The sequence below is a fragment of the Pagrus pagrus genome (genome assembly GCF_965226575.1).
Source record: "Pagrus pagrus genome assembly, chromosome: 9".
Lineage (NCBI taxonomy): Eukaryota > Metazoa > Chordata > Actinopteri > Spariformes > Sparidae > Pagrus > Pagrus pagrus.
Genome location: NC_140193.1, coordinates 18,778,012 through 18,850,100, shown reverse-complemented (window position 1 = coordinate 18,850,100; position 72,089 = coordinate 18,778,012). Strand labels below are relative to the sequence as shown.

The 72,089-nt window shown below is 40.9% G+C and overlaps 2 protein-coding genes across 9 annotated transcripts; both read left to right on the top strand.

The window, feature by feature from the left end:
- The first annotated feature begins 5,125 nt into the window (after window positions 1-5,125).
- On the top strand, window positions 5,126-25,235 carry LOC311262402 (rho GTPase-activating protein 6). 2 transcript variants are annotated; one of them, XM_084361745.1, is made up of 13 exons: window positions 5,126-5,368; window positions 15,934-16,093; window positions 16,920-16,991; window positions 17,821-18,083; window positions 18,260-18,455; window positions 18,611-18,666; window positions 18,955-19,105; window positions 19,223-19,371; window positions 21,153-21,332; window positions 22,218-22,315; window positions 22,542-22,804; window positions 23,377-23,451; window positions 23,536-25,235. In XM_084361745.1, the coding sequence occupies exons 1-13, from the start codon at window positions 5,222-5,224 to the stop codon at window positions 24,075-24,077; spliced, it is 2,352 nt and encodes a 783-aa protein (XP_084217871.1). In that variant the 5' UTR covers window positions 5,126-5,221; the 3' UTR covers window positions 24,078-25,235. The 2 variants fall into 2 exon arrangements, with proteins under 2 accessions (XP_084217871.1, XP_084217872.1); XM_084361746.1 differs by lacking the exon at window positions 5,126-5,368 and adding an exon at window positions 12,422-12,511.
- A 16,741-nt stretch (window positions 25,236-41,976) lies between these two features.
- Window positions 41,977-71,096, top strand: mid1 (midline 1). 7 transcript variants are annotated; one of them, XM_084361161.1, is made up of 11 exons: window positions 41,977-41,994; window positions 54,232-54,953; window positions 57,861-57,920; window positions 62,809-62,904; window positions 64,113-64,220; window positions 66,394-66,542; window positions 66,622-66,749; window positions 68,391-68,534; window positions 69,098-69,259; window positions 69,370-69,577; window positions 69,998-71,096. In XM_084361161.1, the coding sequence occupies exons 2-11, from the start codon at window positions 54,288-54,290 to the stop codon at window positions 70,344-70,346; spliced, it is 2,070 nt and encodes a 689-aa protein (XP_084217287.1). In that variant the 5' UTR covers window positions 41,977-41,994; window positions 54,232-54,287; the 3' UTR covers window positions 70,347-71,096. The 7 variants fall into 7 exon arrangements, with proteins under 7 accessions (XP_084217287.1, XP_084217284.1, XP_084217283.1 ...); XM_084361158.1 differs by lacking the exon at window positions 41,977-41,994 and adding an exon at window positions 44,457-44,660; XM_084361157.1 differs by lacking the exon at window positions 41,977-41,994 and adding an exon at window positions 46,374-46,705.
- The last annotated feature ends 993 nt before the right edge of the window (window positions 71,097-72,089 follow it).

Here is a 72,089-nt window from a genome sequence, read left to right as displayed (position 1 = left end):
TATTAAAATTCTGAGTTTGAATTTCTTCTCAAAAATGACATAGTGCCCCTTAAAGGCAGAATTCACAATCTACAATCTAAAATATGCCGATGCAGTTACAGATTAGGTTTCTTATAACCAGCTCCTGTGAGATATAATACAGACTGGTGGTTCATAAATGACTCATCATTCTGTTGTAGTCAATCATTCTGAAATTTCTGGGGAAAAAGGAAATAAAAAGTGAAACAGCCTTGACTCACCACTGCTGCTCTTGATTTTCCAAACTGCCGCTAACACAAATTTCATTTTGGCCTGTAATGTCAATTTCCATGTCTTCTCTCTCAGGTAGAAACCCACAACCGTAGCTAATGGAGGGCGAACTTCGAATGTGCCCTCTGTAAGGGTGAGAAGATCCCGGCAGCACTGGAAGGGGAGGGGAGGCCTCCTTGAAACATTGATAGTCTGGTGTAAATTCTATTAACGGCAAGGAGATATTCAGAAGGATGAAAAATCAATACCTTGTGGCCAGAAATGTTGGAAGGACCGGGCTGAGAGGAAACGTGAGATGGCATGGCCTTGCCCCGACGCTGAGGCTGCTTCTGTAAGTGGTTAATCGAGTGCTTGTCTGACATCAAGATTGCATTTTCCTCTCACCATTACTCCCATTTTCCCCCCTTCACTGTGGAGAAGATGTGCTATCAAATGTAAGAGACGGTAATCGGAGTAATAATAGCAGGCACCAATCTGATGTAGCTGCACTCTGCTAAAGGGTTTTGTCTAAACATCTCAGTTTTCAGAAGACAAATGCTTTGTTTTTCACTTCTGCACCAAATGCATCTATACACCAGGGTGGAATACACATGAGCCTGACATATGTTTGATTCTTAGACTGTATAATCTCCTGGAAATGATGTCTGTGATGACTCACTGAGTTAAAATGTTGCTTCTTTGCTGATTTAAAGTGAAACCGACCATTTGCTTAGAGCCTAAAAGAAGAAAAGGAGACATAAAGCAAAATGGTGCAATTCAATTGCATCTCCCGCCTACATGACATACATCTTTTTTTAACCCCCCCTCCCCATACACAGCTGTAATTTGACACACAAGCAAACCATTTATTTGTTAGCTTATTGGGGTTGTTGCTCAATATCTGCACTCTAATGGAAGAGAAATAGGTGTCATAAACAGCCTGGCAAGCCCAACATTTCCAAAGGTGCCGTTTCACTCTCTTTTGGTGGCCCGCTAGGACAGATTCTCTCTTGGATGTGTATAATTAAAGGTTCATAACAGTATGATGCCATGGGCTGCTCACACTAAATCTGTGCTTGACAGCGCGCCAGCACAGACAAGTGACAGGAAGGAGGCACTGCAATGGATCAGGGCTGAACTAAGCCAGGCTATTTATGCAAAGTTCCTTCAGTGTACTTTCAGGATGTTATACTGAAGCCATACATCAGTTTGTCTTTAAGAGTGAACTTTAATTTAGATTGGCTGCAGACTGAATCAGAAACAAAGCAAGGTCTTTATTTTGATGGCATCGTAGCATATTTCAAGTTCTATTTTATGTTATGTACGGGCTTACCCACAGTGTATTTTACTCAAATATGATGCCTGTGGTAAAAGTAGGTGAATATAACCTATTTTGAGGGGCATATTTACAGCATTGATGTTCAAGGTTCAAAGTACTATACATATGTAATTGCACATGTGAATTCACACCGTCATGGAAGCCCATTTCTGCCAGTGAAAAAACAAAGGATGAAAAGTATTCCCATGGAAAGTCATAATTAACAGTTTGAGAAAAAAAGTCATTATTGAGATTAAATAGGCTAAATGAGATAAAAAGGCCAAAATTGTGAGATAAAAAGGCTTAATAATGGGATAGAAAGTTGAAATTACGAGATACATGACTTTTGTATCTCATAATTTATTTTCATTGCGATTAGTTTTCTGTCACAGTAAATAAACTGAACACAAGATAAGATAATATCAGCCTCACAAAGGTAGAATTTGCTACCGCTGTACTGAACTGCATTGGATTGTACAGGTATTACTTTCAATGTGTCTAAATCCGATATCTGTAATAGAAGAGCACCACAGGAGCCCAGAAAGCAGGTTCACTATGTGGCAACTGGGTTTGTGGCAATAAGATTAATTGTGATTTTGTTTGGGAACATGAGACTACTAAAACACAATATCCTCTCACATGAGAAGGGCCTTAAGGTGGCTTCTGCTACCTGATTTTGAGGCCCCGGTCTTGAAGAGGGGCCCTATGTCAAACTCATACATCTTATGTTACATGTACTTTCAAGAAGCACAAATTCTGTCTAATCAAATTACCACACAGCAAACCTGGGGCTGTGATATGCTTGCATATCAATACCGTTCACAGTGCACAGGGACGGGGGTTCAACGGGAGGTTAATAGGAGCCCAGTGACTAATTTTTGCTCCAAGGCCCCCAAGCTGCTTAATCTAGTCATGGCAACAACCCAGGTAAATTCTCCAAATCAGTCATTAGTTGCCTGCAACACATCCTGCCTTGACTCAGTTAATACTCAGAAGCAATGAGGGTGTACTACTGCCATCTAGTGGCCTGTTTTCTAGTGGTCACAAAGGGCGGATACTTTGTCTCGGCTCAAACAATCGATCGTCAACTACACACAAATACAAAGTCATTGTTTTCCATTAAATGTCCTTCAGACAGTAAGTCCTGAGGTACATGATGTGGCAAGTCCCCAGTGTTTATACATTATTTTAAATACTGTATGTGCATGATTAATATTAGTTTTTCAAGTTCACATTGCTGTGGACAACATCTGGGTCATCATATTCTCATCACATAGAGAAGTCTCTACACGAGAATCTAAATGCTACACCAGAGCTTCCATCCAATAATCTAATGGCACTAAAGAACTGACCTAATAAATCACTAGGAAAAACGATCTCCCACATACATCCCCAGAAACCTGTATGGTTCCAGTGAGACAGCGCTCATAACAGCTTCTCTGCCAGCAGGCTGCACATTATCCTCCTCATTATACTCCTATTGTATAACTCTGCTCTGCACAACAGAGTGCCTCTTGGAAAGCTGTTCAGCTGGTCAAGAGCGCAATTATCGTTAACAAATATGAATAACGTTTCGCAAACATACTACAGGGCATGGCCTGTGTGGGCTAAATGTTTATTCTGGCAATCTTTGCAACGTTAGTGGATGTGAGCTCACAGAGCTGCACTTATACCACTGAGAAATGACATAACGGGAAGTCTGATGAGAATCTGTGAGGAGTCTTACTCCAAACCTCACCACCACCACCACTACCACCAAATAAGTGGATCAAACGCAAAGCCGTCCCCTTATCACCACTTCCCCTGTCTGTTTGGTGGACTCTGGTATCTGATGAATCCTTATCGGGGCCATACAGTGCTGGTTCACATGTCATGTTATCACACAGGTCCCTTCCCCAGGGCTCCCACAGGAAGAGTCTGTTCCCAGGGCACTACATGCCAAGTATCTCAGCCGCCTACGGTGAGGGAAGAATGCAGTGTGGTCAAGAGAAGGACTGTGAGCTTAGGCAAGGTCTGTCCAATGTTTCTGTCACTGTGAGGGTCCATAAAACAAAGTGAGAGCCATATTGGAAGACTTTAATATATTGTTATGAGCGCCACTAAAAATCAAGATGCTGTGATTCCTTGCAAATACGACATAATGTCAAAAGTTTTTGCATGCAGTTTAATTAGCTTGATTGGCCCATTTACCCTTAAACTGAACATGTCATACTGTATACCCAGCTAATAAAAGCCAGCAGCATTATATATATTTGTCCAAAAAACAATATGCTTCTTTTTTGTGTATTAAATCATTTTATTGCAATGACTGGGGCACATAGGCTAAATATATAAGATTATCTCACTTAAACATGTCGTGTTTTTGTTATTTTGTGTGTTTTTTATCCTAATTGTTATGTCTTCTTCATACTGCACTGTAACCTGCCTCGTCCAAGTGTTGTTATACCAAGTATGTTTTACATACTTTACTTACTTTGGTAAAAGTCAAAGTCAACCATATGATTAGTACTTGAGTGAAAGTCTAAAAGTATCTGATATTAAAGGTACTTAAAGGTGTCATGTGTAAGAATTGTAGTTTAAAACATTTAGAAATGTAAACAAAAATGATCAACAGAATGTGAAAAAATAACAGTTTTGATATGGTGTTGAAGACGTCTTTGTATTGTGTTGCAGAGATATCTTGAATCAGCCTGCTAACCAGTTAGCAAATGGTTAGTTTGTACCTCAAGAGGTGGAAGTCCGTTCACAGAAAAATCACAGACACTCCCCAACTGCTCCGAGCTGCAGTTAGCAGCAGTTAGCTGTTACTCTGGTGACATCTGCCTTTGTTTGGAGTATGAATTCAACAGGTGTCAAGTTCTTAAATATTGCAACTTTAAAAAGTACAAGTGGAGGTAAATTATATATTTATTTATATGCTCTTTACTTTAGGTCAACTGATTTTCAGCCTGGCCGATTATCAGATCTGATATTCAGGATGTGTAAGTAGCAGAACATGGAAATACTCAAGTAAAGTACAAGCACCTTAAAATTGTACAGTACAGTACTTAAGTAAATGTACTTGGTTACATTCCATCACTGGCCTTCAATGATAGTGTCTTCTGTCTTATGTGTCATACACACACACATAAAAGGATACTACTGCTGCAAAACTACCCGGCTTTTGGCATCTTTCTTCATCTGTTTTGTTTGGTTTTGTTTTGTTTTGTTGTTCACGAACTGCATGAGTCACATTAAAAGCTTAATTATATTTGTGTTCGCACTGGTGTGCATACTAATTCACATGTTTAATCTAACAGCAGGACTAGGGTAAACAAGCAGAGCCAGGCATGAATAAAAGACTTCTGCCCTAATTCCTCTATGCTTAATTGTTTGTTTTGGTGTTTTGGGGGAAACTACTTTCCATTTTGTCCTCTCTCTCTTTTTTTTTTTATTGTTATTAAAATGATGAAAGGAGGAAGTACTGAGTCAGAGTATGTGGGCGGTGGAGGGGGGTGACCAGGGACTCCGGGCGCGTATTTCATAATCCTCAGCATGGTGACGCGCTGCTGGGGACCTGCTGCTGCTGCTGCTGTTGTGAAGCGCTGCTGCTCCTCCGCTCCGCTCGGACCTGTAGCAGAGATATGAATCTCTTCTCCGCTTCTTTTATAGCAAGTTGACCGGCTGAGAGGAGACATGTCCGCTCAAGGATTGTTAAGCAGTGTTTTCTCGTGCTCGCTGAGCCCCAAAACTATCTCCAAGCGGAGACTGAGGCAGACCAGGAGCCTGGACCCGGCGCTGATGCGACATTACGGCACCGACGCTGAGGAGACGTCGTATAAGGTCAGTGAAGTTGCTGTCAGAAAAACCGAGAGTCAACCCACTGGAGATCTGGATTTGCCCTACTGCTTCCTGATGATAGATAGAGATATAAGTTCGGGTCGCAGACAGGGATGAGTGATAGGATTTTGATGATGATGATGAAAATGTGATTTTTCACAGACTGTGTCCAAAAAACTTGGCTTACGAAGTGATTCGGATTTTTTTTTTTTTTTTTTTTTACGTATATAACTGTTAAATTGTATTTTCTTATTGCGATCAACTAACAAGAATTAAAGCTGGAGAGCGCGCGGCGCAGCGTTGTGCGATGTGTCCAGATTCCGGAAGTAGCTGGAATTCCCTAAAGGATGATGAAGTCATGTGTAAGCTGGTCAATATGTTTCTGTGACACATCATGAAACGCTCATAATGTAAATGTACATGCCACTGTCATATTTATACACTTAAGTGGGGGGGGGAAATCAAAAGGGAATCGTTTTCTTCCACTATTGCAACATCAGACAATCGTCTATGACAAATACGACAAACAAAGTGGCTCTGTGTGATGCATTGTAGTTTTAAAGCTGCGTCACTGGACACCAAAAAGTGATTCAACTCATGCCTTTTCATGACAAGATGTCAGCAGACGTGTTTGCTTGTCCTAACTTGCTGAAGTTACTGGAAAAGTTTTGCCACATTTGGCAAGTGTGTGGTAAGACACAGACACACACACACACACCCACACGCACACACATACACAAACGGATTACTTTCTCACACAGGAACACAGACTTTTAAGGTGAAGTTGTGGAAAAAGTGTGGAGGAGGCTGCGATGGGTGTCGATGTCTCCGCTTCCTGTGCAGTAAAGCCTCCAGCCTGACAATAGTCCAAACATGGCAAGCTTCAATGTGATGGAAGTGTACAAAATTATCAAATTTAGGCATTGTGAAGGTGTGCATGGCCTTAAGAATCGGTGAATTACTCTGAAATAACAGAAAGTGAAAATGAATCAATTAAATTGTCAAGAAAGGAAAAACTGTGCCTTTGCTTTTTCTTATACGGAAATATACAGCTACACACCATCTAAACTTCAGTTTCTCTCTTTCACCAAACTAAGAAATTGCCTCTTAACTCATCATTAAACACTCTAAATTCAAACTGGACAAAATAAATGAAACTCACCAACACAGTCTTGGTTTGTCTTTCCACGATCACCTCTGCTTTGGTCGAAATAAACCTGTTACATTTACAGAGTAAGATGTGAAAATATTCCTGCTCACTCTCCGATGTCCAGCTTTCTGTTGCTTCTATCCCACTGCACACCTCTCCCGCCACCGCCTGTCTTGTCCTGTCGTCCCTGAAGTCATAGCCGGTCAGAGCCGCTGTAAATCACCTCCATATTGTATCCAGTCAAACTCTCCTCTACCTTAAACTCTGGGTTAGCTAGCTATGATCAAGGTGATATTACTCTGAATTACTCAGGTGATATGCCGCCTCCTATGATTTTGGAACTACTTTTGAATTATGTACATATTTGGCGAATTACACCTTTAAGGCCTGGACACATGGAAAAAGATTACTATCCATGGTTGTTGTCTTCATGGCGAGGTGCCTTGCTACGTCACATAATTAGTAGAAAGAAGAGGAAAAATATATAAAGGCATGTTCAGATGACAATGTCCATCATTATTTTTGATTTATAGCATGTAGCAATGTCAAATGATCATAATTCGAGCCACTCTCTACTGCTGCAGTTAGGTTGGTCCCCATGGTAACACTGTTTGTTTAGTATAATGGAAATGCATTGCAGACGTGACATTATAATAGGCTTGTAATGAATACCAGGTATCTGCTCTCTCTTACAGCCATCAACAATAACCCAGATCCTACAGCCAGAGCTCTTAGAAATGTAATCACAGTAAATCTGAATGAAGCTGATTAATATTGGAGACAGCTCCGTGTCAGAAACGATATTTAAAGTGATTTATGACTTTGGGGAGTACTTGCCGCTGCCAACACCATAGCTGCGCTACAGCCTAGTTTTTGCCAAGCATTGTAAAGTTGGAAAATGTTACCTCCGCTGCGGATAGGAACCTCAGACACATTGTTAGTAATTGACATTTTCATTAAGTATGAATCCTCTACAAATACAAGACCTTTTTGAGTATCTGTAGACAGTACAGAAGAACTCCAGCCATTTGAGCTCAGGTTTGAGGTGCGAGATCCTTCCTGGAGACTCACATGACCACGCTGTCGGCTTAAACTAAGTCCCTTACTGTATGCAAACGTCACTGCGAGTCCATAATGAAAGTCACATTTTCTGGGTGTGCAAATACCCAACCAGGGGTTCATCCAAGGACAATAGTATCTAAGATACGGTCGCAACAACACGAGTGAAGTCAGACTGACGAGTTTTCTCCCTTTGGACAAAACACTGCTGCACCTCCACCCAATAATAGCTCCAGCTCTACAAGACTTTCCTTTTATGAGATGTACTATATGTCAGACCGTCTAAGCATCTTGTAAAAATAAAAAGTTACTGTATTTAGAGTTTTGCATTCCATCCACTGTATATTTATTGTGCTTGAGAGTGAATCACATTGGCAACCATTCACACAACACATACCTGGTGCCACAGCCTGCTGAGTCTATAATCAACAGAAATCAATCAGTGCTATGTGTTTGGGCATATGTGTCCTAAATAAATGCATAGGATTCAAATGATCACCAAGCAGTGACCTACATATAGTAGCACGATCCTGGCATGGAAACACATCCTGTCCCTTGTTTAAAAAGCAGTGTCAGGATGGTATGTTTGATCTATGCTGTAAGTGACCCTTGCGTTTTCCATAGGTTGAACATCCCAGCGCTCTGTTAGAGGTGTACTCACTCAGGGTGTCAGTAGGCTGAGCTGTGATGGAAAGCAGAGACATCTGGTTTACATGAAGAAAGCCTCCTCAACTTTTATTTCTCACAGTGCAGCAGCATGACCTGATCCTTGGCTGCAGTCCCTCAGGCACATACTCCTTCCCACGGGAGACTGTCCGTTTGCGTGGCATGGAGCTAAACCTGCTGGCTTGAAAGTGCAGCACCGTAGCATCCAGTTTGTGTCTGATGAAACGAGAACAAACAGTGGGTTAGATTTAACTAATCATTGCTTCACATCAGTTCAATTAAATCTCACTTTCAAGCCTAGTTATATAACTGACAGACGGTATAGGACCTTGTAAGTGAAAGGGTAATCCCAGGCTCAATAGCTAGATACCTGCACTGATTAGCCAAACTCTTGGCCTCTCTATAACTCCAGTCAGAATGTGTTGGCATAATATGGTTTAAAATTTAGTTAGTCTTGCTTTTTAAGTTCACATAACAAAATGAAAATTCAGTCATTATCTACTCACCCCCACACCGATGGAAAGTTGGGTCCGAATCTACTTCAGTCGTTCAGCAGAATGCTGCAATGCTGTTTTGCTGTGAAGCTCCATAAATGTTTTGTGGACTATGAAACTTTACCCGACTTTCCATCGGCATTGGGGTGAGTGGATAATGACTGAAATTTCATTATTGGGTGAACTTATCCTTTAAGGTGTCAGTTATGCTGGAAGGAGAAAAGCTCACGAACAGTCTTTACTGTCTTTCTTTAGTCTTCCCCAATTCTCCTCGCACTAAACTTGCCATCAAATTAGATCAGTGTGTATACTGGAGAACATTGTTTACTGGAGAACATCGTTTTACACACAACGATGCAGTGGACACGCTGAATTGAGGGAGAGGACACAGAAGGAAAGTTTTATGAGGTTGGATCATTATGGATTATTTTGGTTTGGAGAGGAAAGTTACAGAAACAGACATGCAAGCGCCAAATGAGCTTTTAAGGCAGCATTAACTGTACACTGAAGTTCATTGGGGGCACTTCCCAAAACCTTTCATATGCATTGGTTTTCTATACACATCTGCTCGCCATATTGCGTAATTGCCATGGATGTCTTTGAATATCATGACAGAAGGCATGACTTCCTCACTGCAGGTCAGTTACTGTTTAATATAACTGTGGTGGATCCCCTCTCTGAGTCACGTTTAGGATTCATTTAAACTGATCTTGTTGTTATTGGACGAGCCTCTGGATATGAAGACCCTGTGAGATATTGGAACATAATGCCTTTCGGTTGAATCTCTTATGCCAAAACCTAACTTATTAACTGTCATTCAACGTCTGATTCTTTTCCTTCGTTCTCTTTTGCCCACATCGAATCTTGTCTTTGGAAAAGGGTGATTTTGAAAGGACCTCAGGCAGTGTGTGATGTAATCTTCATTTATTTAATAAGCCTTGAGTGAAATACCTTCTGTAAGTCACTCTAAACAGCCAGATCAGATATGCAACTGTAAAAAAAGAGAAGGCCTGATCTCCACTCACTCCACGCAGACTTCTCTTAGGGAGATAGTAAATTGCAGAAACTCACAAAGCCTTTAGAGGGAGCCATTTGTCATTGTGTTGCAGGAATGCAGTGACCAAATAAGGGCCATTAATCACCGGGACAAACACAAAGGGTTGACACTTTTGAATATTTATCCCACATCTTTAACAGCATGCAGTTTTGAATATACATCCTAATTTCAAATGCTAGAAAGCAAAGCTGCAACATTAATTCTGAAACATTAGCTTGTATTACATTTCAAACATTTTGGTGGAATAATTTAACGCAGAGAAAGAAAAGTGTGAGAGCACTCAGCTGATAGCATGTTTAGATGGAATGTCAACCGCCTGCCTCGGAGTGCTGTGGAGGACGTACGGCCTGGGGGAGAAAGAGAAAACTCGTCTCTGTTGCAAAGCCACTTAAATCTCACATAAAGGAATTAACTTGGTTAAGTGCGTCAAGAAATATGTTCTGATTATATCCAGCTTCTTTTCAGAAAACGTTGGATGTGGAGACTCGTCAAATCTAGCCGTGTTCAGTATTTTTACTAGCCCTCTCTTAATACCACTAAAGCTGGAGGTTAAAAAGCAACAACAATGCTGAAAGTAAGACTCCAATTAAAGTTTATAAGGGCAGATAATAATACAAATATTTTTGACTGAATCACTGGAAACCTTCATGACACACTCAACCTTTTCGACTGAAAACCTTGCCAGTGAACTTTTCAATGCTACGAGGGGAATCTAAGTGCATAAGTGATTTCCAAATAATTGGACACATGGGATTTGACTGCTGTTTCGACTGCCCTTTTTGAAACAGTAAGTTAATGGAGCCTCGCCTTGTAGCTGCACAAAAGTGGAAAACCGATATTATTGGTCTAATTGCAGTCGACAGGACGGACATTTAATCCCATCTGCAGGCTCATGAAGCGGGTGGTCTGCTGACTCTGCTCCATTATGACATAATATGACAATATGATTTTAGGCCCCAGGCAGCTCCTGCTCCAGCTGCTGTACCAGCGTGTTCTCATGTGCTCTTGATATGTATTACAACTAATGTAATAACCTAAAATGATGAATAGAAATTGTAATTACTTGTCTTGTTCAATTCCTGATCTATATATACACTGCATTAAGAGCATATAAACTCATTTGCGGCGTATGCAATAAATGGATTGGATTTAACTGAGCGCAGTGATCCTCAGCTATATGTGCTTATACGCATACTAATATTAATTCACAGGTACAAGTCTGTATTGCTGTTTTGGGACTTTAGTATCGAGTTTTATTGTTTTATTACTAAAGATACTGTTCAAGGGCTCTTAAAGTGAACAAGGATTTCCAGACTTTGAGTATCTGAATCACCTTCAAAATGTTTTGTTTGTATCTGACATGCTGCTTCCTGTTTATCAGGACCCTACTTAGCACTGACAAACTCATTCCAGCACAAAAAGCAAAAAAACAGACAGGAACAGAAAAGGCTAAAGCCACGCTGACATACTGATGTATTAGCAAAAAGCAGGCTATCACCAATACGTTAGCCAGGTGGATCAGCTGGAGTAGCCAGCATCTGTTTTAACTCTGCTAGTTGTGCTGCCAAGATCTCTGAATCATATAAAGATAGCCTATTAAAGACCAAAATCATTTTACGTTGACCGGACAGATAAAGAGCCATGGCACATCAGAAAAGGTAACCTGAGTAAAAACAGCAGAATATTTCTTTCTCAATAACTTTCCATCAATTTGTTAGCGTAGACGGCTGTGTGTTGAAGTTAGCTACTAGCTGTTACATTAGCGAGCAGTTCCCCAAAATGACACAAACCAAACAATATACTGTCTCACTTAATGTCAGCGACATCAATTGATTTCCAGTAGTTATGTTTTTAATTCACCAGGTTTTAAGCAAGCTAAATCTCTGATATTTTGCTAATAGAGTGGTGTAGCGATGGCGTATATCTGTTGGCTAACCCGGACGTTAGCATCGCCCTGGTTCTCTCGACAAAAAGCCTCGGGGATCTTTGAATTGTATTTTTAGTTTCATTTATAAGTGGAAATGATACATAACATTTCTGAACTTAAGAGAAAGATCTTCAATGACTGATTTTGTTTATGCCCAAAACAAACTAAATAAACAAACTCTCTTCTTTTTCATGACTCAATAAACAAACTGAACTTAAAGAACAAGTTTCATACTGTTTTAGTTTGTTTATATGTGGCGGACCCTGCCACCTTTGTAGCTTCACACAGTGTTCTGGGCACCTTATTTAACAGCTTGAGTTTGTATTATCACCTCATTAATACTGTAAGTATTCAAATTCTGAGTTTGAATTTCTTCTCCAAAAACTACACAGTGCCCCTTTAAACTCCAACGCTACATGTATGTGCATGTTAAGGTGCTGTATCTCAGTCAGCTGGCCTTGTTTGCAGTAGTTTGTGTAAGGTTACCTAACTTTCAGTGGAGGGGGGGCTCAGTCTTTCCCTCCTTGCAGCAGCTTGACGCTGCTGACCCCTCCCAATCCATTCATCAGTGTCATTCATGAGGCTCGCGTCTCTCACCGGGACGTGAATCAGCCGCGGGCTTCAGCTGGGGGCAGCATGCGGACTGTATCTACGCGGGTCGCCTCTCCTGGAGTCAGATGGCGTCGGTTTATTCAGCTTTAAGCTTTCAGGTGGTCGTCTGAAAGTTTGAGTGGCGTCTGTGGCGACCGTCGTCATGTGGCGCCCCCCTGTCGAGCGAGGCATCACCTATCTTGTGAGTAACGTTAGCTGCTGTTGGTTTATCTCATAACCTCAGCTTTAGCAGGACAAACGTTGCTTTTATCGGTTCCCCGATATCAGAACTAGGTCATGAAAGTGGATGAAGTAATTGCAGGTAGACTGACACGTAATGACGTTAACGCGGGACATGTTATGTCATGTTATGCTAGCGAGACTTTCTAAAGTGCTGAAACATCCTCAGAGGCGCGGGGGGAGCAAACGCCCCACGTTGCATTCAAGTGTTGTGTCAGCTCATTAAAATAGTACTAACATTACTGAGCTATTCTCAGTTTCCCACTCATGCATGCAACCTTCCTCCCACTCCTCATGTACACGAGCGTGGGTCAACATCATTAAAGTTAGCTTCTCATAAGTCCAGACCTCCAAGGACCTTTAGTTAATTATAGAGATTTGCTAATTGACATTAGCAAAGGGGGGATAGTGCATATCTGGCTACCCTTGCCTCTGAAATAGTCTGGAGTTTACTCTGTAGAGCACTTCTATGTATTTATTTACTCTAAGAATAACAGGATGTGAGTAATTGAATGAGTTCTGGTTTTCCAGTTCAAAGGACAACCCAGTGATGTTTTGGTTTGTCAGCACTGTTATACTTGTGTAAATGACAAGACTAAGGTCTTGCAATGTCTGCAATTAAAAATGCAATTTTTAAACAACCAAGCAGAATTTAGCCTACTGAGGGACTCTGAAGCAAAATAATACGGACACAGTGTAGGGACCCCTGTGGAAACTCTTCCCACAATGCCCCATTCAACAGCTTCCTGAGCGCTGAGGAATATTCATCACCCCACCGCATTTAGTTAAGCGCGGTCAATTGGTGTAATCTGAATGTGCAATCTCGCTTTTTTTGGATGAACTACCTTGAACGTTTCCTCCCTTTGTATTCCAGGGAGTGCTAACAAAAGCTCTGTGTTTCAAGGCTTTGAATCACACTGCGCGGCCAAAACAGGGAGAGGGTTGAGATAAATTAAATCATTTGATGAATTGATGATTCAATTCGGTATTCTTGCCTTATTGCTAGCAGTGTTGCAACATTATAGAAATAGGGGGGGAAAGTCTGTAAGGAAACATTTTAAGTCTAATCCCTGTCCTCCTTTTTTTCAGAAGGAGGGAAAAACAATAACAACAATGATTTAAAGCACTGTGATGCTTCTTTCTGTGAACTCAGATGACTCATTATGTGGAGAGGCAGCATGGAAAATCTGTAAAGTTCTTACATCAGATTACAAAGCAATGGCTTCAAGAGGTCAGTGCGATAAGAAACAGCAGATTCATCCAACTTTAACAATGACTGCCTCTGTCATAACAAAAGTAATGAGAGGTTATGTTAGAAAAGCAGCGCACAAGTCAGAGAAGATTATTATTTATGATTACTATACAAAAGTGTAGACTTCTGACAATTAGAGTAAGAAGATTTAGTGGGTAAGAGTTCAATACTGCACCCAAGTGATTTTGCACTCAAACATCATGTCTGGACACGATACACCCAAACCACTGATTATGGAATAGCTGAAGGAGTATTGCATCAAAACGCTGCACGCAGTACTTTGAATACCAGAGTAATTCGGTTCGATTTGAGGACGTCACTCCGCCGACCAAGAGAATCTGTGTGGGAATCCAACTGACCCTCACATCAGATAGGGACAAACTTTCCACTCGCATATAATCAAACAAGAGGAACGTCAGCAAGCTTGACCGTAACTTGACCACAATTGCCATGCTTAATTGATGTAACTGAAATGTTGTTTTTTTACAAGGGACATCATCAGAATGCGATAAAAACAAATTTAAAAACCCACTGACAATAAGTTGATCGTGGTGAATTATCATTTTCTGGATAACCGTGAATCAGGATAATCAGGAATATCATCACATGAATTACTTGGAAAAGCTGTCCAGTTGCTGACGCACAGTTGTATATTGGTTTCCTTATTTATTTTAAATTGCCTAGGCCTGTCACCATGGCTGAAGGCATGGCTTACACTTTGTGTTCCCCACAAAAACAAGTTGGAATTGGATGTGTGTAAATACTGTGGATTCCAGACTGAAAAGCGACAGGGAGATGAGGTTACCACTCTTTATTTATGCAATAAACATATTTATTTCTTAACTAAATATTAAGTGATTCCAGTATATTTTAGTGTAATTTTAATGACTATCGGGATGATATTGTGACTAGCAATTATGTTGGACAGGATAATTGTGACATGAAATTTTCATATCGCCCCGTTCCTAACTGCGATACACGCACGAGAAAATGTAGCTATAGCATACCTCACATTTCTGAGGCCAAAAATGTACAAATATCTGTTACTTGTTCCTTTATTACAGCGTCAGTACTTTGGTCCCTGTCAGAGTGATGACTGTCATTCCAGTGATCCGATTGGTCAGTGGTCGGGCTGTTTACAGGTTTTGGATCTAATCCCGGGAAGTTAACCCGCTCTTAGCTGTGCAGCATACGTAGGGGAGCACGGTAAAAGTGAATCCGCCTCGCAATACAGGAATGTGTACTCCAAATTAAAAGTATGCTACTGGCGCACAGTCCTAATTCTCATTTAATGGGAGTGAGCCACTTTAGTGTAAGCCTTATCCCGATAATGAGTTACTAAGCCTCTTTGGAACATGGCTCGTATGATTGGCTCAACTGTACCGGATCAAAGCACTGTAATCTCCAGCATGTAGATGCTCAAAGGTTCGGGATTTCAGATCAGATTATTTGCCCCGTCATTGGTGCAGTACTAAAACTTCAGAATGGTTGACTATCGAAATATTGTTTAGGAAACATCCTTGATATACATTGATGATAGCTTATTCAGAAATCAGTGGAGTGTGCCCTCAAATTATATGCAGTGTTGTGCACTTTATTGAGGGAAGGAGGGATAGAATAAAAATGAGGTATTTCACATTTAAGGGCATATGGTGAAGTGTTTTTGCTTTATTATTCATTAAGCATATTTGACACTTGTAAAATAAGATAATCTACATGATCAGTATTCTTGCTGCTTTCTCTGGAAAGACAACTTGTCCCAGCTTTCAGAAGTCCTGCCAGACAGTATTACTAATGTCAACAACTCACAGTTAAGTTGTCGCTTGTACTGTACAAACAGAAAAACAAATCTGTGTTAGATTACACAGAACATACAGTACAAATGCTGCATCCTAACATCAAGAAGATAAGCCCATGTAGAGATCTCTGAAAACAGGCTGTGTTTGCAGTGTTAGCTGTCAGTATTTGTCATGGGAGAGTAACAGCAGATGATTAATGTTCCAGATGGCAGGTGAAGCGAAGGTATCTGTCAGGCATGCTGAGGGTCTGAACAGGGTATGATTGGTCACAAGCGTATGATGGCAATGATTGATGTATCTGGCGTGTGTATGTTTGTGTGTGTGTGTCCCCAGGGTGACTTCACGTGGAGCAGCGTGTCAGGACGTAGTGTTGGCCTGAAGCCCGTCCCCCTGCAAAGCCTCTCAGAGTTGGAGAGGGTTCGTCTCCAGGACGTGGCCTTCAGAAGACTCCTGCGGGATCACGACCTGGGCTGCCACATCACCATCCCTAAATGTATTAAAGCACACACACACACACAAACACACACACACACACAAACACAAACACACAAACACACTCCTGCACAGTAATAGCCCACATCCTTATCTGTCCCAAGCAAAAGCGTGTCATGGCACGTCTTGCAGAACAACAAAATGGCAGAAAGTGGTTTTTTTTTACATGCAAAGAGTTATTTTCCTTCTCATGTAACGATGTCATGCTCATGATTACTTGCAATAATCTGTGATTGTTAAATTCATTTGCATGTTGGAAGATTGTCTACCTTTAAAGGGGCACTATGTAGTTTTGGAGAAGAAATTCAAACTCAGAATTTAAATATTTACAATATTAATGAGGTACTAACTCATAGATATTAATTTGTTCTGTAACTGCATAAACAAGCTGTTCTCAGAGGAAAATAAGGTCCCCATAACACAGTTTGAAGCTTGAAAGGTGGCAGGGTCCGCCACATATAAACAAAGTGAAACAGTATGAAACTGTTGTCCTTTAAGGTCAGTTTGTTTATTCGGGTTATTCAGCCATGAAAACAAAGAGAGTTTGTTCATTTAGTTTTTTAGGCATGAATAAATCAATCAACGAAGATCTTTCTCTTCTGATTAAAATTTCTTTCCAAAATTTCATAGTGCACCTTTAAACATACTGTTTGACGAAAGAAACCTCCACATCTTTGTCTTGACACATTATGAGAAGTTTGCCAAGCTCTTTTAAAACTTGTAATCATTAAGGAAATGAGCCTAAGAATATCAAGTGGAGCGTGTGAGAGCAGGAGCATATTAACGAGAGTCCTTTCATTGAATTGCGACCCCTCCGCCTCTTTCAGATGGCCGCAAGCACAAGAAGTCACTCAGGCGGAAGTTGGATTCCTTATCTAAAGAGAAGAGCAGAGACAAAGGTAATATGAGATGTGCTGGATATACTCTGTTTAGTGGTGGGAATGTTAGCGGTCCCTCTTGCAAACTGTCTTTAGATAAATAATTCATGACTCTCAGTGATATTTTTGTTATTCTTTTTCCAAAACCAGTGAAGATAAACAATTGTTTTTTAGGTCTGTGAGAGAGCCAGTGAGACCTGTCAGACTTTTATCCCCCTTTGGTTTCTAGTCTAGTCAGCCTCTGACACTCGAAAAAAAGATACTCCTTGATCCTTTCGGGCGAAGCTGTGTAGACTCACTCAAGCAGACGTTCTTAGCTGTTTATACCCGTGGAGCTCTGAGTGATCAGAATCTACAGTACAGTAAAGAAGTCTCAGAGGGAGCTGTGATCTTCGACTGCCGCGCCCGCTGCAACAATGTGGCAGGAAAGTGATGTTCTCTGTCAGACGGGGCAGTCGGGGGAAATAACAAAAACAATCTTAAGTGGTGGCTCATTCATTACAGCCTATCCTCCAGCACGGCCAGCCCCCTCTTTCCTCTTTTACCCCTTCTGTTTACAAAGGCACTTCACGAAGTATGCACTCCCTGGCTGTGAATATTGAGTGTGCACTGCAGAGCGCCGTTCTTGGCATTTCTCTTGTCATATTTATTTAGAGCAGCATTTATTTAAAAGCTTATAAAGAATGAATGGAAACACAGTTTTGTGCGGAAAATACAAGATCCAGAGGGTAAAATGTATAAAATGCTGACGTGACTGGCACATATTAGGAGTAATTCAACATCTGCCAGTTCACTTGGGGCAAAGTGATGAACTCTAAGTCTCCCTGTCTTGCCTTTTTACCTACCACAGAGAACTCGCCCCAGGCGTTTGGCATACCGCTGTCACAGGTCATATCCAATGACCGCACACACAAGCAGCGGCACGATCCCCTGCGGGAGGGGCACAGTGACCCCACTGAATTGATGCTATCCTTCCTCCACCTCAACTCCAGCTTCAAAAGGGCCAACAAGGAGCTCTCCAGCAGCAACTCGTCCCTGAGCTCCACTTCTGAGACCCCTAATGATTCACCTCTGCTCAGCACACCAGACGTGGCCCCGCGTACGCGCAGGAGGGTGAGGCATTTCTGAAAACACGCTGTCGCAGAGCGACAGGAAATCTGTCTGATTACACTTGCACACGAGATCTCTCTGGGAATTTGTGACATTTTTTGTGGCTGTTCACTCAGTGGGCGGATGATGGAGCCACATTTTATCACTCACTGTACGGTTGTCACCCATCTGCTTGACAGGGCGGAGTATCTGTGGACTGCATCACTGACCTTGATGATAACCAGTCTCGGCTCTTGGAGGCCCTCCAGCTGTCTCTGCCAGTGGAGGCAGCTGGCAACAGGGAGAAGCGTCATGACAAAAAGCTCAGTCTCAACCCAATTTACAGACAGGTGCCCAGGGTGGTGGGTCTCTGCTGCCAGCACCTTGAAAAACACGGTACACATTATTAAAGTAACATGAGAGTAAATGAGAATGGAGTAAATCGTTTACATTACATGCCATAGTCCAGCATATCACTGTGGAAGCTTGTGTTTGAGGCTGATAATGAGCCACAATGTCGGCACTAAGAGAGCATCTTCGTCTTTGCTCAGGCCTACAGACAGTTGGAATTTTCCGTGTTGGGAGTTCCAAGAAGAGAGTGCGACAGGTACGATGATTTCAGCCAGGTTATCTTTCAAGGATAAGTGCATCCAAAAATGAAAATGCAGTCTCTATCTATTCAACCGCATGCTGATGAAGAGTTTGGTAGTCCACAAAACATTTCTGGAGCTTCACAGCAAAACAGCATTGCTGCATTCTCTGTGGTTGAGTAAATAATGACTGAAATTTGATTTTTGAGGAGAACTTATCCTTTAACACGCCTCTGCACTTGAATATATTGTATTAACCGTGAGAATAATTTTTATTCATGTCATTGTCACGATATTTCATTCAGCTACGCAAGGAGTTCGACCAGGGATGGGAGGTACATTTGGATGAGGAGCACAGCGTCCATGATGTCGCTGCCTTGCTGAAAGAGTTCCTCAGAGACATGCCTGACTCTCTGCTGACAAGAGAGCTCTACACAGCCTTCATCAACACAATATGTGAGTACACAAACACACGCAAGAGCCAAAAATAACAAGTCACCATGCTTTGGTCACAATTTTAGTTGTGTGGTGTTTTTTTATTGACGTCATGTGGTGGCCTTTTTCTGTCTGCAGTGCTGGATTATTCAGACCAAGAGAGCGCCCTGCAGCTCCTGATATTTTTGCTTCCTCCCTGTAACAGCGACACGCTGCAGCGCCTCCTCCGCTTGCTGTCCACAGTGGCTGCACATGCGGAAGACAGCCTGGACAATGAGGGACAGGAGGTAAAGAAACTGTGCATGCCCTGTTTGCATAGCAGCGTTATCGAGGCCACCTGTTTCATCCTCTCTCTGTATTTTGACACTTGTTGACTCCACCATCACGTGCAAAGAAATACTAAAGAAACGAGCAACTCTCACAGAATAATCCTGAAAAACGTAAATGAACTGTTTACAAGTTTAATGTGATTGTGATGAATTCCAGCAGCCATCAGAGGGCAGTAAGACAGATGTTTGGTACATCTGCAGCCTCTAATTTGAAGAAAGCGCTTTGCCAAAGCGCAGCAAATTATGCATAATGATCCATTGTGGGTCTCATGATTAAATGATGCACAGTCAACATGAATCACCCTGCTGCACATAAACTGCACAAACGGTTTGCTTCTACATGCATCATACAGTTTGGTCCTAATTTACTCCCCTAGTTTATGTGTTGCAGAGAATAGGAGGAATAAGGAAGTGTTTCATGGTTAGAAACAGTTTTTCTCAACATCTACATATTTGTGCCGACAGACAACAGTATTTTTTTCTCTACTCCATGAAGCCAGTGGAGTTTTAGTTGAAAACATGAGAATTTTTAAAAAAAATGATCAACAGAATGTGAAGAAATAACAGTTTTGACATTATGATGTCTATTTGTGCAGAGATATCCACTGAAGTTAGCATGCTAACCAGCTCCTGTGCTATTTTTTTAAACACCAACACTTCCCTGGTGCTTCCATGAGCCCAGAGTTGGTGTTTGATGATCATTGTTTTTACATTAATCTTACTTTTTGACTCCTAATTGTTACATTAGAGATTGTTTCCCACGGATATAAAACAAGTTCCTTCTTGGCATTGTTCCTAGCGCATGCATACTGTTAAGGTGAAGAGGTCTTCTTGGTCCCTTTGAACAAAGAAGGCAGAGCCAGCCTTATTGATGGTGGCAGGCATGTGTTGGGTGCACATTCCCAACATTTTCTGGGTGCCCACGAGGGTCTGTCCTCAACAAAAGACTCTCACTCTTAATACGATAATTACTCTATGCGTGTAATAGTTTTCATTCCTGTGAGTGAGCACATGGGGAGATGAAAAGAAAATCAGAGGAATTTGGCTGCGTAGTTAACTTTAATATAAATCATTTCAGTATAGAAAACATTTCTTGTAATTGGTGGGGTCAAATTTGGGTTATCAGAGGTAATAATTTGGGTGTGATGTACAAGGTTGTTTTGACTTGAGGGTTATTGCTTAAAAATAAAATATATGTTAAAGGAGACATGCTGATTTTCAGGCTCATAGTGTTATTTTGGGTTACTACTAGAATAGGTTTAGTTGTTTTAATGCTTAAAAAACCCTAAATTTTTATCGTACTTTTTAGTGCTGCAGCACTTTTTAAGGCCCCTCTTCTGAATGCCCAGTCTGCTCTGATTGGTCAGCTCACACATGCCTCATCCAGCACCATTAATAACAACAGAGCACCTGTGTTAAATCAGTTCTTCTAGCCTCTGGGCGTAAATTATGCAAAAGTGTGACTGTGACTTGATGATGTCACAAAGTCACAGATTTAAAGGCGGGCCTACTGACGAGACGTTTGAGGAGCAGTGTTTTCTGTAGGAGAGAGGAGCTTCTGTTGGTGCAGACTTTGACCCTTTTGACTTTCAAGACCTTTAATTACACAACAAGCGATATAAAACACTGAAGGAAAGGAAAAAAATGAAAAGCATATTAGGTGTCCTTAAAGGGTTACTGAAGGGCTTGCATTACTGTGGCTGAAGAAATGATTGATTTCTGTCTTCTGTTTCCTGTAGCTCACAGGAAACAAGATGACACCACTCAATTTAGCCACCATCTTTGGACCGAACCTCTTACACAAGCAGAAGAACTCAGACAAAGAGTTCGCTGTCCAGAGTTTCGCCCGTGCAGAGGAGAGCTCAGCCATCATCAGCGTGGTCGAAAGGATGATCAATACTTGTGGTACACTATTTATGGTAAGCCTTCCTCACTGCAAACCAAAGGTCTGCACAGTTGAACAATCTTAAGGTCTTTGTCAGGTCTTCCTTTAGCCAAAAAAGTGTTTACTTCTTGAGCTTAATCGAGTGGAGCAGCCTAATAAAATATTAACATTATCTTTATAGCTTTTTAGAAGGACTGAGCTTGTACACACACTGATAAAACAAAGTAGCATCACAGCAAAACAGTGAAATCCATGCAGTCTGTTTGTCTCTCCTGAACCCTGTGAAATTCAGTTTAGTGAATGCTCATTTTAAAATGAGAGGCCTCACTGGAGAGGTTAATAAGTGTCGTTGGCGCCTCTGTTTTGTTTATAGACAATGATTGGGAGTAAGGGCAAGATCCTCATCTCCATTATGTTTCTCCGCTTTCCGCCACAAACTTAAGTGCAGATGCAGTTAATTGGAGTATCTGAAAATGATCTGTTCAAGAAGCCAGAGGGCAGAAAAAAAGCCCAGCAGACATTTGCTCTGCATCATTAGCTCTGCTTTTCTAAACTGCTGTTAATTATTTTCGCCTCATAGCATAGAAACAACATGCTACAGTATGTTGCATCATAGGCACTGTGAAAATACAGGCGACATGAAACTGTTTGTATAAAGGAGCAATTGAGTATTAAAGGTGCAGAGAAATTAAAGGGCAGCTCCACCCAATTTTACACATTAAAGTGTATTCACAGGTCTTGGGGAGCAATTTATCAGATTACATGTAGCTTCCTCTGGAGCCACGAAAGGCTTTATATTACTTTCTTCACATATGCAGTAGTACTCCCACACTTTCATGTCTAAAATTGAAGGAGTTGCCCTTAAAGGGAACACAGAGTACAGTTTGACAAGTTTTTTATAATGTTCTGATTCCATTAGGTTCCTGCTGACCTGCAGAATGAGGTGCTGATGAGTTTGCTGGAAACTGATCCTGACGTCGTAGATTACTTACTGCGGAGGAAGGCTTCTCAGCACTCGTGAGTTTCCACCTCTTGTCACATTGTGTGTGTGTGTGTGTGTGTGTGTGTGTGTGTGTGTGTGTGTGTGTGTGTGTGTGTGTGTGTGTGTGTGTGTGTGTGAGAGAGAGAGAGAGAGAGAGCTGTCTCTCTGCCTCCAAATGATCAAGAATACATCATGTCTGATTACCCCTTTGGGATATTTATTGTATACATCATAATTAACGTGTCTTCTTTGTGTCTACAGAGACCTAGGCCCTCTCAGAGCGGGGGAGTCCTTCTCTCTTTCTGACAGACGCTTATCCAACGACTCCATCAAAGCATCTAGCGGAGAGGTGTCTCCTTATGACAACAACTCCCCAGTCCTGTCAGATGGACTGCTGTATAAATACCCAGAGGACAGCAGTCCGATGTCAGACAGGATCCCCAGACTTTCTAAGCAGCACAAACTCAGTGGCCTCTCTAAAGACGGATCAGGCAGCACCTCTCCCACGCCTTCCACAGACAAAGGTGAACTAAATAAATTGCAACATAAACTTTAGTATAATAAGTTAAAAATTAAATACATAGTTTGACACTTTGGGAATCACACTTATTTGCTTTTTAGATGAGGAGTTTGATACCACACTCACATCTGTAGGGTGAGTATGTAAGTGGAGCGAGCCGCCAGTTAGCTTAGCTTTGCACAAAGACTGGAAACAAAGGGAAAACAGCTAGCCTGGCACTGTCCAAAGGTACCTTTGGACAAAGGCTAACTGCTTCCCCTTGTTTCCAGTGTTTATGCTAACCATCTGCTGGCTATAGCCTCATATTTACCGTATGGACATGAGTGATATCGATTTTCTCATTTAAGTCTCAGCAAGAACACAAGATTCCTAAAATAATTTCATAATTAAGTAATAATAAAATAATTTAACTATTACTTGAACCTCTTCTTAAATAATCATCTTAAAGACAAAACAACATCTTATAATTTATGTATGTTGTTTTAATAGATATCACATTTTGATAGAATTTTTTATTGATATAATGATCCAATAAGTCAAATTAATTAATCGTCTTGTCGCTTTTGTTCCTGTTAGAGGCCTCAAATGATCATTTCTGGGACACCTGGCAGGAACTGCTCAGCAAGGATTTTACTGGCCATCACATCACCGGTAATAGATTCCTCTGTACATGTTGCTGCAGATGGTCTTGAGATATTTAATGATTGCCGGATGTTAATGAGCGTTTTCTCCCAGGCTCCCTCGGAGACGTGTCGGAATGTGAGTCGTACGGATCATCAGAGGGGCTGAGCAGTCACCAAGGTAACAACAAGCTGCCTGTCAGGCCAACACAAACCTCATTGGGCGTGCTGGAAGTCAGGCCACACCTCCCGGTGACTCGCAGCAGCAGTGGCCCTCATGACCAGAGAGGACAGACACAACCGCAATCATCATTGCATCAGCGACTGAGCGACCAATCAGGAGCCATCAGCTCGGACAACTTAGCAGGAAGGACAGGACACCCTGTATGTCCATTAATTAAGGTCAGGACGCGTGGTTTGACTCCTCCTTATTACTCCGGACAGCTGAGGGACACCCATATTTCTCACTCCACACCCTCCCTCTTCTCGTATCAGCCTGACCCTCAAACCCCACAGCAGGCCCAGACTGTAGATACAGCAGATGGGCCCGGAGAAGCAAAGGTCCCTGATGCACCAGAGTGGCAGACAGAGAAGTGGCATATATGGCGGATACTGTCAAAAGACAATGGAGAAGCACTGCCTGAAACCCTGGTGTGACGCACTATTTACCTATATGAACTATACTGATCACTTAAAGAGAACAGGGTCATTCTCCCATCACGCAATGTTTCTTGAATGTGTTATTATTTTGCTGGAGTGTTCAACTGTACATATATGAATTTTGTTGTACATGTTAACATGATATAAACTGATTGTTTTATGTAATTTTGTACTTTTTTGTAGTTTATTTGATCATTTAATAAGTTATAGCCTTGAGATAATTTGCAACACAAACATCTAAAACTGTGTTTAGACTTGGATGGTATAGTTGGACTTGAATGATATATTAATGCTTAATTTGAAGCCATGAATGTTTTTTAATGCTGAATGTAAAACTATAAACATTGTTTATGTTGTGATTTGGCTTAAATTTGCGACACTTTGTTATGTACTGAGGGTGCTTTAATGTTGAGTTTTGTTACAGGCTCATATTACAATCTACTTAGCTATGGAAATATTGCAGATATGTCCATATTACTACCCATGTCTTATTCCTCTATATTAAGTAAAGGTAGATCGAATTTCTGCACTCATTTTCTGTTTATACACGCCCCTACTTTTGGAGAAAGGATTGTTAAGCACCATTATTTACCGACATTTACTGTATATTATTTGTAAATTTACATTCTTTGTAATTTACTGTAAAGGAACTGTCAATGCTTATTCTAGTTGGCACTTACTAAACTGCGATTAGATTGATCCAGAAAAACGATAAAAACAAACCTCATCCTGTCCTGTCTGATACATGTTTGAGATTAGTAAACAAATTGTAAGTGGAGGAGAGTTGCAGTATGAATTTGAATCAGGTCCGTGGTGAGACGTGAGAGAAACTAATCAAAGCTCAAAATGTAAGAAAAGTAAAATAACATGCAGTTATTGATATTTATTCGGCTTTGGGATTCAGAAGGATCCCTCTCTCCGGCTCAAATAGGTGCTATGGACAAAGGTTACCGCATCCATGGGTGCTATGTGATAATGGCAGGATGTGGCACTTGCGAAACTTTACTCAATCTAACAATAATATACAGTAGTATTGCAAAATATACAGTATAAATGTAACCCACAACAAAAAATCACTATACAAGTTAATTCTGTATGACTGAGTCCATCTTTTGGGGGGAGGGTGTTGCATAAATAAACATCAAGACTACATGATTTGTTGTTGCAATTACTTGTAGCTTTTTGCACACTTTATACTTCCACTACTACATTTTTAAGTTCATTTATTTATTTGGCAATTAGATAAAAATGATTTGGATAATATGATAAACGCTGAATACAGGATCCAATGATTAACTAGGCTGAAAATTGGTCAACACAGCAGATACACAGATAATGAAAATGTATACTTTACTTTTTTTTTGTACTTTTTATACTTAAATACACTTATTGCCAGAAAATTACTTTTGATATTTAAGTACATTTAATATCAGATATTTTAAGACCCATTTTTGCATGGGTGACTTTCACCAAAGTTATATTTTAACATGATCTTTTCTTTTACTCAATTTTGACTTTTGGCTGTGGCCACATCCTTTAACACACCTCACAGTGAAATATGTTAGCACTGTTGTAGAAATATGAACATAAAAGTCAGCAGGGTGCATATTAAGGAGCTCTGTTTTCTGGTGCCAGGTGGTGATCTAACTTGACACTTTCCCCTCGGATCAGGAATCAGCATGCAGTTAAAAACAATGGCTACTTCATTATTTTCTATACTGCAGTTCAGAGGCCAGTGAAACAGTTACCTGATGTGGCCACAAGGGGGAAGTATAAGACCAGGAAATGATTGTTTGTCTCCTCAAGCTCTAAGAACATCTATTGATTAAATGTCATTCCTATTGAACTCATTTTTTTCACTATGTTTAAGATGGTGATTTCATGTGTTATGGATGATGGCTCTATTTTATATTTTTAAATTTTACACAGTTTTGCTGGCCTGGAGAGTACATTTTCTTTTATCAACAGTAATCTTGCTATATATGAATGAAAATAAAGAGATCTGAGCTGACATATTTTGCCATAAGATAAACTATTAAGGTACTGGAATTGCAAGAACTTCTCAAAATAAGTGTGCAGTTCTGCAGGAAATGAAAACCGCTGAAATCTGGTACAGATTACACATAGTTGATAAAAATCTGGAAACACATATTTGAGGATACAGCTGTATGATTAGTTGCTAAGTGATGGATCTTATTGAGATAACTGAGATTGTGTAATTCAATAGACTGCATTATGAATGTGTGTTTTAAAGTGAGCAATCTGATTATGCTTTGACAATAAATGTCCTCGCCCTGATAATAAACTCCTCCAAGGGGGATTTCCTCAACACAAAGATTTGCGGTTAAGCTTTCTTGGCCATATCCATCTCCACGGCTGTGTGAGCCGAGCTGTATTTGGCCACCGCACAGTCCCACTCTGACTGTGTCCAAAGAGACAGAACAGGATGTCTGGATGTGTTTTACACAGAATCCCTACAATGTGCCTAAGCTTTTGTATCTGCACCACAAATGTAGCAGTCTGCATTAAGACTATCCTGTTTAATGTCCTGGCTTTTGGACAACAAATAGCCTTCTTTTTCCATCATCTGTGACCTGCCTGCTGAAAGCGAACAATCAAGATCCAATATTTAATTTCACATCTTATCTTTGCAGCACTGATGGATGTAAGTTGATCCTCTGGCAGAGAGCTGCAACTGTTCCCATCAGGGGGTCCATCCTGTCTGAGTCCGCTGACTGGCATCAGGAGCAGCTGCAGGGAGGACGGAGGAAGGTCACAACCGAAATGAGGCTGAATGTCCAGAAACAAGAGAGCCTCAGCCCTGGTGCTTCAAGGGCGAGACTGATACACAAATCTCCACAGAAGAGAAATAGAGCTCAGTGGAGCTCATTAAGGTGTCGGTTTTTGCACAAAAACACTTTGAAATCAAAAGCTACAAAGCCTCAGTCCATATTTTGTCATTTTAGATACAAACCCTGGACTGCTTAACATACTGCTGTACACTGACTGCTTGTCAATAACATCTTAAAGGATTACTTACCCTCAGGGTTCACCCTCCGTGCTGATGATTGATTTTTTTATTATTTTTTTTATTTAAAGGGAGAGTTCATCCAAAAATCAAAAATAAGTATTCCTGCTCCTTCCTGCAGTGCTATTTATCCACCAAGATTGGTTTGGTGTGAATTTCTGAGTTTTGCAGATATCGACCGTAGAGGTGTCTGCCTCGCCTCTCTCGTCTAATGAAAGTAGATGGCCTGCAATGCTCACAGCACCCAAAACATAAATTTGAAAAAAGCAACAGCAATGGCTCTGTCCAGAAATCATGACCCAGTAACTCAAGATAACAGACCTTGTTGTGAGCAGTTTTTTTGTAGGAGCTACTTTCTTTTTACAGACTTACATCCCCCCAAAAATAGCACCGCATTGAAGGAAACGTCCATCTGCGTGGACAAGAGGCTAGCTAACGTAGCTAAATAAGCTAGGATGACGCCAGTAATGCTGATCATAGCTGTCATGAGCACGAACCTCTCATCCATGAGAAGATGCAGTTTCCTTAAGCGCAGTGATAGGGAGGAAAGAAAATGGTCAGTGGTGACCTCCTTTAGCATTGGCTAGCTTAGTTAGCGAGCCTTCTCACAACAAGGCCTGTTATCTTAAGTAACAAGGTCATGATTTCTGGAGAGAGACACTGCTGTTGAGTTTTTCTTTGAGCACCACAAGCTGTGTGTGAGTGCAATCTAGTTCCATTATATTCGAGAGAAGTTCATTCATCTCTCCAGTCGATATCTCCAAAATTCAACAAGTCACACCAAAAAAATCTTGTGGGATAAATAGCACTACATGCAAGAGGAAAAATGTGTCTTTTTTATTTTGGGATGGACTCTCCCTTTAACTTTGTAGAAAATCAGTGAGTGTACCTTTAGGATAATTCCTGCCATCAATCACTGTTAATGTGCTGCATTAACATTTTCTAAAAGTTGAGACAAGAAGCCATTTTGTGCTGATTTATGCGTCCACTTGTCCCCCATTGTGTCTGAAAATGTATTTTCCGATGCCTTTGGTGAGGAGGGACAGTATACAGCAATGAACACAATGCCTGTCATTTCACTGATTGAAAAATGTGCAATACAATACTCAGCAAACTATTAATGAATGCAAGAGCGACAAAAGTCCATAATGGAGACTTGTAGGAGTCGCGGTCATGACTGGGTAATGAAGTTTGTTTTGAGAGAAACAAAAGTTAAAGATTAAAGGATCAGTGGTGATTAAGCCACTCAGCTCAGTCCAGTTCAACACATGATGGACAGAAATGGGGAGTTTTAGATATCAAGTGTCTCACTGGTTAGAAAACTTGAAGTTATTTTAGACCAGATCTGAATTTTGAGCAGCACTCCCCTCTTTTCCTACGAGTGGGCTGTTTGAAGTAGCGCTTTCTAGTTAGATTTCTTTAATTTTGAATTTAATTTCAAGGCTTCCCAAATTGATTTATTTATGTTTGGAGATTATCAGACCAGTGTACTGAGAAGCATCTTCTCCTCTCGCCTGTTTTCTACAATCTCTGTGAAGCAACACCAGAGCTGTGTTTGTACAGCCCACAAAAATATCATTTCATTCGTCCCATCTGCTCTGCTTCATATGCTCCATTTGGGATAAATTTGATAAATATTTCTCATTTTGAAACAAGGCCGTGTTGAATTTGTTCTTTTTGATGTTTGCGTTCGAATGATCGGTGCGCACGCAGGCTATAAAATACACTACGTTAGTGGGTGCACATGTGGTGTCCCGAACGCACCATGGCTTTTGTAGCGAGCACATTGCCAAATGTGTTTTCCCCCTTCCCTCCTCGAGTCCTCGTGCAGTTCAGTTGGGATGCAGGCTGTGTATCGGGTGGGACGGGAGATCAAGTTGGGTCAACCTCAATATGTCAGTTCTTTGGCAGGCAGGGGAGTGAATGATTCACTGTTTAAATTGTGTTAGCAGCACACTTCGGGACAGCCACCAAAAGGCCGTTTTCAACAGTCAGCCTTCAAACTTGTGCAACAAACGGAGAATTATGTAGCAACATCAGGATTCAGAGCATCCAGATGGGTGTTTTATGGGACAGCTATGAACACATCCTTATCTGACTTCATATTTTTATTATCATCTTTATTTACTCTTTTATTGCTGACTGTCTAGTTGAGCCTGTCAGTAAGTCATTTAGGAGTCACTTAGCATTACTTCTGAGACATCTGTGAACGATGTGTCTCACGTCCCTTTGGGATAAGGCTGTCGAGTTTAAATCTGCCTATTTTGCAACTGATAACACACAGCACTATCATGTGAAATGAGACAAAAGGGTGGAGGCTAATATTGTAACATCAACGCCTGTGCAAGTCTCTGCTGATTTATACATTTTGTTGCACAACACAGGCGATCATTACCAGCAAATGTTGGAGTTGTTCGTTTCTTGGAGAGAAGCTGGCAGTTCTCAGCACGCTGTAGGCTACGCTTGTGCACTGATTGCAACAGAAGCTGCTGCTTGGAGACTGGAGTCGACACATAGCATTAAATCAAGCCTCAAACATATAATCACACTTTTTTCATGCATCAAAGAAAGTGCCAGCGGTTAATAAGTAAGCAGAGGATCGACCTAGGTAATTATCATAGAGTGACTCAAAAAATGGATCAACTCTAAGAGTTGCAATGCAAACACGCAAACACCTCTGTAACATGGCTGTGTTCCGGTGATAGAAGAAAGGCTTTAATCAGCACCTTTAAGATTTCACACCATTGTCCTGAAAAAGACACATAGCAACGTTAGATGTTCTCTGAACTTTCTCCCCACTGTGTCCTCCAGTTTCCTGCTGGCAGATTTCTCCTTCTAGCTGTCTTGGTTTATTCTTTATTCCCTTTGCTCCAATAATCAGATATGTTTTCAGAAACATACTGATTTCCCTAATGTGCTGTCTCATACTTACCCCCCCCCAGTTTCCACGCTATCAACACATGATACAGATTACAGTTCTCTGATATGCAGGTCATAGTGGAGATGTGTTATTAATTGATGCTGCTGTAGTCAGCCTGAGCAAAAACCAACAGTGCTGCAGCAACCGCTGGGAAAGCCTTCCAACACTAGAAACCACATGATTTCAACTTTGTAGGCCCAGATATGCAAGTTTAAAGCCTTTTTTTATCTCTGATATTGAAGCACTTCTGGTTTCTCAGATGTTTGTATGCCACTCTATCCCTCTCTAGTTCAAGTATCAGAGAACACGCTGAAAACACAAAAAATACAGACATACATACACAAAGGTAAAACGTTATGTAGAAATTGGCATTTTGTGCATTTTGGCACCCCCCAAAGTTTCTGAGTGCAACACCACTGTTGTAAACACAAATCCCAGGTCTGTAACAATCAGTCAGATGTAATGTAGGTGCTAACTACAAACAAAACTCATTACATCATAACAATGTTATGCATTGAAAACGTGTATGTTGAAGTAAACATGTATGTAACGCTGTGATCCTACAATCACACTGAAGTTACATGGTGCAGAAACAAGTGATGGGGGGCGGAGTGGCTGAGACAGAGACACCATTCACCCTATTACAAGACACTGAACCATCAACATGATTTTGAGGGTGTAATTGTAAGGAGAAACTGTACATAATGTTGCTTTAAATAAATAGGTTACCTACTTTAGAACATAGAATGGCACTCAGTAGAGCACATACATCCACCAAGGCCCAACAGTCCTGTTTAATTCAATCAAGCTGTATCCATTATCAAACAAAACATGCAAAAAAGTTTCCTAGATCTGATCCTAGATCCGGATCTGCAGCAAAAGTTAATGGGGTCTATTCTGAGCAGAGACCCATCCTCCATCCAAAATTGCCCTCTTGGATGCCCCTACGGTAGATAAAATATGAAACATTGCCCTCTGGTGTGCCCCTCCAGTAGACAAAAAGTGCTGAAGTGCCCTTTTTTCACTATAAATATATAAAGAATTTCTGCATGCTGGTGCGCCCGCAAATACTGAAACTAATAACTTCATCAAAACAATTTACCGATAAAAACTCAACTTTAATGATCTAACCCACTTAGGAAACTGAAACTAAAGTGAATTGAAAGAACTTGTTCTGAAGCTGAAGTGCACTGGTTTCTCAGATGTTTGTTTCTCTTTAAAGTGAGACTCACAATGAAAAAAAAACACAGTGTTTAAAAAATTCCTCTGTAATAACACCATCCAATTTTAAGATCTTTACAAGTTTAGTTTCAGGTTTAAGGATTTGAATGCTGTCTTTCTTTGTTCTGAGTGAATATTTAGGCTGCTACTGAGTAGCTGATAAAGAGTATTGACTATTTGACAGAGTTCAGTTATGAAGTCGACCTAATACAAACTGGTTTGGCCTGTTTTACACAAAGACAGAACAGCCGCAAGTGTTTTGATTTATCAATTTCATTATTATTTGAATTCGACTGAATATCATTATTTGCATTTCTGGCACCAAACGCATGAAATTAGTTTCCATAAGAAGAGAGCGCACGCTTCAGATTTCTAAGTGACTTTTGAGTGGCTCTGTGGCCTTCTGGGGGTTTTGCTGAAGCTTTCCTTGTGTTCCCATAAGACCAAAGCACCAACAATCTCCTCTGTAGTCCCCGCAGCACATTTGTTGTGATCTTCAAAGCTAATGATCTGAAAATGTTCCACAGTTTCGTCACTCTCAGCAGTGACGGCCTCAATTCTGAGTGAGATCTGGATAAAACAAAATGTCATGCACAAAGTAATGCTGTTTGTGAAGCTTATATCACTCTGTCAGTCTGTTTTAGCCACAAGAATCAATATTAATATTCTCCTGAACACATATATGAGACTCTTTGCCCCCTGTGGCACATGATTTGATGCTGCAGTAAATGTGGCCGATCAGATTTCTGCTGAGGTTGATTTTGGTGTTTGGCTTTACTGGAAATTTGCTGAAGTCATCAAACTCCATATACTCAAATGAATCATACTGTAAAGGTGTAATCATCCCACCTAAACAGGTGTGTAAAAAGTCCCTCTAATCCCCGGAGTTTTTCCCCTTCCTGGCAGAGCCCGGCATCTTGAAAGCTGCTGTAAACTCTCTGAACATAAAAGCAGTCAGGCTGCATGTAGGCGCCACCTTTTCCCTTAAATAATTTAGACGTATGAAGGCTCGAAATACAATCCAAACTACTCCTAAATTAGAATAAATGAACTCAATCCATGCTGATCTGTCCTAATAGGCAAGTTAACAGTTGGCAGTCCCAGTTTTCCAACAGTCTTTCAAGCCAGATCAGATCAATCCAATGGAAAGACTCAGCTCAATTTCTAACATTTCCCTTAAGTTGCAATTACCCCTCAACCTTCAGACTTTCAGCAAGATGGAGTAAGACTCAAACTCGTTCTACTCCAGCCAGAATGAGTTTAAATACAAGCCCAGCAACCTCTTATAAAGTCCTTACAGAATGGGTAAGTAAGGGTAATTCAGGAGATGACAAAGGCATTGAAACAGTTAATATATCTACTTCATTCAGTTCAGCTCACTTATCAGCTTTGTTGAATCAAGACCTTCATCATTTAGATTAACAGTCATCATTATGACTCTTAATTATGATCCTAATGTGGCAATTTGGTGCAGAATATCAACACCAAACGACCAAACAAAAAGCTGCCTGGGGGATTGCTCCCCAGCAAATACTGTCTCAAGAACCTTAGGTTGTGTTTTGTTTTTTCAATTAGGCGCACAGACTCGTTACTGACCCAAGACAGATGAGTCTTCACAAGAATGTGTTTGAAATAATTAAAATAAATCAAACAGGCAGTGTCTGAAGCTGTGTGGGAGGAAATGTTCACAGCCAAATTGATGAATGTACAGTTAGTAGAACCAATAAGGAGAATAAAAAACAGTGTGTTATTACAATTAGTGATGCACAATAAATTTTGGCAATATCAGATAAATTATGGGCAACATTTTAGCCTGTCTCACCCTCAGATGTGCATAAACTACAGGTTAGAAACTTTTTTTTTTGAAGGTGCAATGTGTTAGAATTGGCTAATTCAAACTCAAAACAAATAGGGGCCAGCATTTTACCAGAGTAACACCTGACTGCTGCTAACCGTAGCTGCCGTTAGCTAGTTAGCTCAGTTAGCCATTCAGTTAGCGGTTCAAGTAGGGCTCAGGGACTAGAGCAGTGTTAGCATTTACAAACAGGGGCTAGCTGGTTAGCATGCTAACTTCCGTAGATATCGCTGCAACCCAATACATAGACACCATAACATCAAACTGCGATTTCTTCACATTCTGTTGGTAATTTTAGTTGATTTTTGGAAGTTTTCAACTTTAAGTTTTACATATTGCCCCTTTCAAACGCGAAAATGTGAAATTATCAGTTATCTTATCAGTATCAGTCATGAGAAGCAGGTAATTATTAGTAAATATTTGATGACAGAAATCCATATCCTGCATACCTAGTTACAATTATCACTAAAAAAGGCCTTAATAGAGAATCTAAAACTGTCTGTCCAACATTAACTAAGCAAAACTGGGTAAACTGAGCTGAGGTCGTAACGGGTGATACCCCTTACTCACCTCCGGGGCAACACAGCAACCTGCACGGCTAGAAATGGTTATAATAACATACATAAAGTGAAGAGCCACTCCTCATGGGTGCTTAACCTCCCAACAATATGGCAATCTGCTTTACCGAAAGAGAGCTAATACAAAAAGAATCTCAAACAAGTAAACACCACAGTTGGTTGAATAATGCAGGTAAAAATAATGACAAGTAAAACAAATCATGATGCCAAACCAAACGATAAGGAGCAAAACAAAGACAGGTGAACACACAAAGGGAAAGCAGGAATTATCAAAGCTCACCACGCTGCATATTAAATGATAGGTTTTGATGTTGTGGCTCACCACCTCTGGTATGGGCCATTAGACAGGATCACTCAGAAAGGTGGGCAGGAAAACAGTGGGGATCCAACACAAAATATGTTAGCCAACACATCAGATCAAAGCTTAAACAGAAGGCAGTTGGCTATACTGTGCAAAAAGGCTCATTTGAACTACATTCCTGTAGCACCAAACACAACCAGCTCCAACAGAGAGAGAGGACACGAGCCAAAGAGTGAGCTAAGGCCAGCAGGTGCATCATATAATCTGGCCCTGATTAAGGAATTGATTGAGGGAGTAGTCAGGCCTGGAGCTGCACTCACGAACCCAAAAAAAATGATTCAACCGTATTTACCTGCACTCGGAGAGCAATCCCCACCACATTAAAGGTGCGAGCAAAGCGTCTTTTTTGCTTATGCAGGTTCCTCCCTGAGTGAAGTGACCTGGACCAGGTGCATGACGCCTAATAAAATAAATAAACAAATGCATAGCTGACCGTGACAAACTGAGGTTTCCTTGGCAATGTACTTGCAATTGAACTCTCAGCAATGTAGCGTCCTTACATATATAAATGAAACAGCGTAGAAAGAATGACTCACGAGGTAACAGATGTCTTTATACATTTCATTTTACAGCACATAACTAAATGTTTGTTTTCCGAGTTGTCTGGACCACAGCATAAATGTTAAGGAATGGTGCTTCAGTGCTTCCTGTCTGATCTCTTTTAGCATAGGATACATTGGACCAATCTTTATGAAAGGAAATTAGCCCTACACTGATTAACCACAACATTAAAACCACTGACAGGCGATGTGAGTTACTTTGATCATCAAAGTAAGGTTAACCCTAACCCTAACCCTAACCCATCTTCAACCTTTGCCACATCGGCCCAGTCATCTCTGTGTACTCCACCCCTGCCTCTGCCCACACAACACTCTCAAAGCCCTAAGTCAGCAGTGGTGCTTTGATCTAATTTCCTAAGCATAGCCTCACAGAGCTGCAAACATGTCTGCCGAGTGTTTGTCTTGTTAAAGACTTTTTGACGGGGCCTTTTTGCCTTTGTTTGATAGTGGACAGTACAGATGCATCCATCAAACAAAAAATAGGAGGTGATGACATGCAAGGCCCCTAGTTGGAATGCAGTTATGTGGTATACGTCTTAACCATTCAGCTATCACGGCCCCCTTAACCCTGAGGTAATATGGAACGAAACTATAGTGATGAACAGTCCTCAGCCAGGGATTTAGGTGCACTGTGTGCTACCTTGGCCATAATTGCTTCCAGCATGGTTCACTCTGCTCTGTCATCCAGTAATGTATTGGTAAGAACAACTTTACTCGAGCTCCTGTGTGGTTTTTACTTTCTGTCCTGTTGAGTCCTAGCTTTCTGATTTCTCCCCAAGTGGCCTTTTTCAATTTCCACATCTTTTCAATCCATTTTGCAGTTTTGTTTTCAGTGCAAGGCCCGGCTATTGCTTGGCCAGATGCCGACACAAATCTCTCTCTGTTTTTTCTCCTCGCGGTTTTTTGATGCAGTGACCATTACAGCCTGACAGCATCTTTTTTTGTATGTATGCAGTCTGAATGTTAATATTGAGTCATTGTCTTTAATTCCGAGTTGAAAAGGGGAAATTCCTCAAGGCAAGGTTAGATCTCACTGAAATCCTTGGTAACCTTGACTTTTTTTTCTTTCCCACTTGAGGGATGTACTCCCAATTCCTCAAATATGATCTCATTATTGCAAGTATGGAATTGTGTTTTCAGACTGACTCATCTATCTCGCAGGATGAATTCTCATTAGGGTGGAGAAAACCAATTCTCTCTTGCTTAATAGCAAGGATTTTTTCTTTGCTGCTCTCTGCCTGCTGGCTGCTGTGGATCCTTGAACTTGAGCCTTATTTTTCTCTGCTTGGTAACTCCACGAAGCTGCCTGTAGTGACAAAGAAAAGCCCTTTATCCCTATCATCTGATGCTGTCTTACAAAATATCAGTACCAGGTCCAACCTTTGACACTTTTTCACCCATTTTTTTTTCTCTCTCTCAACACGAAATGTGAAAAGCTACTCATTAACAGTGACAGCGCTGGTGATACTGCTACAAGAAATGATTTTTATGGTAATGCATGGGGATAATGAATGTCTTCCCCTATTAGTGCCAACTTGCGTAAGGGTTAAGTACTCTTCTCGGGAGCTTTCCATGCTCCTGTGTGAACCTGTAGCGCAGCTGAGAAGCAGTATGTCAGTGAAATATGTGTGTGCACACACCCCAACAAAGGGGAGTGTACATGCAGACAGAAACACCTTCAACCTCCTGTCTCCTGTCTGTTTCACCTCAGGGGAAGTACCAGCTGCCTAACAGTCACACTCTGTGTTAGCCTAGTGTTTATTCACCAGGGGAGAGACACATACCATGGCAGCCATGGGGAAGCAGGTAAGATCTGATAAAGAAACGTTTAGTGGCAATCGGGTTAGGGGAGTTTAATTGGCGCCAGGTCTTACATTTCGTTGCAGGGTAGCAGTGCTGATTGTCTCAGACTGAGCAGTGGGGGAGCAGTTGAGACAACCACTGGCACTTTGTGTTGAGTCAGAAAAAGTGACAGTATATATCAAAGATATATTGTGTAGCAATTCTGACGACCACACCTTTGTTATATATTTTGTTGAGTTGTGTATGTGTGTTTCCAACAATGTTTAAACGTAGAGAAATCCACAAGTTTACTCAAGGTAACGGTGCGTTTCATGCTGTCGCCTGTTGTCACTTCTGGGACGGGGAAATGAGGTTGGGTAGGTTCGCATCAGATTGTTTATTGGTGTTTACATCAACAGTGAAGCGTTTTTGACGGCAAGAACATCAGTGTTTATCTGCGCCGAAACAGCCAGTTTACTTTAATGTACATTAGCAGTAAGCTAATGTTAGGAAGCGATGGCACATGTGGAGGGTGTGTGTGTCTGTGTGGTTAAATTCAGGACAACTCTCAGTGAATTCAGCACTCACAGGAGACTCTGGTACTCTCTCTTCTTTTCCCGCTCTCCTCTCTGCAACGTTACGTTCGCAAAGTAAAATACATTTCCCCTCCAGCTCCAGTTGGCAGTCAACATTACAGAACATAAACACCAGAAAACGTAGGTCAGCTCCCCAGATCTCTGCTGCAGTCAGGTTGATTAACAGGAGTGAAGATAAATCAACTTTTTAATACCAAAAGTTAAAAAGTAATCTCTGAGCTCTCCTCCCATCGGTAAATGGTCCAGATCAGAGCAGAACCTGAAGTGCCTCCAGGCGTTTATTCTCCAGAAGGTCTGGACCTGATCCTGAATCTCTAAGCAGCCGAGCAATGGCTCTTGTCTCGTCTCTCAACACTCTGCAAACATCTTTTGCAAACAATGTCCCCTAGCAGCAGAAGTTACATATTGTACATTTAATCCCATATGCATACATGTCCTGCTAAAGTCTTTTTGATATAGATTTTAATAATATACCCATCACTGCACGTTGATTTCTTTCATGCTGTAGTCTGCACAGCAAGGACAATATTAGAGACACACATGCATGGAGCCCCAGGAAAGAACAAGAAGAAGCACGATACTTTAAACACGTGTGTCTCAATAAGAATTTCAATTTAAAAAAAGTAGCCGGAAATCTTCTCTCAACAGCAAGCTCAATCTTGTTTGCACATGCATCACATCTGCTGTTGAACATCAGCTAAAACAAGTGCTGGCAAATTAGCGAACTGGCAAGAATGTAACATTTCCTGTGTACAGGGAACAGTTTGTTGTCATACTTGCCTTGTGCAAGACTTTTAGTTTTGTGTATTTTTGCAAGAAAGCTTATGATTTTCAATGAGCAGCTCTACTCTCCTCCAAACTTTTGTTTTGGTGAGAGCTAAAGCGATGGCATGTTGTTCTAAGAGCAAACAGGAGTGTGCCAAATAACTGTGGATAGGGAACTCTGGTGAATTCATTTTTGGGTTGCACTACTTTCCTCCATGCAGGCATCTGGTTCTGCTCTGAAACGCCCTCCTTCCTTCTCCTTTAGAGACTGAAAGTAAAGTCTTCTTTTTGCGTATCGATCGCGCCTTTGGTATTGATTTGTGCTCATCCGACCCTCCTTTTTTATATTTTAAAGTAGACAGGGAAGGCTTTTAATTTGAATGTGCTATTATTTCCTTGAGTGCTTTGAATGTGTGGTGATTTTTCTGTCTATTTCTAAAATCTCACTCTTCTTTCCAAGTGATAAACAAAACTGTCTCCATCAGCAGCTGCAAATTCTCTTCGCCTGCTTGCTAGGGTGAGAGCTGACACTATGTCATTGTCAGAGCCAGTAACTGTGGATGGAAATGAGTGTGTGTGTGGTATCCGATGAAGAGTATGCCTTTATCAGCAGAGGTTTAATAAATTTTAAACTCCGGAGAATGTGCTCCACAGGCCAAAATTGAGGAATGCGTCCTACAGTGTCTTGAAGGAATGCTTTGTTGACATGTCGATGAAGTGAGGATATTTCCTAAGTCCTCTCTGAGCCAAGATTCACAGCAAAAGCAGAAAACTGATCAGTTTGACTGTCTCTTAACCTTTTAATCTGCAATGAAGCTTGAATAAACGTGCTTTTTACACTGGTGGTAATCAGTGGTAGCGCCGACTGTTACAGTGACAACACTGTCAAAGGTGTCTCACCCTGAGCAGAGAGTTTAGAGAACATCCCCTCAGCCCTCAGCTCGGATGCAGCTGACCCAGATCCCACCAGCTGGGCTCCTGCCTCTGGCTCTGACTTTGTCTCCTTGGACACACGAAGGCAGCACACACAACAGATGTTCAGACCTCCTCCAGCAGTTCTTGTTGTAGGAGGTCTGAGTGAACTGTGTAGTGACTCAATTTCTCTCACTGCATGATAAACGAACAGTACAGGTGTCGAAGTAAAATTTCATACGTCCTACTGTACAGGTAAGAGCTGTAGTGCATGTTACACTGTACTTGGAAAAAAAAGGAAAAAAGACTGGCGTCAGCAGATGAGAGGGTGGTTGAAAGCTTCACCAGCACCATCTCTGATAAGATAAGGTCCGTGTCGCTGAAAGATGTGGAAGATTCTTGATAAAGACGTGGCACTAGTTTACTACAGTACATCTCTCAGAAGCTGGAAGCAATTACAGACCTCTCCGAGCAGCGAAGTATGTAGCAGGCGTTCACCGCACCCTTTCTGAAGGAGGGATTTTTTTTTCTTTTCAGGAAAAAATAAAAGCCAAGATTTTCAGGCTGCGCGGCTGTGGTGTGGACTGAACATAACACATGACCTTACTTTCCCAAAACTCCTTCATTGTTTCATTTCAGTGAGAAAAGGCCAGACAGCACAGTGTTGCTTTCAAACCACAAAGTTAAACTTGTTTCCTTGGTGAGGGATGTCTGAATGTTTCCTTTGGCCTTCTTTTTTTAACCTTTTGTCAACAGTTCTGAAGTGTTAAGAAGTGTTAGAGTTTGGCAGAAAGGTGAAGACCCCAATGCAGACAGAGGTAGGCAGTTCAGAAAACGAAAAGCTAGCTTTATTTTTACGAAGCTAGGATCCAAAAACTTGCAAAAAAAAAGGCAAGAAAAAGAGAATCCAAGAAAAACAGAGAATACAAAACAAAGAACAAATCAGGAAGTGATGCGTGAACAAAAGCTGGAACACAGAGGACAGGCGAGGAGCAAATGCAGATAACCTGACACCAGGAGCAAAAATGAATCACAGGTGAATAGGAAAAAGGTGGGAAAAGGACAAAGACAGGAAGTGTAAAGCAAAACTTGACACATGAGGAGAGAACCTACAAAAAAATACAGGACATGATTGAATTTAAAAACCCTGAACCACTAACAATGGAGAAAATGTTGATTTCATAATGAAATGGATAGACATTGACACCATCAGCGTTTAGGTGGGTTTCCTATAAACATTGCTTTCGCCATGTTGTTTTTGTCGACTACCACTCCTTTAAAAATAAAGGCTGACTGTTGATTCAGCTTGGCATGCAGCCTGGCACCATGCTTACCCATCTCCATCAAAGGAAGATGGGGCCAGAATTTATTTTTAAAAACTGAAAAAAATGAACTGTGTTGACATTATGTCAAAGACTTTCTACTGAGGTTTGCATGCTAACCAGCTAGCCCGGTCTGTCCTGTCTCATAACAGCACTTTTTACTGGTAAGAGGCAATCGTCCGATAGCCCCCGCAGTTTCAGTGTCTAATCTCAGTGCTGTGAAAAGGCAGAGTAAAACATGCAGTTCTCAATTAGTAGGCAGAAAGAATTAAAGTATTGAACTGCCTCGAGTCCCAGTGGTAAGGGGAAACACATCGGCAAGAGAACAGACTTTGACACAACACGTTCACCAGTTTATTCCAGTTGTTCCACCATTACCTGGGGATAGCAACCAGGGAAAACAATGCCTCTTCCCATTTTAGTTGTGTAATGGCAGACAATGTGCCCTTCATTTTTGCAAGACAAATTGAGCCCGGTGGGCAGAACAAAGCCAGGTTTGTAGGCAACCAAACTATACATGGATGGTGTTATTTTTACATTTTTATTTATTTATAAAAAAAATTTGGCAATCAGTAATTGCTTCAGAATAAGTAGAAGGAACAAATTGCCTTTTGTCAGTTTAAGAGACCTAAACTGAGCAGTTTTTATTCCATCCATGACACCCCTGAAGCATCAGTATTCTGCTTATACTCGTCTTTTATATGAAATTCAATCAGACCATTTAAGATCACAGCTTTTTTTTTTTATGTTTGCTCCATCATATCAGAGAGGACAACTAGGCAGACAATCGATTCTGTTGTTGGCAAACCCATTAACACAGCACCAACAAAGCTATAGCATACTAAAGAGGAAGAGGATCAATTCCAGGTCAGTGCTCACAACAGTCCTATATGTTCTGCCAGCTAATCATAAACCCCGTGCATATACATGGAGACACTGGCTAATGTGACATGCATGCAGCAGATATTCTACACTCTTCAGCTTCCACCCAGCATGGCTGATGAATAGCATAAAGGTTATCTCCTCATTTGCACCAAAATAACACGTCTGAAAGTTAAAGAGAAAGGGGAGGAGGTGTTAATTGGTGTTGGTGTTCATTTATTCGGTTGGTGTTTGGATTGGTGGCGTGTTGCTTAGTTATGGGCAGTATGCCTTGGGGATGAAAGCAATTAAAATCCTGAACCTTTGCCATGATGAGGACAGGATACGCTTTCATCTTATTGTTTATTGGCAAAACGAGGAGTGGCTGTTTTGGACTGTCCTAGTTAGGAGAACAATCATGGCTGCTTAGATCAGTGTTCGCACTCAAAAAGACAATCTCAATGCCAAAGCATGTGCTAACTCAATTAGGCATGTGCTCTCAGACTTTAATTACTGTAGTTTCTGAGGGCTTAATGGCAAACATAACACGATATTCTGCTTTTGTGTCGCCTTGCTTTTGGTCTGTGATGTGATGGGTGCCGTTTAGTGAGCAGCAGAACAACATTTATTGTGAGGATGTATGGAGCTGTGTATTAAATGCAGCCATGCAGCAGAGCCCTAGAGACTGATCCCATCTGTTCGGGGCCTGGTTGTTTAGTCAGAAACTCATCAAAATGGGGTCCCCGAGGTTCATGCCCCCCCCCCCCCCCCCCCCCTTTGTCTTTCCATTTGCTACATCTTTGTGTTATTGCTGTGAGGGTGGGGAGCCAGGGGGCGAGAGCGCAACCCCAATGGGGAAGGGGTGGGGGTTGATGGGCCACAGCAATAATGGAGACAGTATCCATGAAATGGCCCAGTGGAAGTGACGCTTCCTGGGCATGTTTTACGCTCGCATGAGCATACGGCTGGGGCTGTGGCAGGGTGGGGAGCTTAAGCAATGAGGGAGGGAGTGTGGAAAGAGACAAGCCGGGATGCTACTGTATGTTTTGTTTAGTCTCTCGTCCATGTGCCACTGAAATAGAAGGCTGAGCCATCAATCGGAATTGCATCTTCTTCTTCTCTTCGTTTAGAGGATCGCCCTGGACACAAGCATGTAAGTCAGGCTAACTTTCTTTCTTTTTGGCTTCTGAATCTGATGGAAAAGTTGTGATGATTTGCTTTAGTGAAGTTGACAAGGACAGAGACTCTTGACCAGTATGAAAGACTTCCCTTACACCTTCTTCTCTGCATATATTTGGACACGTTAGATTTCTGGATTTCTTTGTTCAGTGCAAAATGAGTTTGCACTTGCCAGTGAGCACCAAGGTGAAGCATAACCTTGTAACATGATGATGCAGCTCAAACAAATGCCTCCTCCTGCAAGATCCCTGAGAGAAATCCTGTGTCTTTTTTTACCCACCAAACTTTATGTAACATCAGATTTCACAGCCCATTTTGTTCCAACTTTCTTATCTGCTCCTTCAGGAGGGCTTTTCTGGCCCTTTTCAGTTCTTTTTCCAATTAATACAGCTTGATGTGCCAGCCGCCACCAAGAGAACCGCCTCGGGCGGCAAATGGCCTTATTTAGTGGGGATGAATATTCATTTGTTTTGAATAATTATTTTCGACAGTGCTGTTACTTATTGATAAGAGAATATATGTACAGTATAATGCGCCGTGTTTTCTGGAAATAATTTTACAAGGATTACACTGAGAACGTCAGCATCTTGATTGCCACTTATACAAATACATGAACAAAAAAATATATATAATTGTTATTGTCAGCATCCCAACCTCTGGACTGGATTAAATTGTGGCTTTGAGTCCTATTTTATTAAAATAGCTATGATGGAACAGTTTCTCTTTTGTTAAAGTTGATTTATTATGACATAATAGACGTCAAATATGTATATTTAAAGGGGCACTATGTAGTTTTGGAAATTCAAACTCAGACTTTTTATATTTATAATATTAATGAGGTAATAATACAAACTCAGAAATATTTATTTTTTTACATAACTGAATAAACAAGCTGTTCTCAGAGGAAAATAAGGTCCCCAGAACACTGTTAGAAGCTAGAAAGGTGGCAGGGTCCGCCACATATAAACAAAGTAAAACAGCATTAAACTGTGTTGTTTTTGTCTGTTTTCAGGGCCGAGAGCCACAGAAACTTTATGTGTCAGTCTGGCTCAAGGGTCAGCTCGGGGTTTCCAGTGGGTGAGGTGGGAACAGTTGCTCAAACCGCAGCCCAGACAAGTTGTCTTATTTGGGGATGGTTAAAACAGACGCAGACATTTTTCCACTTGATGTTTACGACAGTTCAAGAAAGGGGAGCGACTTTGGATCGACCCTGGAGTGGCAAACCATTTTCACCTTTAAAAAGCGCCGGCCTCAAATGTCAGCATGACTCTGCAGTCCATGTAAATGTCTCCAGTTTTATGGCGTTTCATCGCATTGAAACGAAATGAAGTGGCGATCTCATTACTTTCGCAGACAATTTATGGACATACAGCAGCAATGTGTGGCCTTGGGCTGAGGCAATAACACTGTCTTGTAGATTTTCTTGCTGTTGTAAATTACTGGAGAGGTTGCACACATCTGAGGAGTGATGAGAGAATAATTTAGCGCTGCACAGGAAATGGATGTGTGCTGAGCTGTTTACAAATCCATTAGTGGAATCACAGTGGAAGTCATGCTTAATCTGCCCATTGTCTCTTCTGTCTTGAGTTTAGTCGTGGTCACTGGGAGCAGAGTGACCCATCTCAGGAAGTGTTTCTCCTGCTAACAGTGTCTTTACACACTTCTTTTCCCTTAACAAAATGCAGCAGACTTTAGATTGGCATGGGATGTTGGAGGGAAGTGGAGAGTGACAGACAGCGGTAGGCTTGACTGAGAGACAAACAAGCTGTGAAGAGAGAGCTGAAGGTTTGCCAATGAAAAGATTAGAGTGGCATTTGGCTCAAAGCGCCAAGATGCATCGTTGCTCTTGCCGCACGGCCATGGCAACGGAAGCTTTATGCCTTCCTCCCAGTCCCCCCCACTGGGTGACCAGACTGCACCAAAGACTCACTTAAAGATCTTGTGATTCTTCAACATTCAGCTCGTTTGTCATGTACGTAAATCCATGAATAGACATTTGCTATGTCAACTTTGATTAGTCATTTCCATTCATTTACTCTCCTTTGAATGACATGTAAATGAGCGAGTTGCATAAAAGTCTATTATAAATGTGCACGTAACCTCAGCTGAGCATCTCTCCAGGCCCCATCCATCCCAGTGCTCCCGTTTGTCATGCAGGGCCACCTCTGTTCCCCGGTGACCAATCAGGAGTGCCTCCTTGGCAGCTAAAAAGCAACCCCCCACCTCCTCCTCCTCTCACCACCTCATCATCAGTTGTGATTGACAGCCTCCCACAGGAAGGGAGGGGGGTTATTTACCTCCTTATGTTCTCATGGGACTAAGTTAATGATCCCAGCCAACAAAATAATACAAAGAGGGAAAAAGCCTGAGAAGTCGGCAGCCTGGTTGAACCATTTGGAGCTGTTTCGGCTTCCTTTAGAGAGGATTAGAGAAGAAGAGGCTGTGTGTGAGGAGAATTTCAGAGATAGCGGTGAGACAGACGAAGCAGCAGAGCCCCAGACAGGAGCTAAAAAAGGAGGCTTCTGAGGAAAGTGTGTGTTTTTTTAGAAATATCTCTTCATGGGCTTTATTTTTGTATTCATATGTCACCTGGACTATGGACTGTCTGGTCCACTGGTTGACTGACTAACAGGCTGAGAGGTAAGGGATCATCTCTACTTTTAGTGGTCCAAAGTCCCATTTAAGTTACTTTTAGACTTTAAAGTGAGGCTTTGGGAAAGTTTCGCTGTGCTAAAAATACATGCTTTGCAGTATTCTGCATGATTTTTATCTATATGTTTGAAATGTGGCGAATTATTTTTTGATTTACAGAAAAGTGAAGATCACAAGATGACAAATCATTAAAGGTGCAGAAGAGAAAGACCTTCATTGACTGATTTGTTTATGCCTAAACAAACTAAATAAACAAACTCTTTGTTTTCATGACTGAATAAACAAACTGACCTTAAAGGACAACACAATTTCATAGTGTCTCACTTTGTTTGTATGTGGTGGACCCTGCCATCTTTCTAGCTTCAAACAGTGATCTTGGGACCTTATTTTCCTCTGAGAACAGCTTTTTATTCACTTATGGAAAAAGAAATGTTGACTTTGCAGTATTACCTCATTAATATTGTAAATATTACAATTCTGAGTTTGAATTTCTTCTCCAAAACTACATAATGCCCCTTTAATGGTGACATTGCAGCTTTGTTTTTTTTTTGTCTATTAGATTTCTCTGCAACTGAATTAATTTATTTCTATGCTTTCCTTACTGCCGTAACCACTGCACATGCATTAGGTCTCATTGCAATTATCAATATATAATACATTGTTTATATAACTTTAAAGTCATCATCTTCCTGAACACACCTTAAAATCTAACTTGTTTTCATTGCTCTCACATTTCTTTCCATATTTTATTGAACCCTGCAGGCTGAACTGAAACACGAGGAGTCCTGGCAGGGCTTTTTTGGATCACTACTAATCCAAATCAATCCATGCCGTATGTGCTGCGGTTTCACCACATTACACAAACATTTGCTTTAAACAGAGATACCCTATTAAAAAACACCGACTTGATGTCGCTGACAAGGTCGTCCGAGGTAATGGCCTCTCACAAAATACCTCAAAAACCTTGCAGTCAAGCAGCGAGGGTGGGCTCGTGTCCAGAGCTGAGAGACTGATCAAACTTCATGTGATCGGCATCACTGTTTGGATGCCAGTCGCCTCAGCCAGCACATGTTTGTGTTGGGAACATTTTCCACGCAGCCAAAAGAGTGGTGCCAAACAATCTGAGACAACTTTCAACACGATCTGTCGCAACCACAGTGCATTCCTGTGTGTTTCCATTTCAGTGTGTTCACATGGAAAAACAAAAGGGTGTGTGTGATCGCTCTGAGAGAATAAGGTTGCTGAATGTAACGTGGCTTGTTTGATCACCATCTGCGTTAAAGAACATGCTTGTTGTGTGTGAAAAACATAGTCTGTTAATACATTTTTGCTCATCTGTGTGTTTGTATTGGGCCACCGTCTCTGACACAAAGCATCACTGTCATTTCTGGCGAGTATGCACATCATTGATTCCTGTTTACTTATGCACTATTTCATTTGGCTGTATTGAATCTTGCCTTAAGCATGAAACACATTTCCAACTGCGATAATCCAGACTGACTTTGTTGAGGATAAATATAACAGCATGCAGTTCACATTTTGCCTGAATGCGGCTGACAATTACTTATAAATGTCACCGTACCAATTATGCAAAAATCAAGACAGAACGTGTAATTAATGCACTGGATGTTGCTCTGAGGATGATGTTTATTTGATGATGACAAAAACAAAGCTTTTTGGGAGCTATGGCAACGCCCCATGCTCTGATAGCCCTGAGTGATACACCAAACCAGCTCAAGCCCTGCCCCTTTCACGTGATTGGCCAGGCGAACAATTTGCAGCCCACTGTGTGTAGATGGGATAGGTACAGTCCTCAGTGAGAGGAGAGAAAAGGGTGGAAAAGTTTCAATCCTCCTGCTGCTATTCAGTAGAGAACAGGGTTGGAGGGTCACAACTTAGACGAGTCACTCCACTCAAAGTTCAGACTCAGCACTGGATCAGCTTTGGCACAGCCCAAAACATCAAAACTGACTGACTTTAAAGGTGGCTTTTATCCCCTCTCTTGCCTGTTCATGGATGTAATCATGTGGCGGGTAAGTCAGAAGGTCATTCTTATCTCTGAAGTCTGTATTTTATGTTACTGAGTGAGCCTCTGTGTTTTTGCTACCAAAACATTGAGTCATCATATGCTTCCAAGCCTCGGGGCAGGGCTGTGTGTGCGAAAGGCTGAGGCTGTTTGGCCTCGTTGTGTTCACAGATTCCTTCATGTTCAGAACTGTGGATAATACATGAGAGATAAGATGACTAAGTGAGAAGGCCGAGGGGGTTTCTGTGATTAAAAAGCGTCAAAAGAGAGTGGGAGTTGCCAGAGAAGGTTTCCAATGTCAAAAGCAGCTATTCACTGTGAGCTTTTCCTGAAATATGTGCATCTGAACTGGCTCTATGTGAAAGAATATAATACTAAGTTGTAAGAGTGTAGGCTGTTCTTTTCACCGTCTGAGTCACCATAAAAGTTTTTCACTCAGCCTTTCATCCACAATCTGGCAACCTCTTGACCTACAAAATACCATTTCAAAACACTGATAAGATAAAAGAAACAGACTTTTCTCCCCTGGCAGTGCATCTGGACACAGTTTGCGACAGGCCCACGTGCGTAACGCGCACAACAGTCACTTTTACATGAGGCTAATGAAGAGTGAAACTGGGACATCGCAGTTGGGTCTGTGGTCTCCCCTATTAATTAGTAACTTAGCTCGTTCCTGGGAGATGGAATGTTAGACATCTTCCCACCAGAGCGCGCCTGCCTTTGATCGCCAGTGTGACAAACAGATATCAAGCTGTCACCATGGCAACACATGTGGAGGTCTTTATACAGGGAGACAGCACAGGTTGTCAGTGAGGGGTAAGGTGATAGGGACAGATTAGTGAATGGTATTATTCACATATTATTATAATCTGGTTTATTTAGAGAATTGCCATTAATTCATTAAAGGGACATTATGCAGTTTTGGGGAAGATATTATTTTCAATATTAATGAAGTACATACTGGATAAACAAGCTGTACTCAGAGGGAAATAAGGTCCCCAGAACACTGAACACAAATATGAACAAAGTAAAACAGTATGAAATTGTGTTGTCCTTTAAGTTTGTTTATTTAGTGTGTGTTAGTCAATGAAGATCTTTCTCTTCTGATTAAAATGTCTTTCTCAAAACTACATAGTGCACCTTTAACGGCAATTTAGGATCTATATTGTGGCGCACCCTCTCCTGTAATGCCAGGGATGGTTAAGATCGGCGGAGTGATATGAACGATTGTGAAGGGGTGCATCACCTTGGTCGGTGACGAAGTTACATTGAGGAAGTTGTCCCCGTGTTTTTATTCGCACAGCTCGAGCAAAATACAACATCCATTGAATGTAGTGGCTTATCTTTCACGTTAAAGCTGTAAAAATGTCTCCATGTAATGCTGGTGACGTTTTTGAGTCGAGTCAGGTCTCCTCTCCTCTGCGTGATAAGGTAAGATACACGCTGTAGTTCATAAATCCGCCGCACGATGTCGCTCTTTGACCGTCTTCCCCAGCAACAAGAAACCAACACTTTTGCTGTGGGGCGTCCATTAATGCTAAAAACTCACACGTTACGACGGATAACTACGTCTAAAAGTGTGCACACGTAGATGTGAACGAGACACTTACTTCCTCTTTAGTCTCGAGCTCAGTGAGACATCTCTTCTTCGAGCAGCCTCGTGCCTGGAAAGTCACATTCCGTAAAGTTCCTGTGGTTGTGGGACGGATATAGTGTTTTTTTTCTTTTTCCCGCCGATGCCACCTGCCAAGCCGCGGCGAGGAAATGAGACTTGGTACAACTTCAGCATGACCTGAAGCAGCACAGACAGAGACATGTGAGAAATAACTGACCTTTAAACCTCTGTTTCCATTCCTGAGTCTGTCAGAAGCTCATTAGCGCCACGCATTATGCACATTATTGATTCTTAGTGCCATTTCCTCATCTGGTGCTCCATTATAAAACATCCTGCTCACTCATGAAGGAAGCTGGAGCCACTTAATGGAGTCATCTTTTACTTTCATAACAGTTTTGTGTCCATGCAAAGAAAGAAAAAAGCTCATAACAGTCATTCTTTTCCTGTATTTGACAGATGAGTTTTTAATTCAGTAGCCTCAGTGTTCAGCTGTGTAATTAAATCGCCCCCCTCAATAAATAACAGTAAGAAAGGGTGTTGGTGAGGGCCAGGCTCCATGCAGCTAATCTCAGTAAAGTGTGTGGCTGCAGAGCAGGTAGATTTGTCAGTCTAATCAGCTGGCTTGTGCTGCTCCAGCTGTAAATCACATTAGGCCTGAGTGGGCCGCTGCTGAGCCGGCTGCTTTAGGGAGCAGCAACAGGCCACACATTGGTCACAGCCACGCTGTGAAGACAGGATTACAGATAAATATGTTAGGTGTCTGCCCCAGGAAAGAAGACAAAGAGCAATCACACTCCTTCAGTGGCTCTGAATACATGGTTAAGAGCCATCATTAAAGGTGATAAAAGACCATAACAAAAAGGATTAGAAAGTGCTTGAGCAGGTAATTGTCGTCCTATCTGAGACATTGTAATTGTTTAATCTCTAAATGATCCATTACTTCATAATCAAATAAACCCTAAATGTTAAGTCAGTGCTCAAGTTCATCATTTGACAAAGCGCCACACAGTTAGGTGTGCATGAGTCACAGCTGTCATATCTGCTACATACTGTACGCAGCATTAAGGGACAGTTCAACACAAAACGAAAAGGCATATTTTTCCTCTTACCTGAAGTTGGTGTGAGGTGCAGACTTCTGGAGATATTAACAGTACAGACAGCTGCCATCTCTTGAATTTAATAGAACTAGATGGAATTTGGTTTGGAGTGCCCAAAGTGCCAAAAGAATACATTTGAGAAATCATTTAAGAAATCATGACCCAGTTACTCAAGATAATCCACAGACCTTATAGTGAGCAGTTTCATGTCAGAACTATTTTCTTTCTGTATCACTGCGCTGAAGAAAGTGTTCATCTACATCTATCTAAGGTAATTACAATGTCATGTGGCGCACTGGGGCCCCAAAATACCTTTTTCCCATAAGCTAACATTGTGAAAGAAGCTGCTGTAAAACGGGGGATAGTTTTTTTTTGAGCGTCACGAACCCCTGCAAAATGACTTGTTCAACTGTCATAGTTTAAGCCATTTGATCCAATAAAATTGGGAAAGTCTAGAAGAGCCACAAGATTAAATAATTAATTTCTATTCGAGTTAGGCGGGCACTAAACTGGAAGTTAGCTGGCTGAGTTGGTGGAAGTCTCTAGTGTGCATGCTCTATGGGCCACACCATGCAGAAGATCTGGGTAATTTTGCCATTTTGTGCCACTGAGTAGCATTCATAAGAATGAACAGGGCACTGTATCACTGACTTTAATGCATGCTTCCTTCTGCACAGTGATACGGTTGGTGGGTGTAGTTTGGTAGAAAGAAAATAGTTCCTACGTGACACTGCTCACAACAAGGTATGTAGATTATCTTGTGTAACCTAGTCATAATTTCCCTAAAGAGTATTTTTTTTGTTGCTTTGAGCACCACAAGTTCCATTATATTCGAAAGAAGGCAGACATCTCTAGGGATAGCACTACTAGCACTACAGGTAAGAGAACAAGTGTGTGTTTTTTAGTTTGGGGTGAACTTTCGCTTTAAGCAAATCTTCTGGGCACCACATAATCAGCAAAACTACAATGAAATATAACTAAATGTTTTACTGCGAAAGAAGGAAAATTACACAGATTTTTCCTCAAACTATTTGCCCATAACAGATAATATTTAGAGATAACATTGATTTTGTGATAGTTTTATTTAAGATACTAGATTGTGGTTATTTTTACTACTGTCATAGCTTTTGTGATTTTCTTGTCTTAAACGCTGCATTACAGTTCAGAGCTTATCTGCAGTAACTCAACTGTGATTCTCTTCTTCATCATATCAAATCTTTGGGGGATTTTAACATTTCTTTTGTAGCTTCTCAATGCAAAATGTCACAGCATTACCCAAAATAGCCCTGAAGGTAATAAATCTTTACCTGCACAAAGCCTTGCATGTAAAATGTAGCATTTCATGGACTTACATACTATTCATGAGGAAAGCAGCCCTACACTGATCATATAAGTGTGTAAATGTGGCAGAGCAAACGGAAAGGGGGAGGAATAAACAGAAGTTTGATCTCGTGGTACTAAATTTCATCCCAGATGGGGGACGCCATGGGAAACCTGGGGAATGCCAGTCACATTCCCCTGTGCATCTCCCAAGCAGTGTAGCTCACACCCACCGCTTTGTCTGAACTTTAGCTCGTCTTTAATATTTACAGTGTGTATCCGTCGCTCATAGAGGATAGTCACTCTGGGGACTCCTTTGAATGACAGGAGAATTCGAATGGAGCACGGCGGGGGTGTGTCTGGAAATAGAGGCACATGGTAAGCAGATGGTACCTCGGTGATTCCCACATGAGGGCCAACTGGGACAGACTTGGATGTGACAGATGATGTTTCGTAGTGTCTGTCTTCATTTGTGGTCTTGTCTGTCAGAGAGAATGCTTAGTGTCTTTTTTATTTTTGCTGTCAGGTGGTTGAATGAGGATTTTAGAGGACAGTTTAACTAATTTTACTGTCTATGAAGCTATATGGTTTTCTGAATTGTGGCCCTGATGAGGCACTTTACACATCACAAGCCTCTGGGGACACACGCGGTGATGTAATTGTCGTCACCTTGTTTTTTCGGATGCTGTGGGAATCGCAGACCTCGGTCCCTTGTTACAGATGAGTCCTGCTGCCTCTCAGGCGGCCTTTCAGCTGTGTTTGTGTCTTCAGCTTCTCTCTTTGAATCCCCAGTGGCATAGCCAAGAAAAAGTCCCAATCCTCAGCATTGTGCTGCTAGAAAGCAGAAGGGACGGTCACACAAGAAGGAAACCTGAAACTCATCCTGATGCTTTGAATTTGTGAATGGGCAGCAGTGCTGAGAGGACACTAACTTGCCTGTGAGGACGTGGTCTAGGGCTGTACACAATCCTGTGCCTCGCTCTCTCGCTCTCTCGCTCTCTCTCTCTCTCTCCACCCCCCACTCTCTCTCTCTCACACACACACACACAACCACTCATGAACACACACACACACACACACACACACACACGCTCTCTCTCTCTCTCTCTCTCTCGCGCTGTTGTCTGCTCTCTCTCTCTCTTCTTCCAGTACTGGCCAGCGCTCCAGCTGTAGGTGGAGCTGGCTTTCCTGGAATTGTCGGGCAACTTTTCCTGTTGTGCTTGCTACCTCTTGCTCAATCTCTTTGCTTAATGACAGCTCCATTGCAGGATTACTAGGGCTGCGAAGACTTGTGCCATCTGGATGCCACATCTCGACAGCATGCCTGGGTTTTATGGCTGGTGCACTTGTTGTCATAAATATGTTTTCATGATTTAGGTCAGAAGTTTTCCTTCAGCAGAAATGTCTCGGCAGTGCAAAGTGGGGCGAAATCCATCGGTGGGTAAAGTAAAACTGTGTATGAATGGAAGAGCTTTCAGGAGTGCATAATGTACTCGGGGCTGTGATGCAGTTTGCGGTGGCTCTTTGCCACAGTGTTGTTTTACAAGGTTTCTGTAACTTCGGGGTATTTTATACCAAAGGCGATGACATCAGAGGATTAGCGTCTTTGCATTGTGTTTTGTCATACAAAGCTCTTTTATTCATTTTGTATTTAGGACAGCCCGGTCGAAGTAATGACTCGACCTATTTGGCAAGACCTGTGCGAGTACAGTGGTTTGGCTAGATTGGCTAAAAGTGATGTGTGTTAAGATAAAAACATGACAAACAACTGGATACAATACTGGACAATTTAGTAGTTTCATGTGCCACAGGTTGGCTACTCTTGTGAGATGAGTTGAGTTTTTGGCTACTTATATATGCATGAATTACTTAATAATAGGTTTAGACACTTTGAGAAAGTCAGACATTTTAAAGAGAATTATGTCAATGAATGATAAAACACAAACTTAAAACAATGTCTGTGCAAAAAGCCTTGATGTTTCTGTTTAAGACTGCGGGTTTGCATAGCGAAGAGGTCGTCTTTGATAACTTTTAGACACCTGCTTTCGTCGCTTTGTCTGTAAAGAACAAAATAGCAAAGAAACAAAGGCCCACAGATGCATCACAGCCGTCACCAGAGACAAATGCAACAATCGCCTCTTGTCTTATACAGTACAGTGGGATGGCTCAATGTCTGTGAAGATTTGAATAGAATGGAAAGAACAAACCCAGGTCTGTAGCTCCGAGGTAATTGCTGTATCCTCACAACTTCAAAAGGCTACTTGTGTGCCCGACTGTCCTGATAATGAGCTTTTGCCTTCTTCACACATAATGAGTGGAGGTAGGGAGTTCACATAAGAGCGACGCTGTGAGCACAGTGTGTCCACTCGCAGCTGGGGTGTCTGACTGGCCGGGAACAAAGGCTTAGTGTCTGTGATAGTGTGGAGCCCCAGCCATCAGCAAGCAGGCCAATAGACTTCTGCTTGGCTGAGCTGTCAGTCCTCGCTGGCCTGCTGGCCGGCGGACTACAGTAAAGAGAGGAACACATGGGGACAGGCTAGACTATTCCTGAGCCAAATTAAAATGAGACCTTTCTGCATTCTCTGAGTTGTAAGTTCAGCCAAATGGACCAAACAGAAGTCTGATATGTGTGAAATATGCAGACACATGTTGGTTTATGTACATATATGAAAGTAATATTTACATTCATGTTTTCAGGTTCAGTTTGAAATGGAAATCAAATGAAACTCAAGATAGGAATTGAGATTTTAGTTTTTATTATCATAAGCACTTTATTCACTTTTTCCCACATAAACTTCATGTCCAAACCTGGAAAGGGGGATGCAACTAACAATTATTTAATTATTTTTCCATAATTAATTGATTAATCATTCGTTTTATTGAAAATAAAGCTTCAACTAATGATTATTTTTACTGTTGATTTAATTGCTGATTATTTCCTTGATTAATCACTGCATTATTTGGTCCAGAAAATTGTGAAAAATGTGGATCAGTGTTTCCTAAAGCTCGAGATGACATCCTCAAATCTCTTGTTTTGTCCACAACCCAAAGATATTCGGTTTACTGTCATTAAGGAGTAAAGAAACCACAAAATATTCACATTTAATGAGCTGTAATCAGAAATAATTTGACTTTTTTTCCTTAAAAATTACTCAAACTGATTAATCCATGATTGAAATAGTTGGCTGATAATTTAACAGTTGATAACTAATCAATTATTCATTGCAGCTCTGTATTAAATGTCAGGGGGGGAAAAAAGACGCCTGTTATAATTTCCTGAAGCTAAAAGTGACGTCTTTAAATACCTTATTCTGTGTACTATCACGTAAAGCTGAAGTAAAGCTGAAAATCCTCACAACTGCCAAGCTGAAGCTGGAATGTTTGGAATTTTTTGCACTAAAAATAACTTCAGAGAATATCCTATCATTCTGAGTTGCAGATACAGCCCTCTCCTTTTTCAAAGCCGTCACCAATTTCTAACTCATTTCTGTCTCTTTGCAGATAGCTGATCAGCTTCCCTGGATTTCGCTGACGACCCCACTTTGTTTTGCCTGAAGATGGAAACACTGGAGTCGGAGCTGACCTGCCCAATCTGTCTGGAGCTCTTCGAGGACCCGCTGCTCTTGCCCTGCGCTCACAGCCTTTGTTTCAACTGTGCCCATCGTATTCTGGTGTCACACTGCACACCCAGCGAGCCAATTCAGTCCATCAGCGCCTTTCAGTGCCCCACCTGTCGCTATGTCATCACCCTCAACCAGAGGGGCTTAGAGGGACTCAAACGCAACGTTACATTACAGAACATCATTGACCGCTACCAGAAGGCTTCTCTAAGTGGACCTAACTCTCCTAACGAGACCCGGCGTGAGCGAGCCGTGTCCGACAGCGCAGCCATGACTTCTCCTGGCGACCGGGTGCAGTGTCAATTCTGTGAGCAGGACCCTCCACAGGACGCCGTGAAGACCTGCGTCACCTGCGAGGTGTCATACTGCGACGAGTGTCTCAAGGCCACCCACCCCAACAAGAAGCCTTTCACGGGCCACCGTCTAATCGAGCCCTTGCTGGATTCCCATCTGCGTGGGCTCATGTGTCTGGAGCATGAGGATGAGAAGGTCAACATGTACTGTGTGACAGATGAACAGTTGATCTGTGCATTGTGTAAGCTTGTTGGCCGACACCGGGACCACCAAGTGGCAGCCCTCAGCGACCGATATGACAAACTCAAGGTAAGAAATGATGTATAGTTAGAGGAATGCTTGGAGAGTTATGATGCACCGAAAAAAAACTGTCCCTCCTGATTTTAGCCCACAGAATTTAAAGCTTATTTCTACTTTTGTTCAAAACCTCTTTCCAACCTGTACAGTATCAAAGTATCATAGTACACAAGCTTTTGATACAGATTAGATTTCAATTTTGTACAAAAACAAAAGTGAGCTTGTGAGCGGCTTGATTTCAGTGATATAAAATCATCAGCATATTTTAAAACTTTGAGATCGATTATGTTAAAGAAATTTCAATTTATTGGAAACCGATAGCCTCTTGGTTGGTAAAATACGCAGCTCAAATGTTTTATTTTTCCAAGTTAGTTAAGACCAATGTTGAAAACATGCAGATAATGTTAGCAGGCTTCTAGATTATGGCGGTTAAAATGGACATTGTGTAACATTAATCTACAACGTCCAGTAAACTGTCTTTTTGTTGGTCAACAGTGAACTAGGTGATTTTGGCGCTCTAAAGATTTTATGCATTTCAAATCACTCATTGACCTCATAGTTTTGCACCAGAACTGACAGTATTGAATCAAGTAGTAATGTAGATACTCCTGTTGACTATAGTATGTCTGGCTTCGTGCCCCAGCAGCTGCTGATCACAGATTTAAACTCAATCTTTGAGTTGTGCTTATCTATTACTTTCGCTGCTTACGAATGCCGAAAGCTAAACTTAATGAGATTTGAGAAAAGATTTTTAACTAATAGCGTTGAACAGTTAGTTGTAATGGCAATATAGCTGTTGCGTTATCGAAATAGCAGGAGCTGCGGTTTTTAAAATATTTATATTTGATATTTTTATTAAAAGTAAAATGTGTCACAACATACCTTTATAAATTAAGCATATTCACATAGACTAAATGTTTTCCCTCACAATACCAATTCAGATACCTGAACTTTGATGGCTGATATGAGTACCATTCTGATACCAGTGCATAAAAAATGAATATATATTAGGCTATGTTTTTTAACAGATGTATACTACTAACCCAATGTTAATGTTATGTTAGGAATGTTCTTAAAGCTACCCATGTTACACAAGTATGGACCACAAAACGTTTCTGGAGCTTCACAACAAAACAGTGTTGCAGCATCCTCCTAAACTACTGAGGTAGATGGGAAGATGTGGAAAGCTCATCGAGTGTAATCCAAGTCTCTGGAAGCCCCAAGATCCCAAATTGATTTGAAAAGATGTTATTTTCACCCTTTTTTATGCCGAAATCTTCACTGTAGCTGCAGAGTTGAAAGTGTTAGCGCACACCCTGTCTGAAGTGGTTTCACAAGCTTGAATGCACATATAGGGTGTAAATATTGTACTTTTTAAAAATCATATTGAGAGACTACTGGGACTTTCGGAGACTTGGATTACATCTGATGAGCTGTATGGAGCCATTTTATGTTTTTTTCCGTTGTTTTTGTAGCCTCCATCTCAGTTGTTCAGGAGCTGCAACGCTGCTTTACTGTGAAGCTCCAGAAATGTCTGGTGGACTACTTCACCTCACTTTCAATCGGGATGGGTAGTTAGTATGGGTAGTTAATGACTTCCTTTAAGGAAATCTAGAGTGACACTTCACACACACTATACTGTAAACTCTCTTAAATAAACAATATAAAACACCTATACTCTGCTACCTCTAAAATGTCTTCCTTTTACAATAATGTGTGTGTCTGCTGATATTCTATATATTTCTTACTGTCAGCAAATCCCACGAAAAGACCTGTGTGTCTGTGAAGCCAAATCTCGATATAGCATATTCCTCTTTGCCATAGACCTTCATTGTTTTCCAAAAACACATCAATGAGACGCACCGTTGCACTTGGTGACATGTTCCCTCATTGCTATGAACATGGGCACTGTTATGTATTTTGAGTCAGTCCCACATAAACTGTAAATACTCGCTGAAAAGTCGCAGACTAAGACACTATTTACATCTGTTTGAGAAACAACACAGCCCAGTTGTTTAAAGAAGGTATCTTGAAAGTATATTTATCATGACTTGTTGTTAAGGATGTTCAGAATGGGCTCGATGCTTGATTTTGATCTCAGTATTGGACTTGTTTACAATGAAAAATGTAGAAAACTGCCAGCTGTATCCTTGAAACCAAATGAATCATAAGCTTTACACAAATAATCTAAATGGAGTGAGGAAGAGGCTGTCTCCCTCTCCTGCTTAAATAGAATGACACCCAATGCAAGAGACTGCTTTCACTATTTTAGGTTAAGTGGAACTGCTCACTTTCAGCAGATGGGCTCTTATCAATAAGGCATGAGAGGAAGCTGTTAGCTGGAGCATCTAAAAAGGTGGCTCTGTATTCTTTCCTTTTATAAACATGAATCAGCTTCTATCATCAGAGTGAGATTTTGGCTTAGCGAGGTCACAGTGTCGGTTTCTATCTCGTCTCAGGCAACCTCACGGGATCATTTTATAGTCCACGTCAAGACAATTGTGGAGCTTTATTGTGAAGCCTCTGACACGGAAATAGCAAGTTAGCTTTGACCTACTGTGTGAAACTACATTTAGGAAAAGTAAGTTATCTCAAATCATCACTATTTTAGCTTAGGAACATGTCTTTATTATTTGAGCTTTGAGTTCACCCTCGAGTGTATCCTGAGAGTAGCCTTGCATCCACTGCATGAAATAGAAATGAAGCCCTGCTTTGTTGTTCACCAACACTGACAGTGTCCATGCATGACTCACAAAGGGAGGGTTTACTGTATCACAGGTTACACTGGAAACCCTTTTGTGCCCGATCCTCTCTTTCACAATGCTTAGTCACAACGTGGATGCAAGCAGTTTTGCAAAGATGGCTCCGAGGACCAGTCTTAACTTGTCTCCTTTGTTTGATCATGCTGTCATTGTGCAGAAACCTTCTGGCCGCTTTCTCTGTGTGGGGCGTGATCGTTCACACCAGGAGGCCGACCAGGTGATCAGCATCATTTCTTTGATTCCACATTAAGGGAGAGATTTAGTTATGGGAAAACACCTAAACCTCTCTAAGGCTTTTCCAGGGATTTGTCCTTTGAAAAACAACAGACAGAGAGTGAAAACAGGTCAGCCACATGGTAATGAGACATGTAGTAAATTATAATATTCAGTTTTGTCTGTGCAGTAGTATTGTACTGTTTTTTCTCTTTTAATAAGCACAATCTCAGAATCGACAGCAGAGTGTTGGGCTTGAGATGAAGAGAGTCCTTTATCTTCTTAAAGACTTACTCACTATGATCTGTTTTTCTCTTTTGATGTCACACTACAATGGGAAACATCCTACCAATACGTGTTTTTGTTGACCTCATATTGCATACACGTAGATGCATTGTTAGAACTGACATAAGGAAACAGCAATTCCCATCTTAGAGAGAAATTGTTTTTTTTCTCCTGGCACGCAGGAAAGGACCCAGGTGGCGTGCAGCTGAGCTTGTTCATAGTTGCCGTTTTTTCCAAACACATGTTTACAGTCATAGTGCCTCCCATTTCTCAGAAATTCCCACACAAAGGGATATTGTGACATTGTAATGGCTGAGTGTGTGTGGATGTGTGCACAAACATGTATAATGCAGTAATTTCTTCAGTCTGGCATTGTGTGACCTGATCCTGCTCTGGCATTGTATCTGTTAGTATCTATCCATCATTTATCTCAATTTATTCTCTTTTATGGTCAGAGGAGTGGCCGGAGCATATCCCAACATGCAGTGGAGGCAAGGGAGAATAACTATTTGCCCATTGCATGCTCAGGAAAAACCTCAGGTTGCCAGTCTGTCGCAGGGCTTATATGTAAACAGACAAAAACACTCACAGGCCATTTCAAGTTTGAACTGAATTTGAGTCAAATGGCTCTAAGCTGTGGGAAGAAACTTGTGTAAACACAGAAAGAACATGCACATTTCCCAACAAAAGACACCAGGAGTGAGTAAAAAAAAAGTAAAAAATAGATAGAGTCATGTCAAATAAAAACATCCTCGCTTGGAAACAATTTAAAAAATACTGTATTGATGTACTGTATCATGTGTAGGTAGACATGGACTCCAGGGTGCTACTATTTTGGTCGCACATGCACCCAAAAAACTGTCAAATGTGACTTAACATTTTTATTAGGTGCTCCTTTTGAACAAATGTTGCTTATCTTCTTCCTGGAGACTTCACTACATTTAAATATGATTAAATTAGTGTGGCGGTGCAGTGGTTAGCGCTGTTGCCCCACAGCAAGAGAACCATATTTCGAGACCTGGCTGGGGCAGGGCCTTTCTGTGCAGAGTTTGCATGTTCTCCCCATGTCTGCGTGGGTTCTCTCCAGGTACTCTGGCTTCCTCCCACAACCCAAAGACATGCAAAAAAGTTATGTTAATCGGTTACTAAATTGTCCGTAGGCGTGAATGGTTGTTTGCCCTATATATCAGCCCTGTCATTAACTGGCGACTTATCCAGGGTGTTGCCCAGTGTCAGCTGGGATCGGCCCGAGCCCCCCCCGTGACCCTGAAAAGGATAAGCGGTTTCAGATAATGGATAAATTAAATATCTGCCAAACCTCCATATTTTAGGTTGAGTTTGATTTATTCATTTGAGTTTGTTATACACTTTGAAACTTTATTTTTAAACAATTGAGGTCATCACAATTTCTTAAGTGTGCTGTGATGTAAATAATTTAAATAATGTGGTAAGAAATTAAATTAAATCGATTATTGGGTCGAGCTAAATGAAAAGGTTAGCGTGCACCAGTGCAATTACTGTAAAAAGTTAGTCTGAAACCCTGTGGACTTAATAGTGGCATTTTTTCAAAGCAGTAAAACGTTCAACACTTTCACAAACACAATATTTTAATATGACTTTGTATTAAAACAATCCTGCAATTAATGTTCCTGAAAAAATCCAGCAGCACGACACATAACAAATGTTAATAAAATGGTAATAGTGGGGTAAAATAAAGACGTAATACTTACAGTAGTAATAACCAGGCACCAGTTAATAGTTGGTAGATCCAGGTAATATCAGACTATAATTTACATCACAGTGTAATAACGGGTAAACATATTTAAAGATGGCAACATGGCAAAAATAATTAATAATTGTCTATATTTTGGAAACAATATGGTAATCTGCTACTAACTACAATATGGTTATACCAGTGCAGTATTAGAGCCTACCACCAGAGTAATACCTTCAAAATCACATGGAAATTCTTGTCAAAACAAAATTGGTAATTACCATATTATAATGCTCAAACCAGGTTCATGGGTAATACTGGACAGATTACATGTTGAATGCCGTGATTTAACACCTTGAAACACTTAATTATAATAATCCTGAGTCAGAGCTGCAACATGGTATCACTAAATTATTACCTCTTTATTATTCACTATTACCATGTTATTATCAAACTGTAACGTAAAGTGCTACCAGAAGTCCAGAAGGAACACCAGAACATCATGTTTGAAATCATCATGTTTGAAATGCAGCAGGTCCCTTGGACCTGCACCTTTGTCCTGCAGGATCAGCACATCCTCAACTATGAAGGTTCCTCTTCATCTGCTATAATTTACCTATTATGAAAATGTACTAGTCAGCAGACCAGCTGTACAATGTATGGCTAACCTGTTTAACAGAATCCAGCCTCTGCATTGTTTCCTTGGAAGGCTAAATTTGTAAAACAGGTTTGAAACCTGCATTCACTCCCACACTGACTGATGAGTCTTTTAATAGATCTTTTCACAGCTGACATTTTGACTTGTCATAGCAGGTAGCTACTGTATTACGGTATAATTTAAACTACTACTATACTATATTTTGTGAGACTGGTCAAGGTTTGTTTCATTTAGTTAAACAAACCTTATTTGAAATTATGATCAGATGAGAGTACACAGTAGGGCTGCAACTAGTGATAATTTTCATTGGTCGATTTTGTTTTCCAATTAATTGATGGGTTCTTTGGTCTCTAAAATGTCAGAAAATGGCAAAAAAAAAACAGATAGTAGATAACAGAGTATATTTGGACAGTAGAAAAGCCCTCCGACAAAGTAAAAAATCCCAGACCTGTAATAGGGCCGGTGGTTCACAGGATGAAGTGACAAACTCTGACAATGGATCCGATTTCTAATGTTGACACAGGATAAAACTCCGAGACCTGACAGTGACCTGTCAGGACTGCGAGAGGAAGGAAGGCAGACTGGCCAAAGCAAAGGTGTGGGACCAGAAGCATTCACGTACAAAAGGAAGCTGCTATTCTTTCCTCTCATCAAGTTTAAATGATTCTGGGAAAGAGATTTCCATTAGAGAGAGCTGCCTGAACACATGAGGGGTATTAATGCTGCAGGAGAAGCCACATTTTAGGCTGATTTAGAAGTACAACACACAGAAAGGTCAGCAGATATATTTGGCTCTATCAGTTTGATTAATGTGTTAATGTTTCATGCATCCATTTTAAAAGTTTTGTACTCACCTTTGCCGTACCTGCAGCCCAGAATCTGAAATGGCTTTCATCACTTTCCTTCTTCATATAAATAAATAATACCTGTGAGAGTGGTGAAATAAAGCCTTGGCTATTTTAGTACACAGTGACGCACCTACCTTATGAAATCATAATGTGAAACATCCAACCTGAAAGAGGTCTACCGACAATTTGCTAAAAGCCTTGCATCTTACAGGCCTTTTGTTTTCCGTTTGTTCTCTTCTTCTGACTATTTTCAGTAGTTTATTTTTGATCAAGTGAATTCAGGCATGATGCTCACAGTTATATTTCTGGTATTTGTGAAACTTTTTTTGAAGGGGCGAATTTGTGCTTTCAACGTATGGAGAAGAATTGAATATTAGATCCGCCTTGGATTATTTACCATTCATCTTCAGCTTCCACTTCTCTGTCCACAGATAAACAACATGATATAAAATATAGAAGAAAACACAAATAAAAACATGTGAAAGTACACACATTCACAATGTTGACCTCTCAAACATTATTTATATATATTTTTCTGAAACCAAATGTTATATTACAAGGGTTTCAAGGCTGTGTCAGTATTGTTTTTTTCACCATAATAGTACAGATCCATCGTACGAAGGCATATTAGGGCCATGTACTATACCTGCAGTGGATGACCTAATTAAATCCTGTTTTGCAATCGGATTTAGCAATAAGGAAATAAGAGTGATTTTCCATTCACATAATGTCCATTGTTTAAGCATTTTTCCATTTTTATCTGATTCAGTGAAAAACATATGCTTCCTACAGCGTCATACAAGACGAATAATTAAGAATTTACCATAGCTGGGTGCAAGTGTGCAATCAATTCACACCTCTGTTTTCAATTTTATCACCACAACACTTTTGTTTGAATTTAAGTAATGGATAGCACGCTTAAATCTAATTACACAATAATCTTTTATTTAAGGAGAGTTAACACTTACTATCGGAAGATATTTTGTACTACCACAGTACACCGTCATCATGCTACCCAATTACAGTAAGAGATTAAGTTTGAAACATAAGCCTTTGATCTGAGTCAGTGATTAACACAGCCGGGGTTTACTTGTCCAAATCACTGGCAGATGCTCTGCTAAGCTCCGTGGCCTCAGCAGGCAGTATGATGGGATCTCTGGCACACTGGGAGACTCGAGGCTCCACACTCATCAGAGCCCAAAAATGTGGCCAGTCATATCCAGAGGCAGCCTTGTGTGTCCTCTCGTGTGCCCATTACACCCGGGCCAGATATGCTCCTTAGGTTCCCATTCAACTCACTCCCCTCCAAGATTTATTCAGCTGTTTACAGTGGGATGCGGGGGGTCAGTGTGCATCGAAATAACTCATTTTCAATTTCACTTTGCAGCAAGCCTTGGATTCCAACCTAGGCAGTCTAATCAAGAGGACCAGTGATTTGGAAAGTCTGATGGGCAAACTTATCCAAACCTGCCAACATGTGGAGGTGAGGTTGTTTATCTGTTCCCTTTCAGGTGCAGGCTCCTCGCATCTGTGGCATTTCATGGGCAACAACTCATTAAATTATTAACACAGTGATGAATTACTGTATCTGTGAGTTGCTTTTCATCATGTCAACAAGATTAAGTGCTCATTAGTGTATAGATCAATCATGTCTGTAATATGCATACAGTTTGCTGTAAAATCTAGTAGCGTAGACCAGATATGAATGCATGGACTTGGAAATAAACCTATAAAGTAGAATGTAATAAAGCATGTTCATGGTATTTTGTTGCATTTATAATATATAGCAGTCTATGGGCTAAGACTATGGGCTTCCCATCAGTCAAAGCTTGGGAAAAGGCACCCTCTCACCCCCGCTTTGTTTACTTTATTAGTTTTGCTCAATTCCCACGATTCCTATAGGATCATAATTATGTCATTTGATCCTATAGACACTTAACTGTTAGCCAAGACTGTCTAATAGAGCTGTTTTACATAACCGGACTCAACCAAATACATTTAAAAAATGTCCTTGAGCAGGGTGATATGGTCTAACAATAATACTGCAGTATTTTAAGGCTATCCACCTATTCCTAGCCCCCAATTTAAGTCACTTAACCGGAAGCAGCGTTTTCCTCTGTGACCTATCCAGTGACCTCCACTCATTGACGTAAACACCAAGACTGGTTGATAAAATCAGACATTACAATATTTTTTACCAAATACCTCAATATTGATCTCCTGAAAATATTGTATGGATAAATACAATACAATGTTTTGTATTTGGTTCATTATCTCATTTCATTAAACATTTATAAATGGTCCTTGCTTGACATTTTAAAAAAGTCAGCAAACAGTCTTGTTTTGGTACATTTGACTGTTACTGTCTTAAAGATGACTCATGACTGTGTGCCACAGGTTTATTAGATTTGTCGTGATCATGCATGTGTTTAGGATGAGAAGACAAACAAACAAACTGTAAACAAGGTCAACTGTCTGCCAAACATGAGAAGGCAGAATTATCCTCTAATGTGGTTTTCCTGTCACATGGGGTTTATATCAAATTAACTGTGCTCACAGTAATGTATTTAAAAATATATAATTCAATCAAATGTGCCTGCAGTTGTGCAGCAAAAAAAAAAAAAAAAAAGGCAGATGAATTTCAAAACACTGTTATCGGCTGTCTCTTATCTATATTTCTGTCCTGTCTAGGTAAATGCGTCGCGACAGGAAAACAAGCTGCTCGAGGAGTGTGACCTGCTGATTAATATCATACAGCAGCGGAGGCAAATCATAGCGACCAAGATAAAGGAGGGAAAGGTACTGTTGTCACCTTTTGTTACCTTGATAACCTTTGTTTGTTTGTTTATCACCTTGTGCGTGTTGATAACCTTCCCACCCCACACAGCCGACAAGCCAGCTTACAACTCAACAAAGCATGCTGCTCTTATGAGAATACAGTGGTAACAAATCTTTGTTGTTGTTAAGTAAAAGTCTTATGTCTTCAAAATGTTACTCTAAAAGGTGAAGCTTTTTAACTTCTGACAGAATCAATAATGCATTTTTCTTCCTCCAGATAAAAAGTTTCATCCATAAGCAATAAATCATAAGCTTACTCAGTCAGGGTTTTTTTGTAACAGCCTCCCTCACTGGGTACCTGCCATTACTGAAGTCATGTCACTAACTTGATTTCTCTTCCCCACTTGTTCTTCTGTTACACAACATTTTAGCATGCCCCAGATCAGACCCGGTTTGTGCCTCTCGTGTATTAATGTTACATTTGAGTCACTGAGCTCAGCATTCGATTTCCTAAAAATAAAAGCTCAGTGATCTCTGAAAAACCTTGTTCATTCAACATCACTTACTGCTGCTCTGAAGGTATTTCCAGAATCCTCAAAGGTGCTTCTGATGATTAGGATGAAGAAATATGGATAAAAAAATATGTTTAACCCATTTCCGAACTTGCGATTCTTTTCATAAGCCAAACAAAGATGGTAGCCGACACAGAAGGATGCTCTTGCTAAATCTAAATTTAAAAAATGTTTTATCATTTATTTGGCATATTTATTTATATACTGTATATATACGGTATATGTGTGTTTTTGGCCTTGCCAATGATGTCTTTTTCTGAACCTTCTAGACCTTTGAATTGTTCTAAAACTTGCTTTTACCCACTCAATTATTATATCCACGTCACTGATGATTATTTATCAAGAATCTAATTGAGTTAATATATTTTGTAAAAGTACCAACAGTCTTCCCTACAATATTGTCCCAATATCAATATTAAGGTATTTGGTCAAAAGTATTGTGATTTTTGATTTTGTCGCCTAATCCTAACATTCATCAAGTGCTTTTGAGGAGATTTCGATCATATAGCGATAGCCTAAAATATATATTATTTTAAGGCCATATAGCCTAGCCCTATTAGAAAGTTTAACAAAAACAAAACATTATCTTGTGTAAAATGTAGATCCGTTGGATTGCATCATAATTGCATCATGAGACATGTTTACTGTTTCTTATTCGGTTCACTCTCAGTCTGGTCACCTAAATGATGATGTCTTTGGAGCTACTGACTAATCTTGGAAAACGTATCCATAATTACCATCAAAGCCACGTAGACTGGCTTTAAGAACTCAACTTCAAAACCTTTTTCTTTTAAACTTTATAAATGTTTGAGTTTTTCTGACAGATTGTTTCGTTTCTTAAACCCCAATGGCTGTCATTTTTAGTTGACACACAGAGGGGAGCGTGTCATTCTTTGAACTCACATATAATATCCCAAATTGAGGCTTGCAAGTCTTAGTTGACAGTGATGAATTTCTAAATCTACTGCATTCTAATCAGGAAATGTTTACTTATTTAATCTATCTTTAATAGTAAACATGTTGCTTAGCCTAGAAGCTGTTTGCACCGAAATCCTCACCAGCCTGCAGAGTTTATTGTTACCGTGCTTGTTTTTAGTATTTTTGGCCCCGTGTCCATACATTTGATGTGCATATGCTGTGCCACTTGAATCGTTTCCCTTCCTTTTCCCCTGTTAGGTGCCATTAGAGAGGCAATGGCATGCTGTGTCAGAGTAAGATCAGCCCTGCTTCCTGTGATAGCCTCTCTGGAGGAGCACTCTTTCCTTCCTCGCCCTGTGCCTCCTGTCAGGTTCTGAGGTTGCTTCCAGCCACTAAGCCAACGAGGCACATAGGAGGGTCTGGTTACTATGGCAGTGTTATGAGGGGTGTTTCATAAATACACCCTCAATGCCAGTATAGCTCTTAGAACAGGTTGAAGCTCGCAGTCTTGTGGGTGTTAGACAACTCAAAAATCCAATTGTCAAAGGTTTAAATCAGATTTTCTTCAGCAGGATTTTGTAATTGGCGAGATTAAATCAAATCTAGCATCTGGCAGGTTGGTGCTTTGTACAGTAGGTAGTGCATTTGTGGGTTATTTATCAAGCTTTTCATTCATGAACATGCATTTTCTTTCTCGTGCCCAGGCTATACGGCTAAGGAAACTAGCCCAGCAGATAGCCAGCTGCAAACAGTGCATCGAGAGGTCCTCCTCCCTCATCACTCAGGCCGACATAGCTCTCAAAGAGACAGACCAGACTCGTTTCCTCCAATCAGCTAAAAACATCTGTGAGAGGTGAGGGAGAAACTGTGAACAAACAACTGATATGGTGAATAAAACTGTCACCATCTAATCATGCACTTCTTCATTACAGAGTGTCAATGGCGACAGCATCATCTCAAATCCTGTTACCAGAAATTAACTTGAACGACACCTTTGATACTTTTGCTCTGGATTTCACAAGAGAGAAGAAAATGTTAGAAAGCTTGGATTACCTCACAGGTGAGTGGTGGTCTTACAAGTTAAGCACACCATATTGCATTGTGCTAATCTCTCTGTGTATACTGCCAGATGCAGGCCAGTGGCCAGAATAAAATGTTGGCATTGTACGTTTCTGCAAACCACAGATAGATTGAATTTGTATGTTTCAGTGGTTTTATATCAACATTTCTAGACTATGTATCATATTACGTTCAGATTACATGTGAGCTGACTTCCTCATTAGCAGGAGAACAGGATGGTGGTAGCCTGACAGCTAGACGAGACAGCTGGTTGAGACCACTGTTTGCTTCCTGTTTCAACTGAAAAACCTGCATATTTTTAGCAAGAAGTTGAGACATTTTCCAGTCTTCTTTGTGGCAACCAATCCTGGTATTTTGAGGGTGCAGTGTGTAGGATTAAGGGGGATTTAGGAGGATCTAGAGTGGGTCCTTTTGTAGTCCACTATGTTGCTTCACCAGCCAGAATGGTCAAACCAAACAATGGCTCTAGAGACGTCCTTTAGCATTTTTCATGTTTTTATTACCTCAACAAAGGAGGTTGTGTTTTCGCACGTGTCGGTTTGTTTGTTTCTCGGTTGTATTGTGAGCAGGATTACACAAAAACTACTGGATGGATTTCCAAGAAACTTGGATGGAGGATGGGTCTCGGCCCAGAATAGACCCCCTCAACTTCTGGTGTGGCTCTGGATAAAGGGATGGATCAAGGATTTTTTTTTGTTATTTATTTTTCAACTAAAAACATAGGGTGTATTTAAGAGGCTGGTATCTATGAGTGAGTACAATTTGATGCACATTCAAAATAAAATCTGGATCTAGTGGATTTAAATATGCTTTATTTGAAATTGAATTAGGCTTGCTTGAATTAAAGGGGCTGTTGGGCCTTGGTGGAGGTATGCTGAGAGTAAAGTGAGAGTCATTCTAGTTGGCCAGTGTGGTGGAGGGCGAGGTGAGTGGTATTTCATTGGTTGCAATCTGCAGCCTCACTGTTAGATGCCACTAAATCCCACACACACCTTTAAGTCAAAATAGTATAATTTCCTAATCCCAACCAATTTCTTTTATAGCCTAAACCTAACCAGACGTCAAAAAGCGTTGCAAGAAGTTTCAACCTGTCAGCAGTTTGCAGAAATGTACAAGGTCAACATTTTATTCTGGCGATTAGGTTCGTCAGATGACATTTGATCAGTTTTTTACATGCACTCTAATTCTTTTCAAGCAAACAACCCATTTGAAATTGTCCTCACTTTATCCTTTGATAATACATTCATATAATTTAAAGGCTTCGGCATTGATATAATATATTTCAACTGTGCTTGTCAGCAAGTGGCAGAAAACACAAAAGCTCACAAACAGTTGAGCTTTATTTTCCACTAAATGAAACAGGTTTGATTGTTTATGCTCAGGCGCCCGTTGTGCAGCGTGAGTTTAACTCGGCATGGGGGCTGTAGCTATAATAGCAGGAGGAATTGTAACCCTGCTTAATTACACTCGTCAGGATAAAAACAACACAAATGGATGGGGCTTTATACCACCACTGGTCTGAGCAACACATTGTGTTTTCTGTTGTTTAGTTTGTTATTTAATGTTGTTTGCTTTCATTACTGTCTGAGAACCGCATCTGTCTTTTGTTTTGGGATTGCAGCACCAAATCCACCAGCAATCCGTGAGGAATTATGCACAGCTTCATACGACACGATCACAGTTCACTGGACATCAGACGACGAATTCTCTGTTGTATCATATGAACTTCAGTACGCCATCTTCACCAGCCAATCTAACGTTGTCAGTAAGTCTATATGCAGCTCTCTAGTGGGAGTACGGCATTATGTTTGGGGTGGGGAAACATGACAATGATGCAGGGATTTGAAAGGGTTTTCAATGGAGGACTTTAAATTGCTTTGGGGCTATGTTACAATATCCAAACATAATAGCTGCAGCAGAGGGGAGCTCTGTCCTGGCTCTTATGGGTAATGAGATGTTAGCAAAATACACTGCAGTGTCTAGGAAGGGATATGGGGAAAAAATAACATCTCAGTCGGAGCGGATTTACATCCAGATGCACATCATAAGCTCGATATTATCTTGGGGTTGGAATGAGCAGCAGGCTGTTTGAATTGATTGCTCTAACAAGGTCACAACATGCTCGATCAAGCAATTTATTCTCATCTGCCTCAGTGCTCAAGCACACTTGTGCAGACTTATTAAATGAGTCAAAATAGCAGCTATAGATTGAAACACTGCATACAATTATGCTGTATTGTGTCTCTTCTTGGCTTCAAATGCTAAGTGAGCATTTGTGACTCAACATGATGTTCTTTGTCAGTGATACTCTGTCTGTCTGGGCTGCAGGTTTGTGTAACTCTGCTGACAGCTGGATGATTGTACCAAACATCAAGCAGAATCACTACACTGTGCACGGGCTCCAGTGTGGCACCAAGTACATTTTCATTGTGAAGGCCATAAACCAGGCGGGAAATCGCAGCAGTGAACCAGGGAAACTCAAGACTAACAGTATGTCAACTTTAGCAACTGCACAGAATTTATTCTAAAAATATAATCCAAGAATATTGTCATGCATATTAGAAAACAGCAATATTCTTTTATATTTCTCTTTCTTTAAGGTCAGCCATTCAAGTTGGACCCAAAGTCAGCTCACCGGAAGCTCAGGGTGTCCCATGACAATCTGACAGTAGAGAGGGACGAGACGTCTTCCAAGAAGAGCCACAGTCAGGACCGCTTCTCTAGCCACAGCAGCTACGGTGTCACAGGGAACGTCTACATCGACAGCGGCCGCCATTACTGGGAAGCTCTCATAGGCGGAAGCACATGGTAAATATAAGTTTTCAGCATGGCCCTTAGGATGGCAGGATATGTTTAGTGTTCGGTCTGTTACTTTGGTCCAGAGTGAAATATCTGAATGGATGTGGTATTATTATAGTGTTGGATAGATTGCCATGAAATTGTGTACATGGCAAGAATCTGCACACTGTATTTTGCTCCCACAATGATTTTTTTTAAATGTCTTTATTTTTTACTGTTGGTGTGCAACATTATGATCAGTTAGATCTTCTTCAGTCAACTAAAGAAGAACAGTACGCAGTTTTTTTGTTTGTTTTTGTGCATTATTTATGCCTAGTTGCTTGTTTGGCTCGTAAGAGTCAACACCATTGAATATTGGAGTTACAATACTAGAGATCTGCTGGTATTTATGAAATCTAATTGTTTTTTTATTCTCCATTGGGCTTCTAGGTTTGCAGTGGGCATTGCATACAAGTCAGCACCAAAACATGAGTGGGTCGGCAAAAACTCTGGGTCCTGGGTGCTGTCTCGATGCAACAACTCGTGGGTGGTGCGTCACAACAGTAAGGAGATGCCCATTGAGCCATCACCCCATCTGCGGCGCCTGGGAATACTGTTGGACTACGACTCTGGATATCTGTCTTTCTACGATGCTGTCGGCTCTCAGCACTTGTATACGTTTGACATTGCCTTTGCTCAGCCAGTCTGCCCTGTGTTTAACGTGTGGAACAGGTGTTTAACAGTCCTCACTGGGCTGCCCATACCTGATCACTTAGAGGGAACGGACTACCACAACTGACCAGACCTGTATCAATGGACTTCCTTTGTTGACCCAAAAAGAGACCAGACTGCACCTTTACTGTGATGCCCACATACTGTTGTCAAAATGAAACAGTAACTGAACAACATGCAATAAATGGCCCAGGTGGTATTTCTGATCAGGCTTAGGATGAAATTAATTGGATTTATTGAAGAAATTATTTACAAGCATCTGTTGATGTTTTTCTTTGCTTTGCACATTTATGTACATTACACTGCTGGATGGTTTTAAGGGTTTGCTTTCAGTTTGAGATATTTTCAAATAGGCTTCATATTTTGTTTTTACTGCTAAATTCATATTTCAGGCTTTGCCAGTCATGCTAGGGTCATGATAAAACTTTAAGTGACATGCGGAATCTTTGACTTTAATTTTTCTGGAAGGTTGTATTATAGGTTATTTTAAATGTTTTGGAAGATTTTTTTAAATCATAGCACTTTGAGACGTTGTCACTATAAATGTACTTTTAAGCCACTTGTACCATAATGCAAATGTTTCCTGGACATTGTTTTGTAAAGGAAAAGCACTTGAATAGATCCAATAACAATAGTTAACAACAGTTTCACTTCAGTCAGCTCAGCAATGTTCAAATATTTATTATCTGTAAATGCTTGAGTATAGTTCAGCATTATGGGATTATTCATCTCCTCATTGTAGCAAGAGCTCAGCACAATTTTCACATTTAAGTTTAACTCTGACAAGATGTAATAAAAATGACGTCTTTTGATTATCTGTGTGACTCGTCGTCTTTTTTTTAGATGCACTGCTGGTTAAAAATGTGTCTCAGTGAGATAATAATTTAATACACTGCACACTTGTTTACACTCATTTATACTTGATCTCTAATTAAAGCTTGAACACGCTCTCACAACACCACAGTGAAAAGAAAACACCACCAGCACAGAAGAAAGTGTTGCTTTACAGGACTCGCTCTGACCCACGCTGAGCCAAAATACAACCTCTGACAAGATCCGTTCTGACATCCCTTTTTGTTCTGGAGTAACGTGGCTTGAATTCTGCAGCATCTCCTTTCAACTAAAGTAGACAAGAGCAAAAAGAGAGAAAAAAAATCTGAACTCTGTGTGACCTCCCCGTGAGACACCCTGCAGACAGAGCTGTAATACGTGAACAAGACCTCCACCATGTAATGCCACCAGGACTTCAGTGGATTTTGAGATGTGTACTTTCTTGTGTGTGAAGAAATAGTGGGAGCCGTGTGTGTAATATTTAATTGCTACATAATTCTGGTTTTGCCTTTAAGTTCTTTTTTAAAGGGAATACAACAAAAAAATAGAAACGCACTCAGGGATTACCTCCGCACTCGGAACAGTCCCCTTTAATTCAATCAAGCCTAATATAATATCAAAGTCGACAGCCCTGTATCACTAAATTTTAAACCACCCATAACTGCTTAATTATAAGCTCATCAGAACAACAGCCAACAACAACAACAACCAGGACAACAAAACAATGCAGATGAAATCATAATCTCCATTGTGTGAAGAATAATAGATTTTCATTAGGCTCTGCATCAAAGTGTACTCACTCACAGATGTGCCTGATTTTCTTCAGCTAGATTCATGCACCAAGGACCTGATGTTTTCTTTCGTGTCCGTTTGTCAGCAGGATTACACAAAAACTACTGAACGAATTTCCACGAAATTTGGCCGGAGGATGGGCCTCGGCCCAGAATAGATAGATAGATAGATAGATAGATAGATAGAT

Excerpts from the sequence above, each read along its gene's own strand:
- LOC311262402 (XM_084361745.1), top strand. The coding sequence starts at position 5,222 with ATGTCCGCTCAAGGATTGTTAAGCAGTGTTTTCTCGTGCTCGCTGAGC. Across the intron at positions 5,369-15,933 it reads CTGAGGAGACGTCGTATAAG|GGTGACTTCACGTGGAGCAG; the intron begins GTCAGTGAAGTT and ends GTGTGTCCCCAG. Across the intron at positions 21,333-22,217 it reads CTTGTGGTACACTATTTATG|GTTCCTGCTGACCTGCAGAA; the intron begins GTAAGCCTTCCT and ends TGATTCCATTAG.
- mid1 (XM_084361161.1), top strand. The coding sequence starts at position 54,288 with ATGGAAACACTGGAGTCGGAGCTGACCTGCCCAATCTGTCTGGAGCTC. Across the intron at positions 57,921-62,808 it reads CACACCAGGAGGCCGACCAG|CAAGCCTTGGATTCCAACCT; the intron begins GTGATCAGCATC and ends TTCACTTTGCAG. Across the intron at positions 69,260-69,369 it reads AGGGAAACTCAAGACTAACA|GTCAGCCATTCAAGTTGGAC; the intron begins GTATGTCAACTT and ends TCTTTCTTTAAG.